Raw genomic sequence first — 70,654 nt, 5'->3', positions numbered from 1 at the left:
AACTCGTTACCTTCCCAGAGCCCTGCCTACAGTGACTAGAGACCCGTCCAAAACACAGGTATTTAGGTCGCTTCAAGGCAGCATGAATGGAGCTTTCAAAATGGGAAAGCAAGGCTTGTGCCATCAGGTCCAAGTTTCCAGCGGACACGCAGCCTACTTCCTTCTGATTTCTACCAAGTAAATATACACTCTAGCTACACACTGGTCCGTTCCCTGAATAAAGTTTTCTTGGTACGGCGTTCTGCGTGTAGCCAAATGCCTCTCCCGAGGAACGCTCTAGGGACGCTATCGGGGCTTAGGCTGTTCTAAAACCCTGCATTGTAAGAGGAAGAACTTTGCTTTGGTTACAGCAGGAACGCAAGCCGCCTTTTTCCTGTAAGTATGGGGTCTTAAGGTATGACTTTGTAGAAGGAATGCCAAGCAGTTTTGGATTCTCAGTGCTGCTCAGCCTAGGCAATGAGGCAGATTTGCATGACATGTAGGACGTGAGAGAACAGATTTCCTAGAGCTGTTGGAGTGCTGAGGAAATGTAGCTCTCCCAAGGAAGAGTGCAGTTTCTTGCCCTACACTCAGCATACATAGAGTGACTGGGAAAGTTTTCCGGGCCTGGATATTGCTTAGTAGCCCAGTGGAGCCTGCCGGTACTCGGTGTTCTTTCAGGGAATAGGGTGTCCACGCGAGGTCCTCGGTGTCTTGAAAGGCTTACTAACCTTAAAAGAAAACAGACCTGAAACTAATGCCTCAAGGAAACTGCTCCAAGCTTAGCTTCGTCAGGGATATTCAAGGCTCTACCTTGAGTAAAGGACTCACGTCAAGTTTCCTTTTAGCTCTAGAGCGTCTCAGGAGGAGCTCCTACCCAGGCTATGAAAGCACTCTGTTGATTTACGGAAAACTCATTACCTTCCCAGGGCCCTGCCTACAGGAACTAGAGACACGTCAAAACACAGGTATTTAGGTCGCTTCAAGGCAGCAGGAATGGAGCTTTAAAAATGGGAAAGCAGGGCTTGTGCCATCACGGCCCCGTTTCAAGCGAACACGCAGCCTACCTCCTGTGATGTCTACCAAGTAAATATACACTCTAGCTACACACTGGTCCCTTCCCTGAATAAAGTTTTCCTGGCACAGCGTTCTGCATTTAGACAAATCCCTCTCCCGAGAAACGCTCTAGGGACGCTATCGGGGCTTAGCCTCTTCTAAAACCCTGCACTGCAAGAGGAAGAACTGTGCTTTGGTTACAGCAGGAACACAAGACGACTTTCTCCTGTAAGTTTGGGCTATTAAAGTATGACTTTGTAGAAGGAATGCGAAGCAGTTTTGGTTTCTCAGTGCTGCTCGTACTGAGGCAATGAGGCAGATTTGCATGACATTTAGGACATGAGAGAACAGATTTCCTAGAGCTGTTGGTGTGCTGAGGAAATCTAGCTCTCCCAAGGAAGAGTGCAGTGTGTTGCCCTACATTCAGCATACACAGAGTGACTGGGAAATGTTTCCGGGCCTGGTCGTTTCTTAGCAGCCCAGTGGAGCCTGCTGGTACTCGGTGTTCTTGCAGGGAATAGGGCACCCACGCGAGGTCCTCAGTTTCTTGAAAGGCGTACTAACGTTAAAAGAAAGCAGACCTGAAACTAATGCTTCAAAGAAACTACTCCAAGCTTCCATTTCGGCAGTGCTATTCAAGGCTTTACCTTGAGGAAAGGACTCACGTCAACCTTCCTTTTAGCCCTAGAGCGTTTCAGGAGGAGCTCCCACCGAGGCTATGAAAGCACCCTGTTGATTTAGAGAAAACTCCTTCCCTTCCCAGGGCCCTGCCTACAACGTCTAGAGAGCCGTCCAAAACACAGGTATTTAGGTAGCTTCAAGGCAGCATCACTGCAGCTTTCAAAATGGGAAAGCAAGGCTTGTGCCATCAGTTCCCCGTTTCCAGCAAACACGCAGCCTACCTCCTTGTGATTTCTACGAAGTAAATATAAACTCTAGCTACACACTGCTCCCTTCCCTGAATGACGTTTTCTTGGCACGGAGTTCTGCAAGTAGCCAACTGCCTCTCCCATGGAAAGCTCTAGGTACGCTTTCGGGCTTAGCCTCTTCTAAATCACTGCAGTGTAAAGGAAAAAGGGAGCTTTGGTTACAGCAGGAACGCAAGACGAATTTCCCCTGTAAGTATGGGGTCTTAAGGTATGACTTTGTAGAAGGAGTGCGAAGCAGTTTTCGTTTCTCAGTGCCGCTCAGCGTAGGCAATGAGGCAAATTTGCATGACATGTAGGACGTGAGAGAACACATTTCCTGGAGCTGTTGGAGTGCTGAGGAAATCTAGCTCTCCCAAGGAACAGTGAAGTGTGTTGCCCTACACTCAAAATACACAGAGTGACTGGGAAAGGTTTCCGGGACTGGGTGTTTCTTAGCAGCCCAGTGGAGCCTGCCAGTACTAGGTGTTATTGCAGGGAATAAGGCGCCCACGCGAGGTCCTCGGTGTCTTGAAAAGCTTACTAACCTTAAAAGAAAACAGACCTGAAACTAATGCCTCAAGGAAACTGCTCCAAGCTTCCATTTCAGCAGGGATATTCAAGGCTCTACCTTGAGTAAAGGACTCACGTCAAGTTTCCTTTTAGCTCTAGAGCATCTCAGGAGGAGCTCCCACCCAGGCTATGAAAGCACCCTGTTGATTTAGAGATAACTCGTTACCTTCCCAGAGCCCTGCCTACAGTGACTAGAGACCCGTCCAAAGCACAGGTATTTAGGTCGCTTCAAGGCAGCATGAATGGAGCTTTCAAAATGGGAAAGCAAGGCTTGTGCCATCAGGTCCAAGTTTCCAGCGGACACGCAGCCTACTTCCTTCTGATTTCTACCAAGTAAATATACACTCTAGCTACACACTGGTCCCTTCCCTGAATAAAGTTTTCTTGGTACGGCATTCTGCGTGTAGCCAAATGCCTCTCCCGAGGAACGCTCTAGGGACGCTATCGGGGCTTAGGCTGTTCTAAAACCCTGCATTGTAAGAGGAAGAACTTTGCTTTGGTTACAGCAGGAACGCAAGCCGCCTTTTTCCTGTAAGTATGGGGTCTTAAGGTATGACTTTGTAGAAGGAATGCCAAGCAGTTTTGGATTCTCAGTGCTGCTCAGCCTAGGCAATGAGGCAGATTTGCATGACATGTAGGACGTGAGAGAACAAATTTCCAGGAGCTGTTGGAGAGCTGAGGAAATCTGGCTCTCCCAAGGAAGAGTGCAGTGTGTTACCCTACATTCAAAATACACAGAGTGACTGGAAAGGATTCCGGGCCTGGATGTTTCTTAGCAGCCCAGTGCAGCCTGCCGGTACTCGGTGTTCTTTCAGGGAATAGGGTGTCCACGCGAGGTCCTCGGTGTCTTGAAAGGCTTACTAACCTTAAAAGAAAACAGACCTGAAACTAATGCCTCAAGGAAACTGCTCCAAGCTTAGCTTCGTCAGGGATATTCAAGGCTCTACCTTGAGTAAAGGACTCACGTCAAGTTTCCTTTTAGCTCTAGAGCGTCTCAGGAGGAGCTCCTACCCAGGCTATGAAAGCACTCTGTTGATTTACGGAAAACTCATTACCTTCCCAGGGCCCTGCCTACAGGAACTAGAGACACGTCAAAACACAGGTATTTAGGTCGCTTCAAGGCAGCAGGAATGGAGCTTTAAAAATGGGAAAGCAGGGCTTGTGCCATCACGGCCCCGTTTCAAGCGAACACGCAGCCTACCTCCTGTGATGTCTACCAAGTAAATATACACTCTAGCTACACACTGGTCCCTTCCCTGAATAAAGTTTTCCTGGCACAGCGTTCTGCATTTAGACAAATCCCTCTCCCGAGAAACGCTCTAGGGACGCTATCGGGGCTTAGCCTCTTCTAAAACCCTGCACTGCAAGAGGAAGAACTGTGCTTTGGTTACAGCAGGAACACAAGACGACTTTCTCCTGTAAGTTTGGGCTATTAAAGTATGACTTTGTAGAAGGAATGCGAAGCAGTTTTGGTTTCTCAGTGCTGCTCGTACTGGGGCAATGAGGCAGATTTGCATGACATTTAGGACATGAGAGAACAGATTTCCTAGAGCTGTTGGTGTGCTGAGGAAATCTAGCTCTCCCAAGGAAGAGTGCAGTGTGTTGCCCTACATTCAGCATACACAGAGTGACTGGGAAATGTTTCCGGGCCTGGTCGTTTCTTAGCAGCCCAGTGGAGCCTGCTGGTACTCGGTGTTCTTGCAGGGAATAGGGCACCCACGCGAGGTCCTCAGTTTCTTGAAAGGCGTACTAACGTTAAAAGAAAGCAGACCTGAAACTAATGCTTCAAAGAAACTACTCCAAGCTTCCATTTCGGCAGTGCTATTCAAGGCTTTACCTTGAGGAAAGGACTCACGTCAACCTTCCTTTTAGCCCTAGAGCGTTTCAGGAGGAGCTCCCACCGAGGCTATGAAAGCACCCTGTTGATTTAGAGAAAACTCCTTCCCTTCCCAGGGCCCTGCCTACAACGTCTAGAGAGCCGTCCAAAACACAGGTATTTAGGTAGCTTCAAGGCAGCATCACTGCAGCTTTCAAAATGGGAAAGCAAGGCTTGTGCCATCAGTTCCCCGTTTCCAGCAAACACGCAGCCTACCTCCTTGTGATTTCTACGAAGTAAATATAAACTCTAGCTACACACTGCTCCCTTCCCTGAATGACGTTTTCTTGGCACGGAGTTCTGCAAGTAGCCAACTGCCTCTCCCATGGAAAGCTCTAGGTACGCTTTCGGGCTTAGCCTCTTCTAAATCACTGCAGTGTAAAGGAAAAAGGGAGCTTTGGTTACAGCAGGAACGCAAGCCGAATTTCCCCTGTAAGTATGGGGTCTTAAGGTATGACTTTGTAGAAGGAGTGCGAAGCAGTTTTCGTTTCTCAGTGCCGCTCAGCGTAGGCAATGAGGCAAATTTGCATGACATGTAGGACGTGAGAGAACACATTTCCTGGAGCTGTTGGAGTGCTGAGGAAATCTAGCTCTCCCAAGGAACAGTGAAGTGTGTTGCCCTACACTCAAAATACACAGAGTGACTGGGAAAGGTTTCCGGGACTGGGTGTTTCTTAGCAGCCCAGTGGAGCCTGCCAGTACTAGGTGTTATTGCAGGGAATAAGGCGCCCACGCGAGGTCCTCGGTGACTTGAAAAGCTTACTAACCTTAAAAGAAAACAGACCTGAAACTAATGCCTCAAGGAAACTGCTCCAAGCTTCCATTTCAGCAGGGATATTCAAGGCTCTACCTTGAGTAAAGGACTCACGTCAAGTTTCCTTTTAGCTCTAGAGCGTCTCAGGAGGAGCTCCCACCCAGGCTATGAAAGCACCCTGTTGATTTAGAGATAACTCGTTACCTTCCCAGAGCCCTGCCTACAGTGACTAGAGACCCGTCCAAAACACAGGTATTTAGGTCGCTTCAAGGCAGCATGAATGGAGCTTTCAAAATGGGAAAGCAAGGCTTGTGCCATCAGGTCCAAGTTTCCAGCGGACACGCAGCCTACTTCCTTCTGATTTCTACCAAGTAAATATACACTCTAGCTACACACTGGTCCCTTCCCTGAATAAAGTTTTCTTGGTACGGCGTTCTGCGTGTAGCCAAATGCCTCTCCCGAGGAACGCTCTAGGGACGCTATCGGGGCTTAGGCTGTTCTAAAACCCTGCATTGTAAGAGAAAGAACTTTGCTTTGGTTACAGCAGGAACGCAAGCCGCCTTTTTCCTGTAAGTATGGGGTCTTAAGGTATGACTTTGTAGAAGGAATGCCAAGCAGTTTTGGATTCTCAGTGCTGCTCAGCCTAGGCAATGAGGCAGATTTGCATGACATGTAGGACGTGAGAGAACAAATTTCCAGGAGCTGTTGGAGAGCTGAGGAAATCTGGCTCTCCCAAGGAAGAGTGCAGTGTGTTACCCTACATTCAAAATACACAGAGTGACTGGAAAGGATTCCGGGCCTGGATGTTTCTTAGCAGCCCAGTGCAGCCTGCCGGTACTCGGTGTTCTTTCAGGGAATAGGGTGTCCACGCGAGGTCCTCGGTGTCTTGAAAGGCTTACTAACCTTAAAAGAAAACAGACCTGAAACTAATGCCTCAAGGAAACTGCTCCAAGCTTAGCTTCGTCAGGGATATTCAAGGCTCTACCTTGAGTAAAGGACTCACGTCAAGTTTCCTTTTAGCTCTAGAGCGTCTCAGGAGGAGCTCCTACCCAGGCTATGAAAGCACTCTGTTGATTTACGGAAAACTCATTACCTTCCCAGGGCCCTGCCTACAGGAACTAGAGACACGTCAAAACACAGGTATTTAGGTCGCTTCAAGGCAGCAGGAATGGAGCTTTAAAAATGGGAAAGCAGGGCTTGTGCCATCACGGCCCCGTTTCAAGCGAACACGCAGCCTACCTCCTGTGATGTCTACCAAGTAAATATACACTCTAGCTACACACTGGTCCCTTCCCTGAATAAAGTTTTCCTGGCACAGCGTTCTGCATTTAGACAAATCCCTCTCCCGAGAAACGCTCTAGGGACGCTATCGGGGCTTAGCCTCTTCTAAAACCCTGCACTGCAAGAGGAAGAACTGTGCTTTGGTTACAGCAGGAACACAAGACGACTTTCTCCTGTAAGTTTGGGCTATTAAAGTATGACTTTGTAGAAGGAATGCGAAGCAGTTTTGGTTTCTCAGTGCTGCTCGTACTGGGGCAATGAGGCAGATTTGCATGACATTTAGGACATGAGAGAACAGATTTCCTAGAGCTGTTGGTGTGCTGAGGAAATCTAGCTCTCCCAAGGAAGAGTGCAGTGTGTTGCCCTACATTCAGCATACACAGAGTGACTGGGAAATGTTTCCGGGCCTGGTCGTTTCTTAGCAGCCCAGTGGAGCCTGCTGGTACTCGGTGTTCTTGCAGGGAATAGGGCACCCACGCGAGGTCCTCAGTTTCTTGAAAGGCGTACTAACGTTAAAAGAAAGCAGACCTGAAACTAATGCTTCAAAGAAACTACTCCAAGCTTCCATTTCGGCAGTGCTATTCAAGGCTTTACCTTGAGGAAAGGACTCACGTCAACCTTCCTTTTAGCCCTAGAGCGTTTCAGGAGGAGCTCCCACCGAGGCTATGAAAGCACCCTGTTGATTTAGAGAAAACTCCTTCCCTTCCCAGGGCCCTGCCTACAACGTCTAGAGAGCCGTCCAAAACACAGGTATTTAGGTAGCTTCAAGGCAGCATCACTGCAGCTTTCAAAATGGGAAAGCAAGGCTTGTGCCATCAGTTCCCCGTTTCCAGCAAACACGCAGCCTACCTCCTTGTGATTTCTACGAAGTAAATATAAACTCTAGCTACACACTGCTCCCTTCCCTGAATGACGTTTTCTTGGCACGGAGTTCTGCAAGTAGCCAACTGCCTCTCCCATGGAAAGCTCTAGGTACGCTTTCGGGCTTAGCCTCTTCTAAATCACTGCAGTGTAAAGGAAAAAGGGAGCTTTGGTTACAGCAGGAACGCAAGCCGAATTTCCCCTGTAAGTATGGGGTCTTAAGGTATGACTTTGTAGAAGGAGTGCGAAGCAGTTTTCGTTTCTCAGTGCCGCTCAGCGTAGGCAATGAGGCAAATTTGCATGACATGTAGGACGTGAGAGAACACATTTCCTGGAGCTGTTGGAGTGCTGAGGAAATCTAGCTCTCCCAAGGAACAGTGAAGTGTGTTGCCCTACACTCAAAATACACAGAGTGACTGGGAAAGGTTTCCGGGACTGGGTGTTTCTTAGCAGCCCAGTGGAGCCTGCCAGTACTAGGTGTTATTGCAGGGAATAAGGCGCCCACGCGAGGTCCTCGGTGTCTTGAAAAGCTTACTAACCTTAAAAGAAAACAGACCTGAAACTAATGCCTCAAGGAAACTGCTCCAAGCTTCCATTTCAGCAGGGATATTCAAGGCTCTACCTTGAGTAAAGGACTCACGTCAAGTTTCCTTTTAGCTCTAGAGCGTCTCAGGAGGAGCTCCCACCCAGGCTATGAAAGCACCCTGTTGATTTAGAGATAACTCGTTACCTTCCCAGAGCCCTGCCTACAGTGACTAGAGACCCGTCCAAAACACAGGTATTTAGGTCGCTTCAAGGCAGCATGAATGGAGCTTTCAAAATGGGAAAGCAAGGCTTGTGCCATCAGGTCCAAGTTTCCAGCGGACACGCAGCCTACTTCCTTCTGATTTCTACCAAGTAAATATACACTCTAGCTACACACTGGTCCGTTCCCTGAATAAAGTTTTCTTGGTACGGCGTTCTGCGTGTAGCCAAATGCCTCTCCCGAGGAACGCTCTAGGGACGCTATCGGGGCTTAGGCTGTTCTAAAACCCTGCATTGTAAGAGGAAGAACTTTGCTTTGGTTACAGCAGGAACGCAAGCCGCCTTTTTCCTGTAAGTATGGGGTCTTAAGGTATGACTTTGTAGAAGGAATGCCAAGCAGTTTTGGATTCTCAGTGCTGCTCAGCCTAGGCAATGAGGCAGATTTGCATGACATGTAGGACGTGAGAGAACAGATTTCCTAGAGCTGTTGGAGTGCTGAGGAAATGTAGCTCTCCCAAGGAAGAGTGCAGTTTCTTGCCCTACACTCAGCATACATAGAGTGACTGGGAAAGTTTTCCGGGCCTGGATATTGCTTAGTAGCCCAGTGGAGCCTGCCGGTACTCGGTGTTCTTTCAGGGAATAGGGTGTCCACGCGAGGTCTTCGGTGTCTTGAAAGGCTTACTAACCTTAAAAGAAAACAGACCTGAAACTAATGCCTCAAGGAAACTGCTCCAAGCTTAGCTTCGTCAGGGATATTCAAGGCTCTACCTTGAGTAAAGGACTCACGTCAAGTTTCCTTTTAGCTCTAGAGCGTCTCAGGAGGAGCTCCTACCCAGGCTATGAAAGCACTCTGTTGATTTACGGAAAACTCATTACCTTCCCAGGGCCCTGCCTACAGGAACTAGAGACACGTCAAAACACAGGTATTTAGGTCGCTTCAAGGCAGCAGGAATGGAGCTTTAAAAATGGGAAAGCAGGGCTTGTGCCATCACGGCCCCGTTTCAAGCGAACACGCAGCCTACCTCCTGTGATGTCTACCAAGTAAATATACACTCTAGCTACACACTGGTCCCTTCCCTGAATAAAGTTTTCCTGGCACAGCGTTCTGCATTTAGACAAATCCCTCTCCCGAGAAACGCTCTAGGGACGCTATCGGGGCTTAGCCTCTTCTAAAACCCTGCACTGCAAGAGGAAGAACTGTGCTTTGGTTACAGCAGGAACACAAGACGACTTTCTCCTGTAAGTTTGGGCTATTAAAGTATGACTTTGTAGAAGGAATGCGAAGCAGTTTTGGTTTCTCAGTGCTGCTCGTACTGGGGCAATGAGGCAGATTTGCATGACATTTAGGACATGAGAGAACAGATTTCCTAGAGCTGTTGGTGTGCTGAGGAAATCTAGCTCTCCCAAGGAAGAGTGCAGTGTGTTGCCCTACATTCAGCATACACAGAGTGACTGGGAAATGTTTCCGGGCCTGGTCGTTTCTTAGCAGCCCAGTGGAGCCTGCTGGTACTCGGTGTTCTTGCAGGGAATAGGGCACCCACGCGAGGTCCTCAGTTTCTTGAAAGGCGTACTAACGTTAAAAGAAAGCAGACCTGAAACTAATGCTTCAAAGAAACTACTCCAAGCTTCCATTTCGGCAGTGCTATTCAAGGCTTTACCTTGAGGAAAGGACTCACGTCAACCTTCCTTTTAGCCCTAGAGCGTTTCAGGAGGAGCTCCCACCGAGGCTATGAAAGCACCCTGTTGATTTAGAGAAAACTCCTTCCCTTCCCAGGGCCCTGCCTACAACGTCTAGAGAGCCGTCCAAAACACAGGTATTTAGGTAGCTTCAAGGCAGCATCACTGCAGCTTTCAAAATGGGAAAGCAAGGCTTGTGCCATCAGTTCCCCGTTTCCAGCAAACACGCAGCCTACCTCCTTGTGATTTCTACGAAGTAAATATAAACTCTAGCTACACACTGCTCCCTTCCCTGAATGACGTTTTCTTGGCACGGAGTTCTGCAAGTAGCCAACTGCCTCTCCCATGGAAAGCTCTAGGTACGCTTTCGGGCTTAGCCTCTTCTAAATCACTGCAGTGTAAAGGAAAAAGGGAGCTTTGGTTACAGCAGGAACGCAAGCCGAATTTCCCCTGTAAGTATGGGGTCTTAAGGTATGACTTTGTAGAAGGAGTGCGAAGCAGTTTTCGTTTCTCAGTGCCGCTCAGCGTAGGCAATGAGGCAAATTTGCATGACATGTAGGACGTGAGAGAACACATTTCCTGGAGCTGTTGGAGTGCTGAGGAAATCTAGCTCTCCCAAGGAACAGTGAAGTGTGTTGCCCTACACTCAAAATACACAGAGTGACTGGGAAAGGTTTCCGGGACTGGGTGTTTCTTAGCAGCCCAGTGGAGCCTGCCAGTACTAGGTGTTATTGCAGGGAATAAGGCGCCCACGCGAGGTCCTCGGTGTCTTGAAAAGCTTACTAACCTTAAAAGAAAACAGACCTGAAACTAATGCCTCAAGGAAACTGCTCCAAGCTTCCATTTCAGCTGGGATATTCAAGGCTCTACCTTGAGTAAAGGACTCACGTCAAGTTTCCTTTTAGCTCTAGAGCATCTCAGGAGGAGCTCCCACCCAGGCTATGAAAGCACCCTGTTGATTTAGAGATAACTCGTTACCTTCCCAGAGCCCTGCCTACAGTGACTAGAGACCCGTCCAAAGCACAGGTATTTAGGTCGCTTCAAGGCAGCATGAATGGAGCTTTCAAAATGGGAAAGCAAGGCTTGTGCCATCAGGTCCAAGTTTCCAGCGGACACGCAGCCTACTTCCTTCTGATTTCTACCAAGTAAATATACACTCTAGCTACACACTGGTCCCTTCCCTGAATAAAGTTTTCTTGGTACGGCGTTCTGCGTGTAGCCAAATGCCTCTCCCGAGGAACGCTCTAGGGACGCTATCGGGGCTTAGGCTGTTCTAAAACCCTGCATTGTAAGAGGAAGAACTTTGCTTTGGTTACAGCAGGAACGCAAGCCGCCTTTTTCCTGTAAGTATGGGGTCTTAAGGTATGACTTTGTAGAAGGAATGCCAAGCAGTTTTGGATTCTCAGTGCTGCTCAGCCTAGGCAATGAGGCAGATTTGCATGACATGTAGGACGTGAGAGAACAAATTTCCAGGAGCTGTTGGAGAGCTGAGGAAATCTGGCTCTCCCAAGGAAGAGTGCAGTGTGTTACCCTACATTCAAAATACACAGAGTGACTGGAAAGGATTCCGGGCCTGGATGTTTCTTAGCAGCCCAGTGCAGCCTGCCGGTACTCGGTGTTCTTTCAGGGAATAGGGTGTCCACGCGAGGTCCTCGGTGTCTTGAAAGGCTTACTAACCTTAAAAGAAAACAGACCTGAAACTAATGCCTCAAGGAAACTGCTCCAAGCTTAGCTTCGTCAGGGATATTCAAGGCTCTACCTTGAGTAAAGGACTCACGTCAAGTTTCCTTTTAGCTCTAGAGCGTCTCAGGAGGAGCTCCTACCCAGGCTATGAAAGCACTCTGTTGATTTACGGAAAACTCATTACCTTCCCAGGGCCCTGCCTACAGGAACTAGAGACACGTCAAAACACAGGTATTTAGGTCGCTTCAAGGCAGCAGGAATGGAGCTTTAAAAATGGGAAAGCAGGGCTTGTGCCATCACGGCCCCGTTTCAAGCGAACACGCAGCCTACCTCCTGTGATGTCTACCAAGTAAATATACACTCTAGCTACACACTGGTCCCTTCCCTGAATAAAGTTTTCCTGGCACAGCGTTCTGCATTTAGACAAATCCCTCTCCCGAGAAACGCTCTAGGGACGCTATCGGGGCTTAGCCTCTTCTAAAACCCTGCACTGCAAGAGGAAGAACTGTGCTTTGGTTACAGCAGGAACACAAGACGACTTTCTCCTGTAAGTTTGGGCTATTAAAGTATGACTTTGTAGAAGGAATGCGAAGCAGTTTTGGTTTCTCAGTGCTGCTCGTACTGGGGCAATGAGGCAGATTTGCATGACATTTAGGACATGAGAGAACAGATTTCCTAGAGCTGTTGGTGTGCTGAGGAAATCTAGCTCTCCCAAGGAAGAGTGCAGTGTGTTGCCCTACATTCAGCATACACAGAGTGACTGGGAAATGTTTCCGGGCCTGGTCGTTTCTTAGCAGCCCAGTGGAGCCTGCTGGTACTCGGTGTTCTTGCAGGGAATAGGGCACCCACGCGAGGTCCTCAGTTTCTTGAAAGGCGTACTAACGTTAAAAGAAAGCAGACCTGAAACTAATGCTTCAAAGAAACTACTCCAAGCTTCCATTTCGGCAGTGCTATTCAAGGCTTTACCTTGAGGAAAGGACTCACGTCAACCTTCCTTTTAGCCCTAGAGCGTTTCAGGAGGAGCTCCCACCGAGGCTATGAAAGCACCCTGTTGATTTAGAGAAAACTCCTTCCCTTCCCAGGGCCCTGCCTACAACGTCTAGAGAGCCGTCCAAAACACAGGTATTTAGGTAGCTTCAAGGCAGCATCACTGCAGCTTTCAAAATGGGAAAGCAAGGCTTGTGCCATCAGTTCCCCGTTTCCAGCAAACACGCAGCCTACCTCCTTGTGATTTCTACGAAGTAAATATAAACTCTAGCTACACACTGCTCCCTTCCCTGAATGACGTTTTCTTGGCACGGAGTTCTGCAAGTAGCCAACTGCCTCTCCCATGGAAAGCTCTAGGTACGCTTTCGGGCTTAGCCTCTTCTAAATCACTGCAGTGTAAAGGAAAAAGGGAGCTTTGGTTACAGCAGGAACGCAAGCCGAATTTCCCCTGTAAGTATGGGGTCTTAAGGTATGACTTTGTAGAAGGAGTGCGAAGCAGTTTTCGTTTCTCAGTGCCGCTCAGCGTAGGCAATGAGGCAAATTTGCATGACATGTAGGACGTGAGAGAACACATTTCCTGGAGCTGTTGGAGTGCTGAGGAAATCTAGCTCTCCCAAGGAACAGTGAAGTGTGTTGCCCTACACTCAAAATACACAGAGTGACTGGGAAAGGTTTCCGGGACTGGGTGTTTCTTAGCAGCCCAGTGGAGCCTGCCAGTACTAGGTGTTATTGCAGGGAATAAGGCGCCCACGCGAGGTCCTCGGTGACTTGAAAAGCTTACTAACCTTAAAAGAAAACAGACCTGAAACTAATGCCTCAAGGAAACTGCTCCAAGCTTCCATTTCAGCAGGGATATTCAAGGCTCTACCTTGAGTAAAGGACTCACGTCAAGTTTCCTTTTAGCTCTAGAGCGTCTCAGGAGGAGCTCCCACCCAGGCTATGAAAGCACCCTGTTGATTTAGAGATAACTCGTTACCTTCCCAGAGCCCTGCCTACAGTGACTAGAGACCCGTCCAAAACACAGGTATTTAGGTCGCTTCAAGGCAGCATGAATGGAGCTTTCAAAATGGGAAAGCAAGGCTTGTGCCATCAGGTCCAAGTTTCCAGCGGACACGCAGCCTACTTCCTTCTGATTTCTACCAAGTAAATATACACTCTAGCTACACACTGGTCCCTTCCCTGAATAAAGTTTTCTTGGTACGGCGTTCTGCGTGTAGCCAAATGCCTCTCCCGAGGAACGCTCTAGGGACGCTATCGGGGCTTAGGCTGTTCTAAAACCCTGCATTGTAAGAGAAAGAACTTTGCTTTGGTTACAGCAGGAACGCAAGCCGCCTTTTTCCTGTAAGTATGGGGTCTTAAGGTATGACTTTGTAGAAGGAATGCCAAGCAGTTTTGGATTCTCAGTGCTGCTCAGCCTAGGCAATGAGGCAGATTTGCATGACATGTAGGACGTGAGAGAACAAATTTCCTGGAGCTGTTGGAGAGCTGAGGAAATCTGGCTCTCCCAAGGAAGAGTGCAGTGTGTTACCCTACATTCAAAATGCACAGAGTGACTGGAAAGGATTCCGGGCCTGGATGTTTCTTAGCAGCCCAGTGCAGCCTGCCGGTACTCGGTGTTCTTTCAGGGAATAGGGTGTCCACGCGAGGTCCTCGGTGTCTTGAAAGGCTTACTAACCTTAAAAGAAAACAGACCTGAAACTAATGCCTCAAGGGAACTGCTCCAAGCTTAGCTTCGTCAGGGATATTCAGGGCTCTACCTTGAGTAAAGGACTCACGTCAAGTTTCCTTTTAGCTCTAGAGCGTCTCAGGAGGAGCTCCTACCCAGGCTATGAAAGCACTCTGTTGATTTACGGAAAACTCATTACCTTCCCAGGGCCCTGCCTACAGGAACTAGAGACACGTCAAAACACAGGTATTTAGGTCGCTTCAAGGCAGCAGGAATGGAGCTTTAAAAATGGGAAAGCAGGGCTTGTGCCATCACGGCCCCGTTTCAAGCGAACACGCAGCCTACCTCCTGTGATGTCTACCAAGTAAATATACACTCTAGCTACACACTGGTCCCTTCCCTGAATAAAGTTTTCCTGGCACAGCGTTCTGCATTTAGACAAATCCCTCTCCCGAGAAATGCTCTAGGGACGCTATCGGGGCTTAGCCTCTTCTAAAACCCTGCACTGCAAGAGGAAGAACTGTGCTTTGGTTACAGCAGGAACACAAGACGACTTTCTCCTGTAAGTTTGGGCTATTAAAGTATGACTTTGTAGAAGGAATGCGAAGCAGTTTTGGTTTCTCAGTGCTGCTCGTACTGGGGCAATGAGGCAGATTTGCATGACATTTAGGACATGAGAGAACAGATTTCCTAGAGCTGTTGGTGTGCTGAGGAAATCTAGCTCTCCCAAGGAAGAGTGCAGTGTGTTGCCCTACATTCAGCATACACAGAGTGACTGGGAAATGTTTCCGGGCCTGGTCGTTTCTTAGCAGCCCAGTGGAGCCTGCTGGTACTCGGTGTTCTTGCAGGGAATAGGGCACCCACGCGAGGTCCTCAGTTTCTTGAAAGGCGTACTAACGTTAAAAGAAAGCAGACCTGAAACTAATGCTTCAAAGAAACTACTCCAAGCTTCCATTTCGGCAGTGCTATTCAAGGCTTTACCTTGAGGAAAGGACTCACGTCAACCTTCCTTTTAGCCCTAGAGCGTTTCAGGAGGAGCTCCCACCGAGGCTATGAAAGCACCCTGTTGATTTAGAGAAAACTCCTTCCCTTCCCAGGGCCCTGCCTACAACGTCTAGAGAGCCGTCCAAAACACAGGTATTTAGGTAGCTTCAAGGCAGCATCACTGCAGCTTTCAAAATGGGAAAGCAAGGCTTGTGCCATCAGTTCCCCGTTTCCAGCAAACACGCAGCCTACCTCCTTGTGATTTCTACGAAGTAAATATAAACTCTAGCTACACACTGCTCCCTTCCCTGAATGACGTTTTCTTGGCACGGAGTTCTGCAAGTAGCCAACTGCCTCTCCCATGGAAAGCTCTAGGTACGCTTTCGGGCTTAGCCTCTTCTAAATCACTGCAGTGTAAAGGAAAAAGGGAGCTTTGGTTACAGCAGGAACGCAAGCCGAATTTCCCCTGTAAGTATGGGGTCTTAAGGTATGACTTTGTAGAAGGAGTGCGAAGCAGTTTTCGTTTCTCAGTGCCGCTCAGCGTAGGCAATGAGGCAAATTTGCATGACATGTAGGACGTGAGAGAACACATTTCCTGGAGCTGTTGGAGTGCTGAGGAAATCTAGCTCTCCCAAGGAACAGTGAAGTGTGTTGCCCTACACTCAAAATACACAGAGTGACTGGGAAAGGTTTCCGGGACTGGGTGTTTCTTAGCAGCCCAGTGGAGCCTGCCAGTACTAGGTGTTATTGCAGGGAATAAGGCGCCCACGCGAGGTCCTCGGTGACTTGAAAAGCTTACTAACCTTAAAAGAAAACAGACCTGAAACTAATGCCTCAAGGAAACTGCTCCAAGCTTCCATTTCAGCAGGGATATTCAAGGCTCTACCTTGAGTAAAGGACTCACGTCAAGTTTCCTTTTAGCTCTAGAGCGTCTCAGGAGGAGCTCCCACCCAGGCTATGAAAGCACCCTGTTGATTTAGAGATAACTCGTTACCTTCCCAGAGCCCTGCCTACAGTGACTAGAGACCCGTCCAAAACACAGGTATTTAGGTCGCTTCAAGGCAGCATGAATGGAGCTTTCAAAATGGGAAAGCAAGGCTTGTGCCATCAGGTCCAAGTTTCCAGCGGACACGCAGCCTACTTCCTTCTGATTTCTACCAAGTAAATATACACTCTAGCTACACACTGGTCCCTTCCCTGAATAAAGTTTTCTTGGTACGGCGTTCTGCGTGTAGCCAAATGCCTCTCCCGAGGAACGCTCTAGGGACGCTATCGGGGCTTAGGCTGTTCTAAAACCCTGCATTGTAAGAGAAAGAACTTTGCTTTGGTTACAGCAGGAACGCAAGCCGCCTTTTTCCTGTAAGTATGGGGTCTTAAGGTATGACTTTGTAGAAGGAATGCCAAGCAGTTTTGGATTCTCAGTGCTGCTCAGCCTAGGCAATGAGGCAGATTTGCATGACATGTAGGACGTGAGAGAACAAATTTCCTGGAGCTGTTGGAGAGCTGAGGAAATCTGGCTCTCCCAAGGAAGAGTGCAGTGTGTTACCCTACATTCAAAATGCACAGAGTGACTGGAAAGGATTCCGGGCCTGGATGTTTCTTAGCAGCCCAGTGCAGCCTGCCGGTACTCGGTGTTCTTTCAGGGAATAGGGTGTCCACGCGAGGTCCTCGGTGTCTTGAAAGGCTTACTAACCTTAAAAGAAAACAGACCTGAAACTAATGCCTCAAGGGAACTGCTCCAAGCTTAGCTTCGTCAGGGATATTCAGGGCTCTACCTTGAGTAAAGGACTCACGTCAAGTTTCCTTTTAGCTCTAGAGCGTCTCAGGAGGAGCTCCTACCCAGGCTATGAAAGCACTCTGTTGATTTACGGAAAACTCATTACCTTCCCAGGGCCCTGCCTACAGGAACTAGAGACACGTCAAAACACAGGTATTTAGGTCGCTTCAAGGCAGCAGGAATGGAGCTTTAAAAATGGGAAAGCAGGGCTTGTGCCATCACGGCCCCGTTTCAAGCGAACACGCAGCCTACCTCCTGTGATGTCTACCAAGTAAATATACACTCTAGCTACACACTGGTCCCTTCCCTGAATAAAGTTTTCCTGGCACAGCGTTCTGCATTTAGACAAATCCCTCTCCCGAGAAACGCTCTAGGGACGCTATCGGGGCTTAGCCTCTTCTAAAACCCTGCACTGCAAGAGGAAGAACTGTGCTTTGGTTACAGCAGGAACACAAGACGACTTTCTCCTGTAAGTTTGGGCTATTAAAGTATGACTTTGTAGAAGGAATGCGAAGCAGTTTTGGTTTCTCAGTGCTGCTCGTACTGGGGCAATGAGGCAGATTTGCATGACATTTAGGACATGAGAGAACAGATTTCCTAGAGCTGTTGGTGTGCTGAGGAAATCTAGCTCTCCCAAGGAAGAGTGCAGTGTGTTGCCCTACATTCAGCATACACAGAGTGACTGGGAAATGTTTCCGGGCCTGGTCGTTTCTTAGCAGCCCAGTGGAGCCTGCTGGTACTCGGTGTTCTTGCAGGGAATAGGGCACCCACGCGAGGTCCTCAGTTTCTTGAAAGGCGTACTAACGTTAAAAGAAAGCAGACCTGAAACTAATGCTTCAAAGAAACTACTCCAAGCTTCCATTTCGGCAGTGCTATTCAAGGCTTTACCTTGAGGAAAGGACTCACGTCAACCTTCCTTTTAGCCCTAGAGCGTTTCAGGAGGAGCTCCCACCGAGGCTATGAAAGCACCCTGTTGATTTAGAGAAAACTCCTTCCCTTCCCAGGGCCCTGCCTACAACGTCTAGAGAGCCGTCCAAAACACAGGTATTTAGGTAGCTTCAAGGCAGCATCACTGCAGCTTTCAAAATGGGAAAGCAAGGCTTGTGCCATCAGTTCCCCGTTTCCAGCAAACACGCAGCCTACCTCCTTGTGATTTCTACGAAGTAAATATAAACTCTAGCTACACACTGCTCCCTTCCCTGAATGACGTTTTCTTGGCACGGAGTTCTGCAAGTAGCCAACTGCCTCTCCCATGGAAAGCTCTAGGTACGCTTTCGGGCTTAGCCTCTTCTAAATCACTGCAGTGTAAAGGAAAAAGGGAGCTTTGGTTACAGCAGGAACGCAAGCCGAATTTCCCCTGTAAGTATGGGGTCTTAAGGTATGACTTTGTAGAAGGAGTGCGAAGCAGTTTTCGTTTCTCAGTGCCGCTCAGCGTAGGCAATGAGGCAAATTTGCATGACATGTAGGACGTGAGAGAACACATTTCCTGGAGCTGTTGGAGTGCTGAGGAAATCTAGCTCTCCCAAGGAACAGTGAAGTGTGTTGCCCTACACTCAAAATACACAGAGTGACTGGGAAAGGTTTCCGGGACTGGGTGTTTCTTAGCAGCCCAGTGGAGCCTGCCAGTACTAGGTGTTATTGCAGGGAATAAGGCGCCCACGCGAGGTCCTCGGTGACTTGAAAAGCTTACTAACCTTAAAAGAAAACAGACCTGAAACTAATGCCTCAAGGAAACTGCTCCAAGCTTCCATTTCAGCAGGGATATTCAAGGCTCTACCTTGAGTAAAGGACTCACGTCAAGTTTCCTTTTAGCTCTAGAGCGTCTCAGGAGGAGCTCCCACCCAGGCTATGAAAGCACCCTGTTGATTTAGAGATAACTCGTTACCTTCCCAGAGCCCTGCCTACAGTGACTAGAGACCCGTCCAAAACACAGGTATTTAGGTCGCTTCAAGGCAGCATGAATGGAGCTTTCAAAATGGGAAAGCAAGGCTTGTGCCATCAGGTCCAAGTTTCCAGCGGACACGCAGCCTACTTCCTTCTGATTTCTACCAAGTAAATATACACTCTAGCTACACACTGGTCCCTTCCCTGAATAAAGTTTTCTTGGTACGGCGTTCTGCGTGTAGCCAAATGCCTCTCCCGAGGAACGCTCTAGGGACGCTATCGGGGCTTAGGCTGTTCTAAAACCCTGCATTGTAAGAGAAAGAACTTTGCTTTGGTTACAGCAGGAACGCAAGCCGCCTTTTTCCTGTAAGTATGGGGTCTTAAGGTATGACTTTGTAGAAGGAATGCCAAGCAGTTTTGGATTCTCAGTGCTGCTCAGCCTAGGCAATGAGGCAGATTTGCATGACATGTAGGACGTGAGAGAACAAATTTCCTGGAGCTGTTGGAGAGCTGAGGAAATCTGGCTCTCCCAAGGAAGAGTGCAGTGTGTTACCCTACATTCAAAATGCACAGAGTGACTGGAAAGGATTCCGGGCCTGGATGTTTCTTAGCAGCCCAGTGCAGCCTGCCGGTACTCGGTGTTCTTTCAGGGAATAGGGTGTCCACGCGAGGTCCTCGGTGTCTTGAAAGGCTTACTAACCTTAAAAGAAAACAGACCTGAAACTAATGCCTCAAGGGAACTGCTCCAAGCTTAGCTTCGTCAGGGATATTCAGGGCTCTACCTTGAGTAAAGGACTCACGTCAAGTTTCCTTTTAGCTCTAGAGCGTCTCAGGAGGAGCTCCTACCCAGGCTATGAAAGCACTCTGTTGATTTACGGAAAACTCATTACCTTCCCAGGGCCCTGCCTACAGGAACTAGAGACACGTCAAAACACAGGTATTTAGGTCGCTTCAAGGCAGCAGGAATGGAGCTTTAAAAATGGGAAAGCAGGGCTTGTGCCATCACGGCCCCGTTTCAAGCGAACACGCAGCCTACCTCCTGTGATGTCTACCAAGTAAATATACACTCTAGCTACACACTGGTCCCTTCCCTGAATAAAGTTTTCCTGGCACAGCGTTCTGCATTTAGACAAATCCCTCTCCCGAGAAACGCTCTAGGGACGCTATCGGGGCTTAGCCTCTTCTAAAACCCTGCACTGCAAGAGGAAGAACTGTGCTTTGGTTACAGCAGGAACACAAGACGACTTTCTCCTGTAAGTTTGGGCTATTAAAGTATGACTTTGTAGAAGGAATGCGAAGCAGTTTTGGTTTCTCAGTGCTGCTCGTACTGGGGCAATGAGGCAGATTTGCATGACATTTAGGACATGAGAGAACAGATTTCCTAGAGCTGTTGGTGTGCTGAGGAAATCTAGCTCTCCCAAGGAAGAGTGCAGTGTGTTGCCCTACATTCAGCATACACAGAGTGACTGGGAAATGTTTCCGGGCCTGGTCGTTTCTTAGCAGCCCAGTGGAGCCTGCTGGTACTCGGTGTTCTTGCAGGGAATAGGGCACCCACGCGAGGTCCTCAGTTTCTTGAAAGGCGTACTAACGTTAAAAGAAAGCAGACCTGAAACTAATGCTTCAAAGAAACTACTCCAAGCTTCCATTTCGGCAGTGCTATTCAAGGCTTTACCTTGAGGAAAGGACTCACGTCAACCTTCCTTTTAGCCCTAGAGCGTTTCAGGAGGAGCTCCCACCGAGGCTATGAAAGCACCCTGTTGATTTAGAGAAAACTCCTTCCCTTCCCAGGGCCCTGCCTACAACGTCTAGAGAGCCGTCCAAAACACAGGTATTTAGGTAGCTTCAAGGCAGCATCACTGCAGCTTTCAAAATGGGAAAGCAAGGCTTGTGCCATCAGTTCCCCGTTTCCAGCAAACACGCAGCCTACCTCCTTGTGATTTCTACGAAGTAAATATAAACTCTAGCTACACACTGCTCCCTTCCCTGAATGACGTTTTCTTGGCACGGAGTTCTGCAAGTAGCCAACTGCCTCTCCCATGGAAAGCTCTAGGTACGCTTTCGGGCTTAGCCTCTTCTAAATCACTGCAGTGTAAAGGAAAAAGGGAGCTTTGGTTACAGCAGGAACGCAAGCCGAATTTCCCCTGTAAGTATGGGGTCTTAAGGTATGACTTTGTAGAAGGAGTGCGAAGCAGTTTTCGTTTCTCAGTGCCGCTCAGCGTAGGCAATGAGGCAAATTTGCATGACATGTAGGACGTGAGAGAACACATTTCCTGGAGCTGTTGGAGTGCTGAGGAAATCTAGCTCTCCCAAGGAACAGTGAAGTGTGTTGCCCTACACTCAAAATACACAGAGTGACTGGGAAAGGTTTCCGGGACTGGGTGTTTCTTAGCAGCCCAGTGGAGCCTGCCAGTACTAGGTGTTATTGCAGGGAATAAGGCGCCCACGCGAGGTCCTCGGTGTCTTGAAAAGCTTACTAACCTTAAAAGAAAACAGACCTGAAACTAATGCCTCAAGGAAACTGCTCCAAGCTTCCATTTCAGCAGGGATATTCAAGGCTCTACCTTGAGTAAAGGACTCACGTCAAGTTTCCTTTTAGCTCTAGAGCGTCTCAGGAGGAGCTCCCACCCAGGCTATGAAAGCACCCTGTTGATTTAGAGATAACTCGTTACCTTCCCAGAGCCCTGCCTACAGTGACTAGAGACCCGTCCAAAGCACAGGTATTTAGGTCGCTTCAAGGCAGCATGAATGGAGCTTTCAAAATGGGAAAGCAAGGCTTGTGCCATCAGGTCCAAGTTTCCAGCGGACACGCAGCCTACTTCCTTCTGATTTCTACCAAGTAAATATACACTCTAGCTACACACTGGTCCCTTCCCTGAATAAAGTTTTCTTGGTACGGCGTTCTGCGTGTAGCCAAATGCCTCTCCCGAGGAACGCTCTAGGGACGCTATCGGGGCTTAGGCTGTTCTAAAACCCTGCATTGTAAGAGAAAGAACTTTGCTTTGGTTACAGCAGGAACGCAAGCCGCCTTTTTCCTGTAAGTATGGGGTCTTAAGGTATGACTTTGTAGAAGGAATGCCAAGCAGTTTTGGATTCTCAGTGCTGCTCAGCCTAGGCAATGAGGCAGATTTGCATGACATGTAGGACGTGAGAGAACAAATTTCCAGGAGCTGTTGGAGAGCTGAGGAAATCTGGCTCTCCCAAGGAAGAGTGCAGTGTGTTACCCTACATTCAAAATACACAGAGTGACTGGAAAGGATTCCGGGCCTGGATGTTTCTTAGCAGCCCAGTGCAGCCTGCCGGTACTCGGTGTTCTTTCAGGGAATAGGGTGTCCACGCGAGGTCCTCGGTGTCTTGAAAGGCTTACTAACCTTAAAAGAAAACAGACCTGAAACTAATGCCTCAAGGAAACTGCTCCAAGCTTAGCTTCGTCAGGGATATTCAAGGCTCTACCTTGAGTAAAGGACTCACGTCAAGTTTCCTTTTAGCTCTAGAGCGTCTCAGGAGGAGCTCCTACCCAGGCTATGAAAGCACTCTGTTGATTTACGGAAAACTCATTACCTTCCCAGGGCCCTGCCTACAGGAACTAGAGACACGTCAAAACACAGGTATTTAGGTCGCTTCAAGGCAGCAGGAATGGAGCTTTAAAAATGGGAAAGCAGGGCTTGTGCCATCACGGCCCCGTTTCAAGCGAACACGCAGCCTACCTCCTGTGATGTCTACCAAGTAAATATACACTCTAGCTACACACTGGTCCCTTCCCTGAATAAAGTTTTCCTGGCACAGCGTTCTGCATTTAGACAAATCCCTCTCCCGAGAAACGCTCTAGGGACGCTATCGGGGCTTAGCCTCTTCTAAAACCCTGCACTGCAAGAGGAAGAACTGTGCTTTGGTTACAGCAGGAACACAAGACGACTTTCTCCTGTAAGTTTGGGCTATTAAAGTATGACTTTGTAGAAGGAATGCGAAGCAGTTTTGGTTTCTCAGTGCTGCTCGTACTGGGGCAATGAGGCAGATTTGCATGACATTTAGGACATGAGAGAACAGATTTCCTAGAGCTGTTGGTGTGCTGAGGAAATCTAGCTCTCCCAAGGAAGAGTGCAGTGTGTTGCCCTACATTCAGCATACACAGAGTGACTGGGAAATGTTTCCGGGCCTGGTCGTTTCTTAGCAGCCCAGTGGAGCCTGCTGGTACTCGGTGTTCTTGCAGGGAATAGGGCACCCACGCGAGGTCCTCAGTTTCTTGAAAGGCGTACTAACGTTAAAAGAAAGCAGACCTGAAACTAATGCTTCAAAGAAACTACTCCAAGCTTCCATTTCGGCAGTGCTATTCAAGGCTTTACCTTGAGGAAAGGACTCACGTCAACCTTCCTTTTAGCCCTAGAGCGTTTCAGGAGGAGCTCCCACCGAGGCTATGAAAGCACCCTGTTGATTTAGAGAAAACTCCTTCCCTTCCCAGGGCCCCGCCTACAACGTCTAGAGAGCCGTCCAAAACACAGGTATTTAGGTAGCTTCAAGGCAGCATCACTGCAGCTTTCAAAATGGGAAAGCAAGGCTTGTGCCATCAGTTCCCCGTTTCCAGCAAACACGCAGCCTACCTCCTTGTGATTTCTACGAAGTAAATATAAACTCTAGCTACACACTGCTCCCTTCCCTGAATGACGTTTTCTTGGCACGGAGTTCTGCAAGTAGCCAACTGCCTCTCCCATGGAAAGCTCTAGGTACGCTTTCGGACTTAGCCTCTTCTAAATCACTGCAGTGTAAAGGAAAAAGGGAGCTTTGGTTACAGCAGGAACGCAAGCCGAATTTCCCCTGTAAGTATGGGGTCTTAAGGTATGACTTTGTAGAAGGAGTGCGAAGCAGTTTTCGTTTCTCAGTGCCGCTCAGCGTAGGCAATGAGGCAAATTTGCATGACATGTAGGACGTGAGAGAACACATTTCCTGGAGCTGTTGGAGTGCTGAGGAAATCTAGCTCTCCCAAGGAACAGTGAAGTGTGTTGCCCTACACTCAAAATACACAGAGTGACTGGGAAAGGTTTCCGGGACTGGGTGTTTCTTAGCAGCCCAGTGGAGCCTGCCAGTACTAGGTGTTATTGCAGGGAATAAGGCGCCCACGCGAGGTCCTCGGTGACTTGAAAAGCTTACTAACCTTAAAAGAAAACAGACCTGAAACTAATGCCTCAAGGAAACTGCTCCAAGCTTCCATTTCAGCAGGGATATTCAAGGCTCTACCTTGAGTAAAGGACTCACGTCAAGTTTCCTTTTAGCTCTAGAGCGTCTCAGGAGGAGCTCCCACCCAGGCTATGAAAGCACCCTGTTGATTTAGAGATAACTCGTTACCTTCCCAGAGCCCTGCCTACAGTGACTAGAGACCCGTCCAAAACACAGGTATTTAGGTCGCTTCAAGGCAGCATGAATGGAGCTTTCAAAATGGGAAAGCAAGGCTTGTGCCATCAGGTCCAAGTTTCCAGCGGACACGCAGCCTACTTCCTTCTGATTTCTACCAAGTAAATATACACTCTAGCTACACACTGGTCCCTTCCCTGAATAAAGTTTTCTTGGTACGGCGTTCTGCGTGTAGCCAAATGCCTCTCCCGAGGAACGCTCTAGGGACGCTATCGGGGCTTAGGCTGTTCTAAAACCCTGCATTGTAAGAGAAAGAACTTTGCTTTGGTTACAGCAGGAACGCAAGCCGCCTTTTTCCTGTAAGTATGGGGTCTTAAGGTATGACTTTGTAGAAGGAATGCCAAGCAGTTTTGGATTCTCAGTGCTGCTCAGCCTAGGCAATGAGGCAGATTTGCATGACATGTAGGACGTGAGAGAACAAATTTCCTGGAGCTGTTGGAGAGCTGAGGAAATCTGGCTCTCCCAAGGAAGAGTGCAGTGTGTTACCCTACATTCAAAATGCACAGAGTGACTGGAAAGGATTCCGGGCCTGGATGTTTCTTAGCAGCCCAGTGCAGCCTGCCGGTACTCGGTGTTCTTTCAGGGAATAGGGTGTCCACGCGAGGTCCTCGGTGTCTTGAAAGGCTTACTAACCTTAAAAGAAAACAGACCTGAAACTAATGCCTCAAGGGAACTGCTCCAAGCTTAGCTTCGTCAGGGATATTCAAGGCTCTACCTTGAGTAAAGGACTCACGTCAAGTTTCCTTTTAGCTCTAGAGCGTCTCAGGAGGAGCTCCTACCCAGGCTATGAAAGCACTCTGTTGATTTACGGAAAACTCATTACCTTCCCAGGGCCCTGCCTACAGGAACTAGAGACACGTCAAAACACAGGTATTTAGGTCGCTTCAAGGCAGCAGGAATGGAGTTTTAAAAATGGGAAAGCAGGGCTTGTGCCATCACGGCCCCGTTTCAAGCGAACACGCAGCCTACCTCCTGTGATGTCTACCAAGTAAATATACACTCTAGCTACACACTGGTCCCTTCCCTGAATAAAGTTTTCCTGGCACAGCGTTCTGCATTTAGACAAATCCCTCTCCCGAGAAACGCTCTAGGGACGCTATCGGGGCTTAGCCTCTTCTAAAACCCTGCACTGCAAGAGGAAGAACTGTGCTTTGGTTACAGCAGGAACACAAGACGACTTTCTCCTGTAAGTTTGGGCTATTAAAGTATGACTTTGTAGAAGGAATGCGAAGCAGTTTTGGTTTCTCAGTGCTGCTCGTACTGGGGCAATGAGGCAGATTTGCATGACATTTAGGACATGAGAGAACAGATTTCCTAGAGCTGTTGGTGTGCTGAGGAAATCTAGCTCTCCCAAGGAAGAGTGCAGTGTGTTGCCCTACATTCAGCATACACAGAGTGACTGGGAAATGTTTCCGGGCCTGGTCGTTTCTTAGCAGCCCAGTGGAGCCTGCTGGTACTCGGTGTTCTTGCAGGGAATAGGGCACCCACGCGAGGTCCTCAGTTTCTTGAAAGGCGTACTAACGTTAAAAGAAAGCAGACCTGAAACTAATGCTTCAAAGAAACTACTCCAAGCTTCCATTTCGGCAGTGCTATTCAAGGCTTTACCTTGAGGAAAGGACTCACGTCAACCTTCCTTTTAGCCCTAGAGCGTTTCAGGAGGAGCTCCCACCGAGGCTATGAAAGCACCCTGTTGATTTAGAGAAAACTCCTTCCCTTCCCAGGGCCCCGCCTACAACGTCTAGAGAGCCGTCCAAAACACAGGTATTTAGGTAGCTTCAAGGCAGCATCACTGCAGCTTTCAAAATGGGAAAGCAAGGCTTGTGCCATCAGTTCCCCGTTTCCAGCAAACACGCAGCCTACCTCCTTGTGATTTCTACGAAGTAAATATAAACTCTAGCTACACACTGCTCCCTTCCCTGAATGACGTTTTCTTGGCACGGAGTTCTGCAAGTAGCCAACTGCCTCTCCCATGGAAAGCTCTAGGTACGCTTTCGGGCTTAGCCTCTTCTAAATCACTGCAGTGTAAAGGAAAAAGGGAGCTTTGGTTACAGCAGGAACGCAAGCCGAATTTCCCCTGTAAGTATGGGGTCTTAAGGTATGACTTTGTAGAAGGAGTGCGAAGCAGTTTTCGTTTCTCAGTGCCGCTCAGCGTAGGCAATGAGGCAAATTTGCATGACATGTAGGACGTGAGAGAACACATTTCCTGGAGCTGTTGGAGTGCTGAGGAAATCTAGCTCTCCCAAGGAACAGTGAAGTGTGTTGCCCTACACTCAAAATACACAGAGTGACTGGGAAAGGTTTCCGGGACTGGGTGTTTCTTAGCAGCCCAGTGGAGCCTGCCAGTACTAGGTGTTATTGCAGGGAATAAGGCGCCCACGCGAGGTCCTCGGTGTCTTGAAAAGCTTACTAACCTTAAAAGAAAACAGACCTGAAACTAATGCCTCAAGGAAACTGCTCCAAGCTTCCATTTCAGCAGGGATATTCAAGGCTCTACCTTGAGTAAAGGACTCACGTCAAGTTTCCTTTTAGCTCTAGAGCGTCTCAGGAGGAGCTCCCACCCAGGCTATGAAAGCACCCTGTTGATTTAGAGATAACTCGTTACCTTCCCAGAGCCCTGCCTACAGTGACTAGAGACCCGTCCAAAACACAGGTATTTAGGTCGCTTCAAGGCAGCATGAATGGAGCTTTCAAAATGGGAAAGCAAGGCTTGTGCCATCAGGTCCAAGTTTCCAGCGGACACGCAGCCTACTTCCTTCTGATTTCTACCAAGTAAATATACACTCTAGCTACACACTGGTCCCTTCCCTGAATAAAGTTTTCTTGGTACGGCGTTCTGCGTGTAGCCAAATGCCTCTCCCGAGGAACGCTCTAGGGACGCTATCGGGGCTTAGGCTGTTCTAAAACCCTGCATTGTAAGAGGAAGAACTTTGCTTTGGTTACAGCAGGAACGCAAGCCGCCTTTTTCCTGTAAGTATGGGGTCTTAAGGTATGACTTTGTAGAAGGAATGCCAAGCAGTTTTGGATTCTCAGTGCTGCTCAGCCTAGGCAATGAGGCAGATTTGCATGACATGTAGGACGTGAGAGAACAAATTTCCTGGAGCTGTTGGAGAGCTGAGGAAATCTGGCTCTCCCAAGGAAGAGTGCAGTGTGTTACCCTACATTCAAAATGCACAGAGTGACTGGAAAGGATTCCGGGCCTGGATGTTTCTTAGCAGCCCAGTGCAGCCTGCCGGTACTCGGTGTTCTTTCAGGGAATAGGGTGTCCACGCGAGGTCCTCGGTGTCTTGAAAGGCTTACTAACCTTAAAAGAAAACAGACCTGAAACTAATGCCTCAAGGGAACTGCTCCAAGCTTAGCTTCGTCAGGGATATTCAAGGCTCTACCTTGAGTAAAGGACTCACGTCAAGTTTCCTTTTAGCTCTAGAGCGTCTCAGGAGGAGCTCCTACCCAGGCTATGAAAGCACTCTGTTGATTTACGGAAAACTCATTACCTTCCCAGGGCCCTGCCTACAGGAACTAGAGACACGTCAAAACACAGGTATTTAGGTCGCTTCAAGGCAGCAGGAATGGAGCTTTAAAAATGGGAAAGCAGGGCTTGTGCCATCACGGCCCCGTTTCAAGCGAACACGCAGCCTACCTCCTGTGATGTCTACCAAGTAAATATACACTCTAGCTACACACTGGTCCCTTCCCTGAATAAAGTTTTCCTGGCACAGCGTTCTGCATTTAGACAAATCCCTCTCCCGAGAAACGCTCTAGGGACGCTATCGGGGCTTAGCCTCTTCTAAAACCCTGCACTGCAAGAGGAAGAACTGTGCTTTGGTTACAGCAGGAACACAAGACGACTTTCTCCTGTAAGTTTGGGCTATTAAAGTATGACTTTGTAGAAGGAATGCGAAGCAGTTTTGGTTTCTCAGTGCTGCTCGTACTGGGGCAATGAGGCAGATTTGCATGACATTTAGGACATGAGAGAACAGATTTCCTAGAGCTGTTGGTGTGCTGAGGAAATCTAGCTCTCCCAAGGAAGAGTGCAGTGTGTTGCCCTACATTCAGCATACACAGAGTGACTGGGAAATGTTTCCGGGCCTGGTCGTTTCTTAGCAGCCCAGTGGAGCCTGCTGGTACTCGGTGTTCTTGCAGGGAATAGGGCACCCACGCGAGGTCCTCAGTTTCTTGAAAGGCGTACTAACGTTAAAAGAAAGCAGACCTGAAACTAATGCTTCAAAGAAACTACTCCAAGCTTCCATTTCGGCAGTGCTATTCAAGGCTTTACCTTGAGGAAAGGACTCACGTCAACCTTCCTTTTAGCCCTAGAGCGTTTCAGGAGGAGCTCCCACCGAGGCTATGAAAGCACCCTGTTGTTTTAGAGAAAACTCCTTCCCTTCCCAGGGCCCTGCCTACAACGTCTAGAGAGCCGTCCAAAACACAGGTATTTAGGTAGCTTCAAGGCAGCATCACTGCAGCTTTCAAAATGGGAAAGCAAGGCTTGTGCCATCAGTTCCCCGTTTCCAGCAAACACGCAGCCTACCTCCTTGTGATTTCTACGAAGTAAATATAAACTCTAGCTACACACTGCTCCCTTCCCTGAATGACGTTTTCTTGGCACGGAGTTCTGCAAGTAGCCAACTGCCTCTCCCATGGAAAGCTCTAGGTACGCTTTCGGGCTTAGCCTCTTCTAAATCACTGCAGTGTAAAGGAAAAAGGGAGCTTTGGTTACAGCAGGAACGCAAGCCGAATTTCCCCTGTAAGTATGGGGTCTTAAGGTATGACTTTGTAGAAGGAGTGCGAAGCAGTTTTCGTTTCTCAGTGCCGCTCAGCGTAGGCAATGAGGCAAATTTGCATGACATGTAGGACGTGAGAGAACACATTTCCTGGAGCTGTTGGAGTGCTGAGGAAATCTAGCTCTCCCAAGGAACAGTGAAGTGTGTTGCCCTACACTCAAAATACACAGAGTGACTGGGAAAGGTTTCCGGGACTGGGTGTTTCTTAGCAGCCCAGTGGAGCCTGCCAGTACTAGGTGTTATTGCAGGGAATAAGGCGCCCACGCGAGGTCCTCGGTGTCTTGAAAAGCTTACTAACCTTAAAAGAAAACAGACCTGAAACTAATGCCTCAAGGAAACTGCTCCAAGCTTCCATTTCAGCAGGGATATTCAAGGCTCTACCTTGAGTAAAGGACTCACGTCAAGTTTCCTTTTAGCTCTAGAGCGTCTCAGGAGGAGCTCCCACCCAGGCTATGAAAGCACCCTGTTGATTTAGAGATAACTCGTTACCTTCCCAGAGCCCTGCCTACAGTGACTAGAGACCCGTCCAAAACACAGGTATTTAGGTCGCTTCAAGGCAGCATGAATGGAGCTTTCAAAATGGGAAAGCAAGGCTTGTGCCATCAGGTCCAAGTTTCCAGCGGACACGCAGCCTACTTCCTTCTGATTTCTACCAAGTAAATATACACTCTAGCTACACACTGGTCCCTTCCCTGAATAAAGTTTTCTTGGTACGGCGTTCTGCGTGTAGCCAAATGCCTCTCCCGAGGAACGCTCTAGGGACGCTATCGGGGCTTAGGCTGTTCTAAAACCCTGCATTGTAAGAGGAAGAACTTTGCTTTGGTTACAGCAGGAACGCAAGCCGCCTTTTTCCTGTAAGTATGGGGTCTTAAGGTATGACTTTGTAGAAGGAATGCCAAGCAGTTTTGGATTCTCAGTGCTGCTCAGCCTAGGCAATGAGGCAGATTTGCATGACATGTAGGACGTGAGAGAACAGATTTCCTAGAGCTGTTGGAGTGCTGAGGAAATGTAGCTCTCCCAAGGAAGAGTGCAGTTTCTTGCCCTACACTCAGCATACATAGAGTGACTGGGAAAGTTTTCCGGGCCTGGATATTGCTTAGTAGCCCAGTGGAGCCTGCCGGTACTCGGTGTTCTTGCAGGGAATAGGGTGCCCACGCGAGGTCCTCAGTGTCTTGAAAAGCGTACTAACGTTAAAAGAAAGCAGACCTGAAACTAATGCCTCAAGGAAACTGCTCCAAGCTTCCGCTTTGGCAGCTCTACTCAAGGCTTGATCTTGAGGAAAGGACTCACGTCAAGTTTCATTTTGCTCGAGAGTGTCTCAGGAAGAGCTCCCACCACGGCAATGAAAGCACTCTGTTAATTTAGAGAAAACTCGTTAGCTTCCCAAATCCCTGACTACAGTCACTAGAGACCCGTCCAAAACACTGTTATTTAGGTAGCTTCAAGGCAGCATGAGAGGAGTTATCAAAATGGGAAAGCAAGGCTTGTGCCATTAGGTCCCCTTTTCCAGCAAACACGCAGCCTACCACCTTGTGATTTCTACCAAGTAAGTATACACTCTAGGTAAACACTTCTCCCTTCCCTGAATAACCTTTTCTTGGCATGGAGTTCTGCGTGTAGCCAACTGCCTCGCCCGAGAAACGCTCTAGGGACACTATCGGGGCTTAGCCTCTTCTAAAACCCTGCAGTGTAAGAGGAAGAACTGTGCTTTGGTTACAGCAGGAAGGCAAGCCGATTTTCTCTTGTAAGTATGGGGTCTTAAGGTATGAATTTGTAGAAGGAACGCGAAGCAGTTTTGGTTTCCAAGTGCCGCTCAGCCTAGGGCAATGAGTCAGATTGGCATGACATGTAGGACGTGAGAGAACAGATTTCCTGGAGCTCTTTTAGTGCTGAGGAAATCTAGCTCTCCCAAGGAAGAGTGCAGTGTGTTACCCTGCACTCAAAATACACAGAGTGACTGGGAAAGGTTTCCAGGCCTGGATGTTTCTTAGCAGCCCAGTGCAGCCTGCCGGTACTCGGTGTTCTTGCAGGGAATAGGGTGTCCACGCGAGGTCCTCGGTGTCTTGAAAAGCTTACTAACCTTAAAAGAAAACAGACCTGAAACTAATGCCTCAAGGAAACTGCTCCAAGCTTAGCTTCGTCAGGGATATTTCAAGGCTTTACCTTGAGTAAAGGACTCACGTCAAGTTTCCTTTTAGCTCTAGAGCGTCTCAGGAGAGGCTCCCACCCAGGCTATGAAAGCACCCTGTTGATGTAGAGAACACTCGTTCCCTTCCCAGAGCCGTGCCTACAGTGACTAGAGACCCGTCCTAAAACTGTTATTTAGGTAGCTTGAAGGCATCATGAATGGAGCATTCCAAATGGGAAAGCAAGTCTTGTGCCATCAGGTCCCCGTTTCCAGCGAACACGCAGCCTACCTCCTTGTGATTTCTACCAAGTAAATGTACCCTCAAGCTACACACTGGTCCCTTCCTTGAATAAAGTTTATTTGGCACAGAGTTCTGCGTGTAGCCAACCGCCTCCCCCAAGGAGCGCTCTAGGTATGCTATCGCGCTGGGCTTCTTCTAAAACGCTGCCGTGTAAGAGGAAGAACTGTGCTTTGGTTATAGAAGGAACGAAAGCCGACTTTCTCCTGTAAGGATGGGGTCTTAAGGTATGACTTTGTGGAAGGAATGCGAAGCAGTTTTGGTTTCTCAGTGCCCTTCAGCCTAGGGCAATGAGGCAGGTTTGCATGACGTGGAGGACATCAGAGAACACATTTCCTGGAGCCATAAGAGTGCTGAGGAAATCTAGCTCTCCCAAGGAAGAGTGCAGTGTGTTGCCCTACACTCAAAATACACAGAGGGAGTGGGAAAGGTTTCTGGGCCTGGATATTTCTTAGCAGCCCAGTGGAGCCTGAAGGTACTCGGTGTTCTTGCAGGGAATAGGGCGCCCACGCGAGGTCCTCGGTGTCTTGAAAAGCTTACTAACCTTAAAAGAAAACAGACCTGAAACTCATGCCTCAAGGAAACTGCTCCAAGCTTAGCTTTGGCAGGGCTATTCAAGGCTTTACCTTGAGGAAAAGACTCTCGTCAAGTTTCCTTTTAGCTCTAGAGCGTTTCAGGAGAAGCTCCCACCCAGGCTATAAAAGCACCCTGTTGATGTAGAGAACACTCGTTCCCTTCCCAGACCCCTGCCTACAGTGACTAAAGACACGTCCTAAAACTGTTATTTAGGTATCTTCAAGGCAGCATGAATGGAGCATTCAAAATGGGAAAGCCAGGTTTGTGCCATCAGGTCACCGTTTCCAGCGAACACGCAGCCTACCTCCTTGTGATTTCTACCAAGTAAATATACACTCTGGCTACAAACTAGTCCCTTCCTTGAATAAAGTGTATTTGGCACGGAGTTCTGCTTGTAGCCAACCGCCTCCCCCAAGGAGCTCTCTAGGTATGCTATCGCGCTTAGCTTCTTCTAAAACCCTGCAGTGTAAGAGGAAGAACTGTGCTTTGGTTACAGCAGGAAGGCAAGCCGACTTTCTCCTGTAAGAATGGGGCCTTAAGCTATGACTTAGTGGAAGGAATGCGAAGCAGTTTTGGTTTCTCAGTGCCCTTCAGCCTAGGGCAATGAGGCAGGTTTGCATGACGTGGAGGACATGAGAGAACACATTTCCTGGAGCCTTAAGAGTGCTGAGGAAATCTAGCTCTCCCAAGGAAGAGAGCAGTGTGTTGCCCTACACTCAAAATACACAGAGTGACTGGGAAAGGTTTCCGGGACTGGATGTTTCTTAGCAACCCAGTGGAGCCTGCCGGTACTCGGTGTTCTTGCAGGGAATAGGGTGCCCACGCGAGGTCCTCGGTGTCTTGAAAAGCTTACTAACCTTAAAAGACAACAGACCTGAAACTAATGCCTCAAGGAAACTGCTCCAAGCTTCCATTTCAGCAGGGATATTCAACGCTCTACCTTGAGGAAAGGACTCACGTCAAGTTTCCTTTTAGCTCTAGAGCGTCTCAGGAGGAGCTCCCACCCAGGCTATGAAAGCACCCTGTTGATTTAGAGATAACTCGTTACCTTCCCAGAGCCCTGCCTACAGTGACTAGAGACCCGTCCAAAACACAGGTATTTAGGTCGCTTCAAGGCAGCATGAATGGAGCTTTCAAAATGGGAAAGCAAGGCTTGTGCCATCAGGTCCAAGTTTCCAGCGGACACGCAGCCTACTTCCTTCTGATTTCTACCAAGTAAATATACACTCTAGCTACACACTGGTCCCTTCCCTGAATAAAGTTTTCTTGGTACGGCGTTCTGCGTGTAGCCAAATGCCTCTCCCGAGGAACGCTCTAGGGACGCTATCAGGGCTTAGGCTGTTCTAAAACCCTGCATTGTAAGAGGAAGAACTTTGCTTTGGTTACAGCAGGAACGCAAGCCGCCTTTTTCCTGTAAGTATGGGGTCTTAAGGTATGACTTTGTAGAAGGAATGCCAAGCAGTTTTGGTTTCTCAGTGCTGCTCAGCCTAGGCAATGAGGCAGATTTGCATGACATGTAGGACGTGAGAGAACAGATTTCCTAGAGCTGTTGGAGTGCTGAGGAAATGTAGCTCTCCCAAGGAAGAGTGCAGTTTCTTGCCCTACACTCAGCATACATAGAGTGACTGGGAAAGTTATCCGGGCCTGGATATTGCTTAGCAGCCCAGTGGAGCCTGCTGGTACTCGGTGTTCTTGCAGGGAATAGGGCACCCACGCGAGGTCCTCGGTTTCTTGAAAGGCGTACTAACGTTAAAAGAAAGCAGACCTATAACTAATGCTTCAAAGAAACTGCTCCAAGCTTAGCTTCGTCAGGGATATTCAAGGCTTTACCTTGAGGAAAGGACTCACGTCAACCTTCCTTTTAGCCCTAGAGCGTTTCAGGAGGAGCTCCCACCGAGGCTATGAAAGCACCCTGTTGATTTAGAGAAAACTCCTTCCCTTCCCAGGGCCCTGCCTACAACGTCTAGAGAGCCGTCCAAAACACAGGTATTTAGGTAGCTTCAAGGCAGCATCACTGCAGCTTTCAAAATGGGAAAGCAAGGCTTGTGCCATCAGTTCCCCGTTTCCAGCAAACACGCAGCCTACCTCCTTGTGATTTCTACGAAGTAAATATAAACTCTAGCTACACACTGCTCCCTTCCCTGAATGACGTTTTCTTGGCACGGAGTTCTGCAAGTAGCCAACTGCCTCTCCCATGGAAAGCTCTAGGTACGCTTTCGGGCTTAGCCTCTTCTAAATCACTGCAGTGTAAAGGAAAAAGGGAGCTTTGGTTACAGCAGGAACGCAAGCCGAATTTCCCCTGTAAGTATGGGGTCTTAAGGTATGACTTTGTAGAAGGAGTGCGAAGCAGTTTTCGTTTCTCAGTGCCGCTCAGCGTAGGCAATGAGGCAAATTTGCATGACATGTAGGACGTGAGAGAACACATTTCCTGGAGCTGTTGGAGTGCTGAGGAAATCTAGCTCTCCCAAGGAACAGTGAAGTGTGTTGCCCTACACTCAAAATACACAGAGTGACTGGGAAAGGTTTCCGGGACTGGGTGTTTCTTAGCAGCCCAGTGGAGCCTGCCAGTACTAGGTGTTATTGCAGGGAATAAGGCGCCCACGCGAGGTCCTCGGTGTCTTGAAAAGCTTACTAACCTTAAAAGAAAACAGACCTGAAACTAATGCCTCAAGGAAACTGCTCCAAGCTTCCATTTCAGCAGGGATATTCAAGGCTCTACCTTGAGTAAAGGACTCACGTCAAGTTTCCTTTTAGCTCTAGAGCGTCTCAGGAGGAGCTCCCACCCAGGCTATGAAAGCACCCTGTTGATTTAGAGATAACTCGTTACCTTCCCAGAGCCCTGCCTACAGTGACTAGAGACCCGTCCAAAACACAGGTATTTAGGTCGCTTCAAGGCAGCATGAATGGAGCTTTCAAAATGGGAAAGCAAGGCTTGTGCCATCAGGTCCAAGTTTCCAGCGGACACGCAGCCTACTTCCTTCTGATTTCTACCAAGTAAATATACACTCTAGCTACACACTGGTCCCTTCCCTGAATAAAGTTTTCTTGGTACGGCGTTCTGCGTGTAGCCAAATGCCTCTCCCGAGGAACGCTCTAGGGACGCTATCGGGGCTTAGGCTGTTCTAAAACCCTGCATTGTAAGAGGAAGAACTTTGCTTTGGTTACAGCAGGAACGCAAGCCGCCTTTTTCCTGTAAGTATGGGGTCTTAAGGTATGACTTTGTAGAAGGAATGCCAAGCAGTTTTGGATTCTCAGTGCTGCTCAGCCTAGGCAATGAGGCAGATTTGCATGACATGTAGGACGTGAGAGAACAAATTTCCTGGAGCTGTTGGAGAGCTGAGGAAATCTGGCTCTCCCAAGGAAGAGTGCAGTGTGTTACCCTACATTCAAAATGCACAGAGTGACTGGAAAGGATTCCGGGCCTGGATGTTTCTTAGCAGCCCAGTGCAGCCTGCCGGTACTCGGTGTTCTTTCAGGGAATAGGGTGTCCACGCGAGGTCCTCGGTGTCTTGAAAGGCTTACTAACCTTAAAAGAAAACAGACCTGAAACTAATGCCTCAAGGGAACTGCTCCAAGCTTAGCTTCGTCAGGGATATTCAAGGCTCTACCTTGAGTAAAGGACTCACGTCAAGTTTCCTTTTAGCTCTAGAGCGTCTCAGGAGGAGCTCCTACCCAGGCTATGAAAGCACTCTGTTGATTTACGGAAAACTCATTACCTTCCCAGGGCCCTGCCTACAGGAACTAGAGACACGTCAAAACACAGGTATTTAGGTCGCTTCAAGGCAGCAGGAATGGAGCTTTAAAAATGGGAAAGCAGGGCTTGTGCCATCACGGCCCCGTTTCAAGCGAACACGCAGCCTACCTCCTGTGATGTCTACCAAGTAAATATACACTCTAGCTACACACTGGTCCCTTCCCTGAATAAAGTTTTCCTGGCACAGCGTTCTGCATTTAGACAAATCCCTCTCCCGAGAAACGCTCTAGGGACGCTATCGGGGCTTAGCCTCTTCTAAAACCCTGCACTGCAAGAGGAAGAACTGTGCTTTGGTTACAGCAGGAACACAAGACGACTTTCTCCTGTAAGTTTGGGCTATTAAAGTATGACTTTGTAGAAGGAATGCGAAGCAGTTTTGGTTTCTCAGTGCTGCTCGTACTGGGGCAATGAGGCAGATTTGCATGACATTTAGGACATGAGAGAACAGATTTCCTAGAGCTGTTGGTGTGCTGAGGAAATCTAGCTCTCCCAAGGAAGAGTGCAGTGTGTTGCCCTACATTCAGCATACACAGAGTGACTGGGAAATGTTTCCGGGCCTGGTCGTTTCTTAGCAGCCCAGTGGAGCCTGCTGGTACTCGGTGTTCTTGCAGGGAATAGGGCACCCACGCGAGGTCCTCAGTTTCTTGAAAGGCGTACTAACGTTAAAAGAAAGCAGACCTGAAACTAATGCTTCAAAGAAACTACTCCAAGCTTCCATTTCGGCAGTGCTATTCAAGGCTTTACCTTGAGGAAAGGACTCACGTCAACCTTCCTTTTAGCCCTAGAGCGTTTCAGGAGGAGCTCCCACCGAGGCTATGAAAGCACCCTGTTGATTTAGAGAAAACTCCTTCCCTTCCCAGGGCCCTGCCTACAACGTCTAGAGAGCCGTCCAAAACACAGGTATTTAGGTAGCTTCAAGGCAGCATCACTGCAGCTTTCAAAATGGGAAAGCAAGGCTTGTGCCATCAGTTCCCCGTTTCCAGCAAACACGCAGCCTACCTCCTTGTGATTTCTACGAAGTAAATATAAACTCTAGCTACACACTGCTCCCTTCCCTGAATGACGTTTTCTTGGCACGGAGTTCTGCAAGTAGCCAACTGCCTCTCCCATGGAAAGCTCTAGGTACGCTTTCGGGCTTAGCCTCTTCTAAATCACTGCAGTGTAAAGGAAAAAGGGAGCTTTGGTTACAGCAGGAACGCAAGCCGAATTTCCCCTGTAAGTATGGGGTCTTAAGGTATGACTTTGTAGAAGGAGTGCGAAGCAGTTTTCGTTTCTCAGTGCCGCTCAGCGTAGGCAATGAGGCAAATTTGCATGACATGTAGGACGTGAGAGAACACATTTCCTGGAGCTGTTGGAGTGCTGAGGAAATCTAGCTCTCCCAAGGAACAGTGAAGTGTGTTTCCCTACACTCAAAATACACAGAGTGACTGGGAAAGGTTTCCGGGACTGGGTGTTTCTTAGCAGCCCAGTGGAGCCTGCCAGTACTAGGTGTTATTGCAGGGAATAAGGCGCCCACGCGAGGTCCTCGGTGTCTTGAAAAGCTTACTAACCTTAAAAGAAAACAGACCTGAAACTAATGCCTCAAGGAAACTGCTCCAAGCTTCCATTTCAGCAGGGATATTCAAGGCTCTACCTTGAGTAAAGGACTCACGTCAAGTTTCCTTTTAGCTCTAGAGCGTCTCAGGAGGAGCTCCCACCCAGGCTATGAAAGCACCCTGTTGATTTAGAGATAACTCGTTACCTTCCCAGAGCCCTGCCTACAGTGACTAGAGACCCGTCCAAAACACAGGTATTTAGGTCGCTTCAAGGCAGCATGAATGGAGCTTTCAAAATGGGAAAGCAAGGCTTGTGCCATCAGGTCCAAGTTTCCAGCGGACACGCAGCCTACTTCCTTCTGATTTCTACCAAGTAAATATACACTCTAGCTACACACTGGTCCCTTCCCTGAATAAAGTTTTCTTGGTACGGCGTTCTGCGTGTAGCCAAATGCCTCTCCCGAGGAACGCTCTAGGGACGCTATCGGGGCTTAGGCTGTTCTAAAACCCTGCATTGTAAGAGGAAGAACTTTGCTTTGGTTACAGCAGGAACGCAAGCCGCCTTTTTCCTGTAAGTATGGGGTCTTAAGGTATGACTTTGTAGAAGGAATGCCAAGCAGTTTTGGATTCTCAGTGCTGCTCAGCCTAGGCAATGAGGCAGATTTGCATGACATGTAGGACGTGAGAGAACAGATTTCCTAGAGCTGTTGGAGTGCTGAGGAAATGTAGCTCTCCCAAGGAAGAGTGCAGTTTCTTGCCCTACACTCAGCATACATAGAGTGACTGGGAAAGTTTTCCGGGCCTGGATATTGCTTAGTAGCCCAGTGGAGCCTGCCGGTACTCGGTGTTCTTGCAGGGAATAGGGTGCCCACGCGAGGTCCTCAGTGTCTTGAAAAGCGTACTAACGTTAAAAGAAAGCAGACCTGAAACTAATGCCTCAAGGAAACTGCTCCAAGCTTCCGCTTTGGCAGCTCTACTCAAGGCTTGATCTTGAGGAAAGGACTCACGTCAAGTTTCATTTTGCTCGAGAGTGTCTCAGGAAGAGCTCCCACCACGGCAATGAAAGCACTCTGTTAATTTAGAGAAAACTCGTTAGCTTCCCAAATCCCTGACTACAGTCACTAGAGACCCGTCCAAAACACTGTTATTTAGGTAGCTTCAAGGCAGCATGAGAGGAGTTATCAAAATGGGAAAGCAAGGCTTGTGCCATTAGGTCCCCTTTTCCAGCAAACACGCAGCCTACCACCTTGTGATTTCTACCAAGTAAGTATACACTCTAGGTAAACACTTCTCCCTTCCCTGAATAACCTTTTCTTGGCATGGAGTTCTGCGTGTAGCCAACTGCCTCGCCCGAGAAACGCTCTAGGGACACTATCGGGGCTTAGCCTCTTCTAAAACCCTGCAGTGTAAGAGGAAGAACTGTGCTTTGGTTACAGCAGGAAGGCAAGCCGATTTTCTCTTGTAAGTATGGGGTCTTAAGGTATGAATTTGTAGAAGGAACGCGAAGCAGTTTTGGTTTCCAAGTGCCGCTCAGCCTAGGGCAATGAGTCAGATTGGCATGACATGTAGGACGTGAGAGAACAGATTTCCTGGAGCTCTTTTAGTGCTGAGGAAATCTAGCTCTCCCAAGGAAGAGTGCAGTGTGTTACCCTGCACTCAAAATACACAGAGTGACTGGGAAAGGTTTCCAGGCCTGGATGTTTCTTAGCAGCCCAGTGCAGCCTGCCGGTACTCGGTGTTCTTGCAGGGAATAGGGTGTCCACGCGAGGTCCTCGGTGTCTTGAAAAGCTTACTAACCTTAAAAGAAAACAGACCTGAAACTAATGCCTCAAGGAAACTGCTCCAAGCTTAGCTTCGTCAGGGATATTTCAAGGCTTTACCTTGAGTAAAGGACTCACGTCAAGTTTCCTTTTAGCTCTAGAGCGTCTCAGGAGAGGCTCCCACCCAGGCTATGAAAGCACCCTGTTGATGTAGAGAACACTCGTTCCCTTCCCAGAGCCGTGCCTACAGTGACTAGAGACCCGTCCTAAAACTGTTATTTAGGTAGCTTGAAGGCATCATGAATGGAGCATTCCAAATGGGAAAGCAAGTCTTGTGCCATCAGGTCCCCGTTTCCAGCGAACACGCAGCCTACCTCCTTGTGATTTCTACCAAGTAAATGTACCCTCAAGCTACACACTGGTCCCTTCCTTGAATAAAGTTTATTTGGCACAGAGTTCTGCGTGTAGCCAACCGCCTCCCCCAAGGAGCGCTCTAGGTATGCTATCGCGCTGGGCTTCTTCTAAAACGCTGCCGTGTAAGAGGAAGAACTGTGCTTTGGTTATAGAAGGAACGAAAGCCGACTTTCTCCTGTAAGGATGGGGTCTTAAGGTATGACTTTGTGGAAGGAATGCGAAGCAGTTTTGGTTTCTCAGTGCCCTTCAGCCTAGGGCAATGAGGCAGGTTTGCATGACGTGGAGGACATCAGAGAACACATTTCCTGGAGCCATAAGAGTGCTGAGGAAATCTAGCTCTCCCAAGGAAGAGTGCAGTGTGTTGCCCTACACTCAAAATACACAGAGGGAGTGGGAAAGGTTTCTGGGCCTGGATATTTCTTAGCAGCCCAGTGGAGCCTGAAGGTACTCGGTGTTCTTGCAGGGAATAGGGCGCCCACGCGAGGTCCTCGGTGTCTTGAAAAGCTTACTAACCTTAAAAGAAAACAGACCTGAAACTCATGCCTCAAGGAAACTGCTCCAAGCTTAGCTTTGGCAGGGCTATTCAAGGCTTTACCTTGAGGAAAAGACTCTCGTCAAGTTTCCTTTTAGCTCTAGAGCGTTTCAGGAGAAGCTCCCACCCAGGCTATAAAAGCACCCTGTTGATGTAGAGAACACTCGTTCCCTTCCCAGACCCCTGCCTACAGTGACTAAAGACACGTCCTAAAACTGTTATTTAGGTATCTTCAAGGCAGCATGAATGGAGCATTCAAAATGGGAAAGCCAGGTTTGTGCCATCAGGTCACCGTTTCCAGCGAACACGCAGCCTACCTCCTTGTGATTTCTACCAAGTAAATATACACTCTGGCTACAAACTAGTCCCTTCCTTGAATAAAGTGTATTTGGCACGGAGTTCTGCTTGTAGCCAACCGCCTCCCCCAAGGAGCTCTCTAGGTATGCTATCGCGCTTAGCTTCTTCTAAAACCCTGCAGTGTAAGAGGAAGAACTGTGCTTTGGTTACAGCAGGAAGGCAAGCCGACTTTCTCCTGTAAGAATGGGGCCTTAAGCTATGACTTAGTGGAAGGAATGCGAAGCAGTTTTGGTTTCTCAGTGCCCTTCAGCCTAGGGCAATGAGGCAGGTTTGCATGACGTGGAGGACATGAGAGAACACATTTCCTGGAGCCTTAAGAGTGCTGAGGAAATCTAGCTCTCCCAAGGAAGAGAGCAGTGTGTTGCCCTACACTCAAAATACACAGAGTGACTGGGAAAGGTTTCCGGGACTGGATGTTTCTTAGCAACCCAGTGGAGCCTGCCGGTACTCGGTGTTCTTGCAGGGAATAGGGTGCCCACGCGAGGTCCTCGGTGTCTTGAAAAGCTTACTAACCTTAAAAGACAACAGACCTGAAACTAATGCCTCAAGAAAAGTGCTCCAAGCTTAGCTTCGGCAGGGCTATTCAAGGCTTTACCTTGAGGAAAGGAGTCACGTCAAGTTTCCTTTTAGCTCTAGAGCGTCTCAGGAGAAGCTCCCACCCAGGCTATGAAAGCACCCTGTTGATGTAGAGAACAGTCGTTCCCTTCACAGAGCCCTGCCTACAGTGACTAAAGACCGGTCCTAAAACTGTTTTTTAGGTAGCTTCAAGGCAGCATGAATGGAGGTTTCAAAATGGGAAAGCAAGTGTTGTGCCATCAGGGCCCCGTTTCCAGCGAACACGCAGCGTACCTCCTTGTGATTTCTACCAAGTAAATATACACTCTAGCTACACACTGGTCCCTTCCCTGAATAAAGTTTATTTGGCACGGAGTTCTGCGTGTAGCCAGCCGCCTCCCCCAAGGAGCGCTCTCGGTATTCTATCGGGCTTAGCTTCTTCTAAAACCCTGCAGTGTAAGAGGAAGAACTGTGCATTGGTTACAGCAGGAAGGCAAGCCGACTTTCTCCTGTAACTATGGGGTCTTAAGTTTTGACTTTGTAGCAGGAATGCGAAGCAGTTTGGGTTTCTCTGTGCCACTCAGCCTAGGGCAATGAGGAAGATTTGCATGACATGAAGGACTTGAGACAACACACTTCCTGGAGCTGTTGGAGTGCTGAGGAAATCTAGCTATCCCAAGGAAGAGTGCAGTGTGTTGCCCTACATTCAGCATACACAGCGTGACTGGGAAAGATTTCCGGGCCTGGATGTTTCTTAGCAGCCTAGTGAAGCATGCCGGTATTCGGTGTTCTTGCAGGGAATAGGGTGCCCACACGAGGTCCTCGGTGTCTTGAAAAGCTTACTAACCTTAAAAGAAAACAGACCTGAAACTAATGCCACAAGGAAAATGCTCCAAGCTTCCACTTCAGCAGGGCTATTCAAGGCTTTACCTTGAGGAAAGGACTCACGTCAAGTTTCCTTTTAGGTCTAGAGCGTCTCAGGCGAAGCTCCTACCCAGACTATGAAAGCACCCTGTTGATGTAGAGAACAGTCGTTCGCTTCACAGAGCCCTGCCTACAGTGAATAAAGACCGGTCCTAAAACTGTTTTTTAGGTAGCTTCAAGGCAGCATGAATGGAGGTTTCAAAATGGGAAAGCAGGGCTTGTGCCATCAGGGCCCCGTTTCAAGCGAACAGGCAGCCTACCTCCTTGTGATTTCTACCAAGTAAATATACACTCTAGCTACACACTGGTCCCTTCCTTGAATAAAGCTTATTTGGCACGGAGTTCTGCGTGTAGCCAACCGCCTCTCCCAAGGAGCGCTCTAGGTATGCTATCGGGGCTTTGCCTCTTCTAAACCCTTCAGTGTAAGAGGAAGAACTGTGCTTTGGTTACAGCAGGAACGCAAGTCGACTTTCTCCTGTAAGGATGGGGTCTTAAGGTATGACTTTGTAGAACGAATGCCAAGCAGTTTGGGTTTCTCAGTGCCGCTCAGCCTAGGGCAATGATGCAGATTTGCATGCCATGTAGGACGTGAGAGAACAAATTTCCTGGAGCTGTTGGAGAGCTGAGGAAATCTGGCTCTCCCAAGGAAGAGTGCAGTGTGTTACCCTACATTCAAAATACACAGAGTGACTGGAAAGGATTCCGGGCCTGGATGTTTCTTAGCAGCCCAGTGCAGCCTGCCGGTACTCGGTGTTCTTTCAGGGAATAGGGTGTCCACGCGAGGTCCTCGGTGTCTTGAAAGGCTTACTAACCTTAAAAGAAAACAGACCTGAAACTAATGCCTCAAGGAAACTGCTCCAAGCTTAGCTTCGTCAGGGATATTCAAGGCTCTACCTTGAGTAAAGGACTCACGTCAAGTTTCCTTTTAGCTCTAGAGCGTCTCAGGAGGAGCTCCTACCCAGGCTATGAAAGCACTCTGTTGATTTACGGAAAACTCATTACCTTCCCAGGGCCCTGCCTACAGGAACTAGAGACACGTCAAAACACAGGTATTTAGGTCGCTTCAAGGCAGCAGGAATGGAGTTTTAAAAATGGGAAAGCAGGGCTTGTGCCATCACGGCCCCGTTTCAAGCGAACACGCAGCCTACCTCCTGTGATGTCTACCAAGTAAATATACACTCTAGCTACACACTGGTCCCTTCCCTGAATAAAGTTTTCCTGGCACAGCGTTCTGCATTTAGACAAATCCCTCTCCCGAGAAACGCTCTAGGGACGCTATCGGGGCTTAGCCTCTTCTAAAACCCTGCACTGCAAGAGGAAGAACTGTGCTTTGGTTACAGCAGGAACACAAGACGACTTTCTCCTGTAAGTTTGGGCTATTAAAGTATGACTTTGTAGAAGGAATGCGAAGCAGTTTTGGTTTCTCAGTGCTGCTCGTACTGGGGCAATGAGGCAGATTTGCATGACATTTAGGACATGAGAGAACAGATTTCCTAGAGCTGTTGGTGTGCTGAGGAAATCTAGCTCTCCCAAGGAAGAGTGCAGTGTGTTGCCCTACACTCAGCATACACAGAGTGACTGGGAAAGGTTTCCGGGCCTGGTCGTTTCTTAGCAGCCCAGTGGAGCCTGCTGGTACTCGGTGTTCTTGCAGGGAATAGGGCACCCACGCGAGGTCCTCAGTTTCTTGAAAGGCGTACTAACGTTAAAAGAAAGCAGACCTGAAACTAATGCTTCAAAGAAACTACTCCAAGCTTCCATTTCGGCAGTGCTATTCAAGGCTTTACCTTGAGGAAAGGACTCATGTCAACCTTCCTTTTAGCCCTAGAGCGTTTCAGGAGGAGCTCCCACCGAGGCTATGAAAGCACCCTGTTGATTTAGAGAAAACTCCTTCCCTTCCCAGGGCCCTGCCTACAACGTCTAGAGAGCCGTCCAAAACACAGGTATTTAGGTAGCTTCAAGGCAGCATCACTGCAGCTTTCAAAATGGGAAAGCAAGGCTTGTGCCATCAGTTCCCCGTTTCCAGCAAACACGCAGCCTACCTCCTTGTGATTTCTACGAAGTAAATATAAACTCTAGCTACACACTGCTCCCTTCCCTGAATGACGTTTTCTTGGCACGGAGTTCTGCAAGTAGCCAACTGCCTCTCCCATGGAAAGCTCTAGGTACGCTTTCGGGCTTAGCCTCTTCTAAATCACTGCAGTGTAAAGGAAAAAGGGAGCTTTGGTTACAGCAGGAACGCAAGCCGAATTTCCCCTGTAAGTATGGGGTCTTAAGGTATGACTTTGTAGAAGGAGTGCGAAGCAGTTTTCGTTTCTCAGTGCCGCTCAGCGTAGGCAATGAGGCAAATTTGCATGACATGTAGGACGTGAGAGAACACATTTCCTGGAGCTGTTGGAGTGCTGAGGAAATCTAGCTCTCCCAAGGAACAGTGAAGTGTGTTTCCCTACACTCAAAATACACAGAGTGACTGGGAAAGGTTTCCGGGACTGGGTGTTTCTTAGCAGCCCAGTGGAGCCTGCCAGTACTAGGTGTTATTGCAGGGAATAAGGCGCCCACGCGAGGTCCTCGGTGTCTTGAAAAGCTTACTAACCTTAAAAGAAAACAGACCTGAAACTAATGCCTCAAGGAAACTGCTCCAAGCTTCCATTTCAGCAGGGATATTCAAGGCTCTACCTTGAGTAAAGGACTCACGTCAAGTTTCCTTTTAGCTCTAGAGCGTCTCAGGAGGAGCTCCCACCCAGGCTATGAAAGCACCCTGTTGATTTAGAGATAACTCGTTACCTTCCCAGAGCCCTGCCTACAGTGACTAGAGACCCGTCCAAAACACAGGTATTTAGGTCGCTTCAAGGCAGCATGAATGGAGCTTTCAAAATGGGAAAGCAAGGCTTGTGCCATCAGGTCCAAGTTTCCAGCGGACACGCAGCCTACTTCCTTCTGATTTCTACCAAGTAAATATACACTCTAGCTACACACTGGTCCCTTCCCTGAATAAAGTTTTCTTGGTACGGCGTTCTGCGTGTAGCCAAATGCCTCTCCCGAGGAACGCTCTAGGGACGCTATCGGGGCTTAGGCTGTTCTAAAACCCTGCATTGTAAGAGGAAGAACTTTGCTTTGGTTACAGCAGGAACGCAAGCCGCCTTTTTCCTGTAAGTATGGGGTCTTAAGGTATGACTTTGTAGAAGGAATGCCAAGCAGTTTTGGATTCTCAGTGCTGCTCAGCCTAGGCAATGAGGCAGATTTGCATGACATGTAGGACGTGAGAGAACAGATTTCCTAGAGCTGTTGGAGTGCTGAGGAAATGTAGCTCTCCCAAGGAAGAGTGCAGTTTCTTGCCCTACACTCAGCATACATAGAGTGACTGGGAAAGTTTTCCGGGCCTGGATATTGCTTAGTAGCCCAGTGGAGCCTGCCGGTACTCGGTGTTCTTGCAGGGAATAGGGTGCCCACGCGAGGTCCTCAGTGTCTTGAAAAGCGTACTAACGTTAAAAGAAAGCAGACCTGAAACTAATGCCTCAAGGAAACTGCTCCAAGCTTCCGCTTTGGCAGCTCTACTCAAGGCTTGATCTTGAGGAAAGGACTCACGTCAAGTTTCATTTTGCTCGAGAGTGTCTCAGGAAGAGCTCCCACCACGGCAATGAAAGCACTCTGTTAATTTAGAGAAAACTCGTTAGCTTCCCAAATCCCTGACTACAGTCACTAGAGACCCGTCCAAAACACTGTTATTTAGGTAGCTTCAAGGCAGCATGAGAGGAGTTATCAAAATGGGAAAGCAAGGCTTGTGCCATTAGGTCCCCTTTTCCAGCAAACACGCAGCCTACCACCTTGTGATTTCTACCAAGTAAGTATACACTCTAGGTACACACTTCTCCCTTCCCTGAATAACCTTTTCTTGGCATGGAGTTCTGCGTGTAGCCAACTGCCTCGCCCGAGAAACGCTCTAGGGACACTATCGGGGCTTAGCCTCTTCTAAAACCCTGCAGTGTAAGAGGAAGAACTGTGCTTTGGTTACAGCAGGAAGGCAAGCCGATTTTCTCTTGTAAGTATGGGGTCTTAAGGTATGAATTTGTAGAAGGAATGCGAAGCAGTTTTGGTTTCCAAGTGCCGCTCAGCCTAGGGCAATGAGTCAGATTGGCATGACATGTAGGACGTGAGAGAACAGATTTCCTGGAGCTCTTTTAGTGCTGAGGAAATCTAGCTCTCCCAAGGAAGAGTGCAGTGTGTTACCCTGCACTCAAAATACACAGAGTGACTGGGAAAGGTTTCCAGGCCTGGATGTTTCTTAGCAGCCCAGTGCAGCCTGCCGGTACTCGGTGTTCTTGCAGGGAATAGGGTGTCCACGCGAGGTCCTCGGTGTCTTGAAAAGCTTACTAACCTTAAAAGAAAACAGACCTGAAACTAATGCCTCAAGGAAACTGCTCCAAGCTTAGCTTCGTCAGGGATATTTCAAGGCTTTACCTTGAGTAAAGGACTCACGTCAAGTTTCCTTTTAGCTCTAGAGCGTCTCAGGAGAGGCTCCCACCCAGGCTATGAAAGCACCCTGTTGATGTAGAGAACACTCGTTCCCTTCCCAGAGCCGTGCCTACAGTGACTAGAGACCCGTCCAAAACTGTTATTTAGGTAGCTTGAAGGCATCATGAATGGAGCATTCCAAATGGGAAAGCAAGTCTTGTGCCATCAGGTCCCCGTTTCCAGCGAACACGCAGCCTACCTCCTTGTGATTTCTACCAAGTAAATGTACCCTCAAGCTACACACTGGTCCCTTCCTTGAATAAAGTTTATTTGGCACAGAGTTCTGCGTGTAGCCAACCGCCTCCCCCAAGGAGCGCTCTAGGTATGCTATCGCGCTGGGCTTCTTCTAAAACGCTGCCGTGTAAGAGGAAGAACTGTGCTTTGGTTATAGAAGGAACGCAAGCCGACTTTCTCCTGTAAGGATGGGGTCTTAAGGTATGACTTTGTGGAAGGAATGCGAAGCAGTTTTGGTTTCTCAGTGCCCTTCAGCCTAGGGCAATGAGGCAGGTTTGCATGACGTGGAGGACATCAGAGAACACATTTCCTGGAGCCATAAGAGTGCTGAGGAAATCTAGCTCTCCCAAGGAAGAGTGCAGTGTGTTTCCCTACAGTCAAAATACACAGAGTGACTGGGAAAGGTTTCTGGGCCTGGATAGTTCTTAGCAGCCCAGTGGAGCCTGAAGGTACTCGGTGTTCTTGCAGGGAATAGGGCGCCCACGCGAGGTCCTCGGTGTCTTGAAAAGCTTACTAACCTTAAAAGAAAACAGACCTGAAACTCATGCCTCAAGGAAACTGCTCCAAGCTTAGCTTTGGCAGGGCTATTCAAGGCTTTACCTTGAGGAAAAGAGTCTCGTCAAGTTTCCTTTTAGCTCTAGAGCGTTTCAGGAGAAGCTCCCACCCAGGCTATAAAAGCACCCTGTTGATGTAGAGAACACTCGTTCCCTTCCCAGAGCCCTGCCTACAGTGACTAAAGACACGTCCTAAAACTGTTATTTAGGTATCTTCAAGGCAGCATGAATGGAGCATTCAAAATGGGAAAGCCAGGTTTGTGCCATCCGGTCACCGTTTCCAGCGAACACGCAGCCTACCTCCTTGTGATTTCTACCAAGTAAATATACACTCTGGCTACAAACTAGTCCCTTCCTTGAATAAAGTGTATTTGGCACGGAGTTCTGCTTGTAGCCAACCGCCTCCCCCAAGGAGCTCTCTAGGTATGCTATAGCGCTTAGCTTCTTCTAAAACCCTGCAGTGTAAGAGGAAGAACTGTGCTTTGGTTACAGCAGGAAGGCAAGCCGACTTTCTCCTGTAAGAATGGGGCCTTAAGCTATGACTTAGTGGAAGGAATGCGAAGCAGTTTTGGTTTCTCAGTGCCCTTCAGCCTAGGGCAATGAGGCAGGTTTGCATGACGTGGAGGACATGAGAGAACACATTTCCTGGAGCCTTAAGAGTGCTGAGGAAATCTAACTCTCCCAAGGAAGAGAGCAGTGTGTTGCCCTACACTCAAAATACACAGAGTGACTGGGAAAGGTTTCCGGGACTGGATGTTTCTTAGCAACCCAGTGGAGCCTGCCGGTACTCGGTGTTCTTGCAGGGAATAGGGTGCCCACGCGAGGTCCTCGGTGTCTTGAAAAGCTTACTAACCTTAAAAGACAACAGACCTGAAACTAATGCCTCAAGAAAAGTGCTCCAAGCTTAGCTTCGGCAGGGCTATTCAAGGCTTTACCTTGAGGAAAGGAGTCACGTCAAGTTTCCTTTTAGCTCTAGAGCGTCTCAGGAGAAGCTCCCACCCAGGCTATGAAAGCACCCTGTTGATGTAGAGAACAGTCGTTCGCTTCACAGAGCCCTGCCTACAGTGACTAAAGACCGGTCCTAAAACTGTTTTTTAGGTAGCTTCAAGGCAGCATGAATGGAGGTTTCAAAATGGGAAAGCAAGTGTTGTGCCATCAGGGCCCCCTTTCCAGCGAACACGCAGCATACCTCCTTGTGATTTCTACCAAGTAAATATACACTCTAGCTACACACTGGTCCCTTCCCTGAAGAAAGTTTATTTGGCACGGAGTTCTGCGTGTAGCCAGCCGCCTCCCCCAAGGAGCGCTCTCGGTATTCTATCGGGCTTAGCTTCTTCTAAAACCCTGCAGTGTAAGAGGAAGAACTGTGCTTTGGTTACAGCAGGAAGGCAAGCCGACTTTCTCCTGTAACTATGGGGTCTTAAGTTTTGACTTTGTAGCAGGAATGCGAAGCAGTTTGGGTTTCTCTGTGCCACTCAGCCTAGGGCAATGAGGAAGATTTGCATGACATGAAGGACTTGAGACAACACACTTCCTGGAGCTGTTGGAGTGCTGAGGAAATCTAGCTATCCCAAGGAAGAGTGCAGTATGTTGCCCTACATTCAGCATACACAGCGTGACTGGGAAAGATTTCCGGGCCTGGATGTTTCTTAGCAGCCTAGTGAAGCATGCCGGTATTCGGTGTTCTTGCAGGGAATAGGGTGCCCACACGAGGTCCTCGGTGTCTTGAAAAGCTTACTAACCTTAAAAGAAAACAGACCTGAAACTAATGCCACAAGGAAAATGCTCCAAGCTTCCACTTCAGCAGGGCTATTCAAGGCTTTACCTTGAGGAAAGGACTCACGTCAAGTTTCCTTTTAGGTCTAGAGCGTCTCAGGCGAAGCTCCTACCCAGGCTATGAAAGCACCCTGTTGATGTAGAGAACAGTCGTTCGCTTCACAGAGCCCTGCCTACAGTGAATAAAGACCGGTCCTAAAACTGTTTTTTAGGTAGCTTCAAGGCAGCATGAATGGAGGTTTCAAAATGGGAAAGCAGGGCTTGTGCCATCAGGGCCCCGTTTCAAGCGAACACGCAGCCTACCTCCTTGTGATTTCTACCAAGTAAATATACACTCTAGCTACACACTGGTCCATTCCTTGAATAAAGCTTATTTGGCACGGAGTTCTGCGTGTAGCCAACCGCCTCTCCCAAGGAGCGCTCTAGGTATGCTATCGGGGCTTTGCCTCTTCTAAACCCTTCAGTGTAAGAGGAAGAACTGTGCTTTGGTTACAGCAGGAACGCAAGTCGACTTTCTCCTGTAAGGATGGGGTCTTAAGGTATGACTTTGTAGAACGAATGCCAAGCAGTTTGGGTTTCTCAGTGCCGCTCAGCCTAGGGCAATGATGCAGATTTGCATGCCATGTAGGACGTGAGAGAACAAATTTCCTGGAGCTGTTGGAGAGCTGAGGAAATCTGGCTCTCCCAAGGAAGAGTGCAGTGTGTTACCCTACATTCAAAATACACAGAGTGACTGGAAAGGATTCCGGGCCTGGATGTTTCTTAGCAGCCCAGTGCAGCCTGCCGGTACTCGGTGTTCTTTCAGGGAATAGGGTGTCCACGCGAGGTCCTCGGTGTCTTGAAAGGCTTACTAACCTTAAAAGAAAACAGACCTGAAACTAATGCCTCAAGGAAACTGCTCCAAGCTTAGCTTCGTCAGGGATATTCAAGGCTCTACCTTGAGTAAAGGACTCACGTCAAGTTTCCTTTTAGCTCTAGAGCGTCTCAGGAGGAGCTCCCACCCAGGCTATGAAAGCACCCTGTTGATTTAGAGATAACTCGTTACCTTCCCAGAGCCCTGCCTACAGTGACTAGAGACCCGTCCAAAACACAGGTATTTAGGTCGCTTCAAGGCAGCATGAATGGAGCTTTCAAAATGGGAAAGCAAGGCTTGTGCCATCAGGTCCAAGTTTCCAGCGGACACGCAGCCTACTTCCTTCTGATTTCTACCAAGTAAATATACACTCTAGCTACACACTGGTCCCTTCCCTGAATAAAGTTTTCTTGGTACGGCGTTCTGCGTGTAGCCAAATGCCTCTCCCGAGGAACGCTCTAGGGACGCTATCGGGGCTTAGGCTGTTCTAAAACCCTGCATTGTAAGAGGAAGAACTTTGCTTTGGTTACAGCAGGAACGCAAGCCGCCTTTTTCCTGTAAGTATGGGGTCTTAAGGTATGACTTTGTAGAAGGAATGCCAAGCAGTTTTGGATTCTCAGTGCTGCTCAGCCTAGGCAATGAGGCAGATTTGCATGACATGTAGGACGTGAGAGAACAGATTTCCTAGAGCTGTTGGAGTGCTGAGGAAATGTAGCTCTCCCAAGGAAGAGTGCAGTTTCTTGCCCTACACTCAGCATACATAGAGTGACTGGGAAAGTTTTCCGGGCCTGGATATTGCTTAGTAGCCCAGTGGAGCCTGCCGGTACTCGGTGTTCTTGCAGGGAATAGGGTGCCCACGCGAGGTCCTCAGTGTCTTGAAAAGCGTACTAACGTTAAAAGAAAGCAGACCTGAAACTAATGCCTCAAGGAAACTGCTCCAAGCTTCCGCTTTGGCAGCTCTACTCAAGGCTTGATCTTGAGGAAAGGACTCACGTCAAGTTTCATTTTGCTCGAGAGTGTCTCAGGAAGAGCTCCCACCACGGCAATGAAAGCACTCTGTTAATTTAGAGAAAACTCGTTAGCTTCCCAAATCCCTGACTACAGTCACTAGAGACCCGTCCAAAACACTGTTATTTAGGTAGCTTCAAGGCAGCATGAGAGGAGTTATCAAAATGGGAAAGCAAGGCTTGTGCCATTAGGTCCCCTTTTCCAGCAAACACGCAGCCTACCACCTTGTGATTTCTACCAAGTAAGTATACACTCTAGGTACACACTTCTCCCTTCCCTGAATAACCTTTTCTTGGCATGGAGTTCTGCGTGTAGCCAACTGCCTCGCCCGAGAAACGCTCTAGGGACACTATCGGGGCTTAGCCTCTTCTAAAACCCTGCAGTGTAAGAGGAAGAACTGTGCTTTGGTTACAGCAGGAAGGCAAGCCGATTTTCTCTTGTAAGTATGGGGTCTTAAGGTATGAATTTGTAGAAGGAATGCGAAGCAGTTTTGGTTTCCAAGTGCCGCTCAGCCTAGGGCAATGAGTCAGATTGGCATGACATGTAGGACGTGAGAGAACAGATTTCCTGGAGCTCTTTTAGTGCTGAGGAAATCTAGCTCTCCCAAGGAAGAGTGCAGTGTGTTACCCTGCACTCAAAATACACAGAGTGACTGGGAAAGGTTTCCAGGCCTGGATGTTTCTTAGCAGCCCAGTGCAGCCTGCCGGTACTCGGTGTTCTTGCAGGGAATAGGGTGTCCACGCGAGGTCCTCGGTGTCTTGAAAAGCTTACTAACCTTAAAAGAAAACAGACCTGAAACTAATGCCTCAAGGAAACTGCTCCAAGCTTAGCTTCGTCAGGGATATTTCAAGGCTTTACCTTGAGTAAAGGACTCACGTCAAGTTTCCTTTTAGCTCTAGAGCGTCTCAGGAGAGGCTCCCACCCAGGCTATGAAAGCACCCTGTTGATGTAGAAAACACTCGTTCCCTTCCCAGAGCCGTGCCTACAGTGACTAGAGACCCGTCCTAAAACTGTTATTTAGGTAGCTTGAAGGCATCATGAATGGAGCATTCCAAATGGGAAAGCAAGTCTTGTGCCATCAGGTCCCCGTTTCCAGCGAACACGCAGCCTACCTCCTTGTGATTTCTACCAAGTAAATGTACCCTCAAGCTACACACTGGTCCCTTCCTTGAATAAAGTTTATTTGGCACAGAGTTCTGCGTGTAGCCAACCGCCTCCCCCAAGGAGCGCTCTAGGTATGCTATCGCGCTGGGCTTCTTCTAAAACGCTGCCGTGTAAGAGGAAGAACTGTGCTTTGGTTATAGAAGGAACGCAAGCCGACTTTCTCCTGTAAGGATGGGGTCTTAAGGTATGAATTTGTGGAAGGAATGCGAAGCAGTTTTGGTTTCTCAGTGCCCTTCAGCCTAGGGCAATGAGGCAGGTTTGCATGACGTGGAGGACATCAGAGAACACATTTCCTGGAGCCATAAGAGTGCTGAGGAAATCTAGCTCTCCCAAGGAAGAGTGCAGTGTGTTGCCCTACACTCAAAATACACAGAGTGAGTGGGAAAGGTTTCTGGGCCTGGATATTTCTTAGCAGCCCAGTGGAGCCTGAAGGTACTCGGTGTTCTTGCAGGGAATAGGGCGCCCACGCGAGGTCCTCGGTGTCTTGAAAAGCTTACTAACCTTAAAAGAAAACAGACCTGAAACTCATGCCTCAAGGAAACTGCTCCAAGCTTAGCTTTGGCAGGGCTATTCAAGGCTTTACCTTGAGGAAAAGACTCTCGTCAAGTTTCCTTTTAGCTCTAGAGCGTTTCAGGAGAAGCTCCCACCCAGGCTATAAAAGCACCCTGTTGATGTAGAGAACACTCGTTCCCTTCCCAGAGCCCTGCCTACAGTGACTAAAGACACGTCCTAAAACTGTTATTTAGGTATCTTCAAGGCAGCATGAATGGAGCATTCAAAATGGGAAAGCCAGGTTTGTGCCATCAGGTCACCGTTTCCAGCGAACACGCAGCCTACCTCCTTGTGATTTCTACCAAGTAAATATACACTCTGGCTACAAACTAGTCCCTTCCTTGAATAAAGTGTATTTGGCACGGAGTTCTGCTTGTAGCCAACCGCCTCCCCCAAGGAGCTCTCTAGGTATGCTATCGCGCTTAGCTTCTTCTAAAACCCTGCAGTGTAAGAGGAAGAACTGTGCTTTGGTTACAGCAGGAAGGCAAGCCGACTTTCTCCTGTAAGAATGGGGCCTTAAGCTATGACTTAGTGGAAGGAATGCGAAGCAGTTTTGGTTTCTCAGTGCCCTTCAGCCTAGGGCAATGAGGCAGGTTTGCATGACGTGGAGGACATGAGAGAACACATTTCCTGGAGCCTTAAGAGTGCTGAGGAAATCTAGCTCTCCCAAGGAAGAGAGCAGTGTGTTGCCCTACACTCAAAATACACAGAGTGACTGGGAAAGGTTTCCGGGACTGGATGTTTCTTAGCAACCCTGTGGAGCCTGCCGGTACTCGGTGTTCTTGCAGGGAATAGGGTGCCCACGCGAGGTCCTCGGTGTCTTGAAAAGCTTACTAACCTTAAAAGACAACAGACCTGAAACTAATGCCTCAAGAAAAGTGCTCCAAGCTTAGCTTCGGCAGGGCTATTCAAGGCTTTACCTTGAGGAAAGGAGTCACGTCAAGTTTCCTTTTAGCTCTAGAGCGTCTCAGGAGAAGCTCCCACCCAGGCTATGAAAGCACCCTGTTGATGTAGAGAACAGTCGTTCCCTTCACAGAGCCCTGCCTACAGTGACTAAAGACCCGTCCTATAACTGTTTTTTAGGTAGCTTCAAGGCAGCATGAATGGAGGTTTCAAAATGGGAAAGCAAGTGTTGTGCCATCAGGGCCCCGTTTCCAGCGAACACGCAGCGTACCTCCTTGTGATTTCTACCAAGTAAATATACACTCTAGCTACACACTGGTCCCTTCCCTGAATAAAGTTTATTTGGCACGGAGTTCTGCGTGTAGCCAGCCGCCTCCCCCAAGGAGCGCTCTCGGTATTCTATCGGGCTTAGCTTCTTCTAAAACCCTGCAGTGTAAGAGGAAGAACTGTGCTTTGGTTATAGCAGGAAGGCAAGCCGACTTTCTCCTGTAACTATGGGGTCTTAAGTTTTGACTTTGTAGCAGGAATGCGAAGCAGTTTGGGTTTCTCTGTGCCACTCAGCCTAGGGCAATGAGGAAGATTTGCATGACATGAAGGACTTGAGACAACACACTTCCTGGAGCTGTTGGAGTGCTGAGGAAATCTAGCTATCCCAAGGAAGAGTGCAGTGTGTTGCCCTACATTCAGCATACACAGCGTGACTGGGAAAGAATTCCGGGCCTGGATGTTTCTTAGCAGCCTAGTGAAGCATGCCGGTATTCGGTGTTCTTGCAGGGAATAGGGTGCCCACACGAGGTCCTCGGTGTCTTGAAAAGCTTACTAACCTTAAAAGAAAACAGACCTGAAACTAATGCCACAAGGAAAATGCTCCAAGCTTCCACTTCAGCAGGGCTATTCAAGGCTTTACCTTGAGGAAAGGACTCACGTCAAGTTTCCTTTTAGGTCTAGAGCGTCTCAGGAGAAGCTCCTACCCAGGCTATGAAAGCACCCTGTTGATGTAGAGAACAGTCGTTCGCTTCACAGAGCCCTGCCTACAGTGAATAAAGACCGGTCCTAAAACTGTTTTTTAGGTAGCTTCAAGGCAGCATGAATGGAGGTTTCAAAATGGGAAAGCAGGGCTTGTGCCATCAGGGCCCCGTTTCAAGCGAACACGCAGCCTACCTCCTTGTGATTTCTACCAAGTAAATATACACTCTAGCTACACACTGGTCCCTTCCTTGAATAAAGTTTATTTGGCACGGAGTTCTGCGTGTAGCCAACCGCCTCTCCCAAGGAGCGCTCTAGGTATGCTATCGGGGCTTTGCCTCTTCTAAACCCTTCAGTGTAAGAGGAAGAACTGTGCTTTGGTTACAGCAGGAACGCAAGTCGACTTTCTCCTGTAAGGATGGGGTCTTAAGGTATGACTTTGTAGAACGAATGCCAAGCAGTTTGGGTTTCTCAGTGCCGCTCAGCCTAGGGCAATGATGCAGATTTGCATGCCATGTAGGACGTGAGAGAACAAATTTCCTGGAGCTGTTGGAGAGCTGAGGAAATCTGGCTCTCCCAAGGAAGAGTGCAGTGTGTTACCCTACATTCAAAATACACAGAGTGACTGGAAAGGATTCCGGGCCTGGATGTTTCTTAGCAGCCCAGTGCAGCCTGCCGGTACTCGGTGTTCTTTCAGGGAATAGGGTGTCCACGCGAGGTCCTCGGTGTCTTGAAAGGCTTACTAACCTTAAAAGAAAACAGACCTGAAACAAATGCCTCAAGGAAACTGCTCCAAGCTTAGCTTCGTCAGGGATATTCAAGGCTCTACCTTGAGTAAAGGACTCACGTCAAGTTTCCTTTTAGCTCTAGAGCGTCTCAGGAGGAGCTCCTACCCAGGCTATGAAAGCACTCTGTTGATTTACGGAAAACTCATTACCTTCCCAGGGCCCTGCCTACAGGAACTAGAGACACGTCAAAACACAGGTATTTAGGTCGCTTCAAGGCAGCAGGAATGGAGCTTTAAAAATGGGAAAGCAGGGCTTGTGCCATCACGGCCCCGTTTCAAGCGAACACGCAGCCTACCTCCTGTGATGTCTACCAAGTAAATATACACTCTAGCTACACACTGGTCCCTTCCCTGAATAAAGTTTTCCTGGCACAGCGTTCTGCATTTAGACAAATCCCTCTCCCGAGAAACGCTCTAGGGACGCTATCGGGGCTTAGCCTCTTCTAAAACCCTGCACTGCAAGAGGAAGAACTGTGCTTTGGTTACAGCAGGAACACAAGACGACTTTCTCCTGTAAGTTTGGGCTATTAAAGTATGACTTTGTAGAAGGAATGCGAAGCAGTTTTGGTTTCTCAGTGCTGCTCGTACTGGGGCAATGAGGCAGATTTGCATGACATTTAGGACATGAGAGAACAGATTTCCTAGAGCTGTTGGTGTGCTGAGGAAATCTAGCTCTCCCAAGGAAGAGTGCAGTGTGTTGCCCTACACTCAGCATACACAGAGTGACTGGGAAAGGTTTCCGGGCCTGGTCGTTTCTTAGCAGCCCAGTGGAGCCTGCTGGTACTCGGTGTTCTTGCAGGGAATAGGGCACCCACGCGAGGTCCTCAGTTTCTTGAAAGGCGTACTAACGTTAAAAGAAAGCAGACCTGAAACTAATGCTTCAAAGAAACTACTCCAAGCTTCCATTTCGGCAGTGCTATTCAAGGCTTTACCTTGAGGAAAGGACTCACGTCAACCTTCCTTTTAGCCCTAGAGCGTTTCAGGAGGAGCTCCCACCGAGGCTATGAAAGCACCCTGTTGATTTAGAGAAAACTCCTTCCCTTCCCAGGGCCCTGCCTACAACGTCTAGAGAGCCGTCCAAAACACAGGTATTTAGGTAGCTTCAAGGCAGCATCACTGCAGCTTTCAAAATGGGAAAGCAAGGCTTGTGCCATCAGTTCCCCGTTTCCAGCAAACACGCAGCCTACCTCCTTGTGATTTCTACGAAGTAAATATAAACTCTAGCTACACACTGCTCCCTTCCCTGAATGACGTTTTCTTGGCACGGAGTTCTGCAAGTAGCCAACTGCCTCTCCCATGGAAAGCTCTAGGTACGCTTTCGGGCTTAGCCTCTTCTAAATCACTGCAGTGTAAAGGAAAAAGGGAGCTTTGGTTACAGCAGGAACGCAAGCCGAATTTCCCCTGTAAGTATGGGGTCTTAAGGTATGACTTTGTAGAAGGAGTGCGAAGCAGTTTTCGTTTCTCAGTGCCGCTCAGCGTAGGCAATGAGGCAAATTTGCATGACATGTAGGACGTGAGAGAACACATTTCCTGGAGCTGTTGGAGTGCTGAGGAAATCTAGCTCTCCCAAGGAACAGTGAAGTGTGTTGCCCTACACTCAAAATACACAGAGTGACTGGGAAAGGTTTCCGGGACTGGGTGTTTCTTAGCAGCCCAGTGGAGCCTGCCAGTACTAGGTGTTATTGCAGGGAATAAGGCGCCCACGCGAGGTCCTCGGTGTCTTGAAAAGCTTACTAACCTTAAAAGAAAACAGACCTGAAACTAATGCCTCAAGGAAACTGCTCCAAGCTTCCATTTCAGCAGGGATATTCAAGGCTCTACCTTGAGTAAAGGACTCACGTCAAGTTTCCTTTTAGCTCTAGAGCGTCTCAGGAGGAGCTCCCACCCAGGCTATGAAAGCACCCTGTTGATTTAGAGATAACTCGTTACCTTCCCAGAGCCCTGCCTACAGTGACTAGAGACCCGTCCAAAACACAGGTATTTAGGTCGCTTCAAGGCAGCATGAATGGAGCTTTCAAAATGGGAAAACAAGGCTTGTGCCATCAGGTCCAAGTTTCCAGCGGACACGCAGCCTACTTCCTTCTGATTTCTACCAAGTAAATATACACTCTAGCTACACACTGGTCCCTTCCCTGAATAAAGTTTTCTTGGTACGGCGTTCTGCGTGTAGCCAAATGCCTCTCCCGAGGAACGCTCTAGGGACGCTATCGGGGCTTAGGCTGTTCTAAAACCCTGCATTGTAAGAGGAAGAACTTTGCTTTGGTTACAGCAGGAACGCAAGCCGCCTTTTTCCTGTAAGTATGGGGTCTTAAGGTATGACTTTGTAGAAGGAATGCCAAGCAGTTTTGGATTCTCAGTGCTGCTCAGCCTAGGCAATGAGGCAGATTTGCATGACATGTAGGACGTGAGAGAACAGATTTCCTAGAGCTGTTGGAGTGCTGAGGAAATGTAGCTCTCCCAAGGAAGAGTGCAGTTTCTTGCCCTACACTCAGCATACATAGAGTGACTGGGAAAGTTTTCCGGGCCTGGATATTGCTTAGTAGCCCAGTGGAGCCTGCCGGTACTCGGTGTTCTTGCAGGGAATAGGGTGCCCACGCGAGGTCCTCAGTGTCTTGAAAAGCGTACTAACGTTAAAAGAAAGCAGACCTGAAACTAATGCCTCAAGGAAACTGCTCCAAGCTTCCGCTTTGGCAGCTCTACTCAAGGCTTGATCTTGAGGAAAGGACTCACGTCAAGTTTCATTTTGCTCGAGAGTGTCTCAGGAAGAGCTCCCACCACGGCAATGAAAGCACTCTGTTAATTTAGAGAAAACTCGTTAGCTTCCCAAATCCCTGACTACAGTCACTAGAGACCCGTCCAAAACACTGTTATTTAGGTAGCTTCAAGGCAGCATGAGAGGAGTTATCAAAATGGGAAAGCAAGGCTTGTGCCATTAGGTCCCCTTTTCCAGCAAACACGCAGCCTACCACCTTGTGATTTCTACCAAGTAAGTATACACTCTAGGTACACACTTCTCCCTTCCCTGAATAACCTTTTCTTGGCATGGAGTTCTGCGTGTAGCCAACTGCCTCGCCCGAGAAACGCTCTAGGGACACTATCGGGGCTTAGCCTCTTCTAAAACCCTGCAGTGTAAGAGGAAGAACTGTGCTTTGGTTACAGCAGGAAGGCAAGCCGATTTTCTCTTGTAAGTATGGGGTCTTAAGGTATGAATTTGTAGAAGGAATGCGAAGCAGTTTTGGTTTCCAAGTGCCGCTCAGCCTAGGGCAATGAGTCAGATTGGCATGACATGTAGGACGTGAGAGAACAGATTTCCTGGAGCTCTTTTAGTGCTGAGGAAATCTAGCTCTCCCAAGGAAGAGTGCAGTGTGTTACCCTGCACTCAAAATACACAGAGTGACTGGGAAAGGTTTCCAGGCCTGGATGTTTCTTAGCAGCCCAGTGCAGCCTGCCGGTACTCGGTGTTCTTGCAGGGAATAGGGTGTCCACGCGAGGTCCTCGGTGTCTTGAAAAGCTTACTAACCTTAAAAGAAAACAGACCTGAAACTAATGCCTCAAGGAAACTGCTCCAAGCTTAGCTTCGTCAGGGATATTTCAAGGCTTTACCTTGAGTAAAGGACTCACGTCAAGTTTCCTTTTAGCTCTAGAGCGTCTCAGGAGAGGCTCCCACCCAGGCTATGAAAGCACCCTGTTGATGTAGAGAACACTCGTTCCCTTCCCAGAGCCGTGCCTACAGTGACTAGAGACCCGTCCTAAAACTGTTATTTAGGTAGCTTGAAGGCATCATGAATGGAGCATTCCAAATGGGAAAGCAAGTCTTGTGCCATCAGGTCCCCGTTTCCAGCGAACACGCAGCCTACCTCCTTGTGATTTCTACCAAGTAAATGTACCCTCAAGCTACACACTGGTCCCTTCCTTGAATAAAGTTTATTTGGCACAGAGTTCTGCGTGTAGCCAACCGCCTCCCCCAAGGAGCGCTCTAGGTATGCTATCGCGCTGGGCTTCTTCTAAAACGCTGCCGTGTAAGAGGAAGAACTGTGCTTTGGTTATAGAAGGAACGCAAGCCAACTTTCTCCTGTAAGGATGGGGTCTTAAGGTATGACTTTGTGGAAGGAATGCGAAGCAGTTTTGGTTTCTCAGTGCCCTTCAGCCTAGGGCAATGAGGCAGGTTTGCATGACGTGGAGGACATCAGAGAACACATTTCCTGGAGCCATAAGAGTGCTGAGGAAATCTAGCTCTCCCAAGGAAGAGTGCAGTGTGTTTCCCTACACTCAAAATACACAGAGTGACTGGGAAAGGTTTCTGGGCCTGGATAGTTCTTAGCAGCCCAGTGGAGCCTGAAGGTACTCGGTGTTCTTGCAGGGAATAGGGCGCCCACGCGAGGTCCTCGGTGTCTTGAAAAGCTTACTAACCTTAAAAGAAAACAGACCTGAAACTCATGCCTCAAGGAAACTGCTCCAAGCTTAGCTTTGGCAGGGCTATTCAAGGCTTTACCTTGAGGAAAAGACTCTCGTCAAGTTTCCTTTTAGCTCTAGAGCGTTTCAGGAGAAGCTCCCACCCAGGCTATAAAAGCACCCTGTTGATGTAGAGAACACTCGTTCCCTTCCCAGAGCCCTGCCTACAGTGACTAAAGACACGTCCTAAAACTGTTATTTAGGTATCTTCAAGGCAGCATGAATGGAGCATTCAAAATGGGAAAGCCAGGTTTGTGCCATCAGGTCACCGTTTCCAGCGAACACGCAGCCTACCTCCTTGTGATTTCTACCAAGTAAATATACACTCTGGCTACAAACTAGTCCCTTCCTTGAATAAAGTGTATTTGGCACGGAGTTCTGCTTGTAGCCAACCGCCTCCCCCAAGGAGCTCTCTAGGTATGCTATCGCGCTTAGCTTCTTCTAAAACCCTGCAGTGTAAGAGGAAGAACTGTGCTTTGGTTACAGCAGGAAGGCAAGCCGACTTTCTCCTGTAAGAATGGGGCCTTAAGCTATGACTTAGTGGAAGGAATGCGAAGCAGTTTTGGTTTCTCAGTGCCCTTCAGCCTAGGGCAATGAGGCAGGTTTGCATGACGTGGAGGACATGAGAGAACACATTTCCTGGAGCCTTAAGAGTGCTGAGGAAATCTAGCTCTCCCAAGGAAGAGAGCAGTGTGTTGCCCTACACTCAAAATACACAGAGTGACTGGGAAAGGTTTCCGGGACTGGATGTTTCTTAGCAACCCAGTGGAGCCTGCCGGTACTCGGTGTTCTTGCAGGGAATAGGGTGCCCACGCGAGGTCCTCGGTGTCTTGAAAAGCTTACTAACCTTAAAAGACAACAGACCTGAAACTAATGCCTCAAGAAAAGTGCTCCAAGCTTAGCTTCGGCAGGGCTATTCAAGGCTTTACCTTGAGGAAAGGAGTCACGTCAAGTTTCCTTTTAGCTCTAGAGCGTCTCAGGAGAAGCTCCCACCCAGGCTATGAAAGCACCCTGTTGATGTAGAGAACAGTCGTTCCCTTCACAGAGCCCTGCCTACAGTGACTAAAGACCCGTCCTATAACTGTTTTTTAGGTAGCTTCAAGGCAGCATGAATGGAGGTTTCAAAATGGGAAAGCAAGTGTTGTGCCATCAGGGCCCCGTTTCCAGCGAACACGCAGCGTACCTCCTTGTGATTTCTACCAAGTAAATATACACTCTAGCTACACACTGGTCCCTTCCCTGAATAAAGTTTATTTGGCACGGAGTTCTGCGTGTAGCCAGCCGCCTCCCCCAAGGAGCGCTCTCGGTATTCTATCGGGCTTAGCTTCTTCTAAAACCCTGCAGTGTAAGAGGAAGAACTGTGCTTTGGTTATAGCAGGAAGGCAAGCCGACTTTCTCCTGTAACTATGGGGTCTTAAGTTTTGACTTTGTAGCAGGAATGCGAAGCAGTTTGGGTTTCTCTGTGCCACTCAGCCTAGGGCAATGAGGAAGATTTGCATGACATGAAGGACTTGAGACAACACACTTCCTGGAGCTGTTGGAGTGCTGAGGAAATCTAGCTATCCCAAGGAAGAGTGCAGTGTGTTGCCCTACATTCAGCATACACAGCGTGACTGGGAAAGATTTCCGGGCCTGGATGTTTCTTAGCAGCCTAGTGAAGCATGCCGGTATTCGGTGTTCTTGCAGGGAATAGGGTGCCCACACGAGGTCCTCGGTGTCTTGAAAAGCTTACTAACCTTAAAAGAAAACAGACCTGAAACTAATGCCACAAGGAAAATGCTCCAAGCTTCCACTTCAGCAGGGCTATTCAAGGCTTTACCTTGAGGAAAGGACTCACGTCAAGTTTCCTTTTAGGTCTAGAGCGTCTCAGGAGAAGCTCCTACCCAGGCTATGAAAGCACCCTGTTGATGTAGAGAACAGTCGTTCGCTTCACAGAGCCCTGCCTACAGTGAATAAAGACCGGTCCTAAAACTGTTTTTTAGGTAGCTTCAAGGCAGCATGAATGGAGGTTTCAAAATGGGAAAGCAGGGCTTGTGCCATCAGGGCCCCGTTTCAAGCGAACACGCAGCCTACCTCCTTGTGATTTCTACCAAGTAAATATACACTCTAGCTACACACTGGTCCCTTCCTTGAATAAAGTTTATTTGGCACGGAGTTCTGCGTGTAGCCAACCGCCTCTCCCAAGGAGCGCTCTAGGTATGCTATCGGGGCTTTGCCTCTTCTAAACCCTTCAGTGTAAGAGGAAGAACTGTGCTTTGGTTACAGCAGGAACGCAAGTCGACTTTCTCCTGTAAGGATGGGGTCTTAAGGTATGACTTTGTAGAACGAATGCCAAGCAGTTTGGGTTTCTCAGTGCCGCTCAGCCTAGGGCAATGATGCAGATTTGCATGCCATGTAGGACGTGAGAGAACAAATTTCCTGGAGCTGTTGGAGAGCTGAGGAAATCTGGCTCTCCCAAGGAAGAGTGCAGTGTGTTACCCTACATTCAAAATACACAGAGTGACTGGAAAGGATTCCGGGCCTGGATGTTTCTTAGCAGCCCAGTGCAGCCTGCCGGTACTCGGTGTTCTTTCAGGGAATAGGGTGTCCACGCGAGGTCCTCGGTGTCTTGAAAGGCTTACTAACCTTAAAAGAAAACAGACCTGAAACTAATGCCTCAAGGAAACTGCTCCAAGCTTAGCTTCGTCAGGGATATTCAAGGCTCTACCTTGAGTAAAGGACTCACGTCAAGTTTCCTTTTAGCTCTAGAGCGTCTCAGGAGGAGCTCCTACCCAGGCTATGAAAGCACTCTGTTGATTTACGGAAAACTCATTACCTTCCCAGGGCCCTGCCTACAGGAACTAGAGACACGTCAAAACACAGGTATTTAGGTCGCTTCAAGGCAGCAGGAATGGAGCTTTAAAAATGGGAAAGCAGGGCTTGTGCCATCACGGCCCCGTTTCAAGCGAACACGCAGCCTACCTCCTGTGATGTCTACCAAGTAAATATACACTCTAGCTACACACTGGTCCCTTCCCTGAATAAAGTTTTCCTGGCACAGCGTTCTGCATTTAGACAAATCCCTCTCCCGAGAAACGCTCTAGGGACGCTATCGGGGCTTAGCCTCTTCTAAAACCCTGCACTGCAAGAGGAAGAACTGTGCTGTGGTTACAGCAGGAACACAAGACGACTTTCTCCTGTAAGTTTGGGCTATTAAAGTATGACTTTGTAGAAGGAATGCGAAGCAGTTTTGGTTTCTCAGTGCTGCTCGTACTGGGGCAATGAGGCAGATTTGCATGACATTTAGGACATGAGAGAACAGATTTCCTAGAGCTGTTGATGTGCTGAGGAAATCTAGCTCTCCCAAGGAAGAGTGCAGTGTGTTGCCCTACACTCAGCATACACAGAGTGACTGGGAAAGGTTTCCGGGCCTGGTCGTTTCTTAGCAGCCCAGTGGAGCCTGCTGGTACTCGGTGTTCTTGCAGGGAATAGGGCACCCACGCGAGGTCCTCAGTTTCTTGAAAGGCGTACTAACGTTAAAAGAAAGCAGACCTGAAACTAATGCTTCAAAGAAACTACTCCAAGCTTCCATTTCGGCAGTGCTATTCAAGGCTTTACCTTGAGGAAAGGACTCACGTCAACCTTCCTTTTAGCCCTAGAGCGTTTCAGGAGGAGCTCCCACCGAGGCTATGAAAGCACCCTGTTGATTTAGAGAAAACTCCTTCCCTTCCCAGGGCCCTGCCTACAACGTCTAGAGAGCCGTCCAAAACACAGGTATTTAGGTAGCTTCAAGGCAGCATCACTGCAGCTTTCAAAATGGGAAAGCAAGGCTTGTGCCATCAGTTCCCCGTTTCCAGCAAACACGCAGCCTACCTCCTTGTGATTTCTACGAAGTAAATATAAACTCTAGCTACACACTGCTCCCTTCCCTGAATGACGTTTTCTTGGCACGGAGTTCTGCAAGTAGCCAACTGCCTCTCCCATGGAAAGCTCTAGGTACGCTTTCGGGCTTAGCCTCTTCTAAATCACTGCAGTGTAAAGGAAAAAGGGAGCTTTGGTTACAGCAGGAACGCAAGCCGAATTTCCCCTGTAAGTATGGGGTCTTAAGGTATGACTTTGTAGAAGGAGTGCGAAGCAGTTTTCGTTTCTCAGTGCCGCTCAGCGTAGGCAATGAGGCAAATTTGCATGACATGTAGGACGTGAGAGAACACATTTCCTGGAGCTGTTGGAGTGCTGAGGAAATCTAGCTCTCCCAAGGAACAGTGAAGTGTGTTGCGCTACACTCAAAATACACAGAGTGACTGGGAAAGGTTTCCGGGACTGGGTGTTTCTTAGCAGCCCAGTGGAGCCTGCCAGTACTAGGTGTTATTGCAGGGAATAAGGCGCCCACGCGAGGTCCTCGGTGTCTTGAAAAGCTTACTAACCTTAAAAGAAAACAGACCTGAAACTAATGCCTCAAGGAAACTGCTCCAAGCTTCCATTTCAGCAGGGATATTCAAGGCTCTACCTTGAGTAAAGGACTCACGTCAAGTTTCCTTTTAGCTCTAGAGCGTCTCAGGAGGAGCTCCCACCCAGGCTATGAAAGCACCCTGTTGATTTAGAGATAACTCGTTACCTTCCCAGAGCCCTGCCTACAGTGACTAGAGACCCGTCCAAAACACAGGTATTTAGGTCGCTTCAAGGCAGCATGAATGGAGCTTTCAAAATGGGAAAGCAAGGCTTGTGCCATCAGGTCCAAGTTTCCAGCGGACACGCAGCCTACTTCCTTCTGATTTCTACCAAGTAAATATACACTCTAGCTACACACTGGTCCCTTCCCTGAATAAAGTTTTCTTGGTACGGCGTTCTGCGTGTAGCCAAATGCCTCTCCCGAGGAACGCTCTAGGGACGCTATCGGGGCTTAGGCTGTTCTAAAACCCTGCATTGTAAGAGGAAGAACTTTGCTTTGGTTACAGCAGGAACGCAAGCCGCCTTTTTCCTGTAAGTATGGGGTCTTAAGGTATGACTTTGTAGAAGGAATGCCAAGCAGTTTTGGATTCTCAGTGCTGCTCAGCCTAGGCAATGAGGCAGATTTGCATGACATGTAGGACGTGAGAGAACAGATTTCCTAGAGCTGTTGGAGTGCTGAGGAAATGTAGCTCTCCCAAGGAAGAGTGCAGTTTCTTGCCCTACACTCAGCATACATAGAGTGACTGGGAAAGTTTTCCGGGCCTGGATATTGCTTAGTAGCCCAGTGGAGCCTGCCGGTACTCGGTGTTCTTGCAGGGAATAGGGTGCCCACGCGAGGTCCTCAGTGTCTTGAAAAGCGTACTAACGTTAAAAGAAAGCAGACCTGAAACTAATGCCTCAAGGAAACTGCTCCAAGCTTCCGCTTTGGCAGCTCTACTCAAGGCTTGATCTTGAGGAAAGGACTCACGTCAAGTTTCATTTTGCTCGAGAGTGTCTCAGGAAGAGCTCCCACCACGGCAATGAAAGCACTCTGTTAATTTAGAGAAAACTCGTTAGCTTCCCAAATCCCTGACTACAGTCACTAGAGACCCGTCCAAAACACTGTTATTTAGGTAGCTTCAAGGCAGCATGAGAGGAGTTATCAAAATGGGAAAGCAAGGCTTGTGCCATTAGGTCCCCTTTTCCAGCAAACACGCAGCCTACCACCTTGTGATTTCTACCAAGTAAGTATACACTCTAGGTACACACTTCTCCCTTCCCTGAATAACCTTTTCTTGGCATGGAGTTCTGCGTGTAGCCAACTGCCTCGCCCGAGAAACGCTCTAGGGACACTATCGGGGCTTAGCCTCTTCTAAAACCCTGCAGTGTAAGAGGAAGAACTGTGCTTTGGTTACAGCAGGAAGGCAAGCCGATTTTCTCTTGTAAGTATGGGGTCTTAAGGTATGAATTTGTAGAAGGAATGCGAAGCAGTTTTGGTTTCCAAGTGCCGCTCAGCCTAGGGCAATGAGTCAGATTGGCATGACATGTAGGACGTGAGAGAACAGATTTCCTGGAGCTCTTTTAGTGCTGAGGAAATCTAGCTCTCCCAAGGAAGAGTGCAGTGTGTTACCCTGCACTCAAAATACACAGAGTGACTGGGAAAGGTTTCCAGGCCTGGATGTTTCTTAGCAGCCCAGTGCAGCCTGCCGGTACTCGGTGTTCTTGCAGGGAATAGGGTGTCCACGCGAGGTCCTCGGTGTCTTGAAAAGCTTACTAACCTTAAAAGAAAACAGACCTGAAACTAATGCCTCAAGGAAACTGCTCCAAGCTTAGCTTCGTCAGGGATATTTCAAGGCTTTACCTTGAGTAAAGGACTCACGTCAAGTTTCCTTTTAGCTCTAGAGCGTCTCAGGAGAGGCTCCCACCCAGGCTATGAAAGCACCCTGTTGATGTAGAGAACACTCGTTCCCTTCCCAGAGCCGTGCCTACAGTGACTAGAGACCCGTCCTAAAACTGTTATTTAGGTAGCTTGAAGGCATCATGAATGGAGCATTCCAAATGGGAAAGCAAGTCTTGTGCCATCAGGTCCCCGTTTCCAGCGAACACGCAGCCTACCTCCTTGTGATTTCTACCAAGTAAATGTACCCTCAAGCTACACACTGGTCCCTTCCTTGAATAAAGTTTATTTGGCACAGAGTTCTGCGTGTAGCCAACCGCCTCCCCCAAGGAGCGCTCTAGGTATGCTATCGCGCTGGGCTTCTTCTAAAACGCTGCCGTGTAAGAGGAAGAACTGTGCTTTGGTTATAGAAGGAACGCAAGCCAACTTTCTCCTGTAAGGATGGGGTCTTAAGGTATGACTTTGTGGAAGGAATGCGAAGCAGTTTTGGTTTCTCAGTGCCCTTCAGCCTAGGGCAATGAGGCAGGTTTGCATGACGTGGAGGACATCAGAGAACACATTTCCTGGAGCCATAAGAGTGCTGAGGAAATCTAGCTCTCCCAAGGAAGAGTGCAGTGTGTTTCCCTACACTCAAAATACACAGAGTGACTGGGAAAGGTTTCTGGGCCTGGATAGTTCTTAGCAGCCCAGTGGAGCCTGAAGGTACTCGGTGTTCTTGCAGGGAATAGGGCGCCCACGCGAGGTCCTCGGTGTCTTGAAAAGCTTACTAACCTTAAAAGAAAACAGACCTGAAACTCATGCCTCAAGGAAACTGCTCCAAGCTTAGCTTTGGCAGGGCTATTCAAGGCTTTACCTTGAGGAAAAGACTCTCGTCAAGTTTCCTTTTAGCTCTAGAGCGTTTCAGGAGAAGCTCCCACCCAGGCTATAAAAGCACCCTGTTGATGTAGAGAACACTCATTCCCTTCCCAGAGCCCTGCCTACAGTGACTAAAGACACGTCCTAAAACTGTTATTTAGGTATCTTCAAGGCAGCATGAATGGAGCATTCAAAATGGGAAAGCCAGGTTTGTGCCATCAGGTCACCGTTTCCAGCGAACACGCAGCCTACCTCCTTGTGATTTCTACCAAGTAAATATACACTCTGGCTACAAACTAGTCCCTTCCTTGAATAAAGTGTATTTGGCACGGAGTTCTGCTTGTAGCCAACCGCCTCCCCCAAGGAGCTCTCTAGGTATGCTATCGCGCTTAGCTTCTTCTAAAACCCTGCAGTGTAAGAGGAAGAACTGTGCTTTGGTTACAGCAGGAAGGCAAGCCGACTTTCTCCTGTAAGAATGGGGCCTTAAGCTATGACTTAGTGGAAGGAATGCGAAGCAGTTTTGGTTTCTCAGTGCTCTTCAGCCTAGGGCAATGAGGCAGGTTTGCATGACGTGGAGGACATGAGAGAACACATTTCCTGGAGCCTTAAGAGTGCTGAGGAAATCTAGCTCTCCCAAGGAAGAGAGCAGTGTGTTGCCCTACACTCAAAATACACAGAGTGACTGGGAAAGGTTTCCGGGACTGGATGTTTCTTAGCAACCCTGTGGAGCCTGCCGGTACTCGGTGTTCTTGCAGGGAATAGGGTGCCCACGCGAGGTCCTCGGTGTCTTGAAAAGCTTACTAACCTTAAAAGACAACAGACCTGAAACTAATGCCTCAAGAAAAGTGCTCCAAGCTTAGCTTCGGCAGGGCTATTCAAGGCTTTACCTTGAGGAAAGGAGTCACGTCAAGTTTCCTTTTAGCTCTAGAGCGTCTCAGGAGAAGCTCCCACCCAGGCTATGAAAGCACCCTGTTGATGTAGAGAACAGTCGTTCCCTTCACAGAGCCCTGCCTACAGTGACTAAAGACCCGTCCTATAACTGTTTTTTAGGTAGCTTCAAGGCAGCATGAATGGAGGTTTCAAAATGGGAAAGCAAGTGTTGTGCCATCAGGGCCCCGTTTCCAGCGAACACGCAGCGTACCTCCTTGTGATTTCTACCAAGTAAATATACACTCTAGCTACACACTGGTCCCTTCCCTGAATAAAGTTTATTTGGCACGGAGTTCTGCGTGTAGCCAGCCGCCTCCCCCAAGGAGCGCTCTCGGTATTCTATCGGGCTTAGCTTCTTCTAAAACCCTGCAGTGTAAGAGGAAGAACTGTGCTTTGGTTATAGCAGGAAGGCAAGCCGACTTTCTCCTGTAACTATGGGGTCTTAAGTTTTGACTTTGTAGCAGGAATGCGAAGCAGTTTGGGTTTCTCTGTGCCACTCAGCCTAGGGCAATGAGGAAGATTTGCATGACATGAAGGACTTGAGACAACACACTTCCTGGAGCTGTTGGAGTGCTGAGGAAATCTAGCTATCCCAAGGAAGAGTGCAGTGTGTTGCCCTACATTCAGCATACACAGCGTGACTGGGAAAGATTTCCGGGCCTGGATGTTTCTTAGCAGCCTAGTGAAGCATGCCGGTATTCGGTGTTCTTGCAGGGAATAGGGTGCCCACACGAGGTCCTCGGTGTCTTGAAAAGCTTACTAACCTTAAAAGAAAACAGACCTGAAACTAATGCCACAAGGAAAATGCTCCAAGCTTCCACTTCAGCAGGGCTATTCAAGGCTTTACCTTGAGGAAAGGACTCACGTCAAGTTTCCTTTTAGGTCTAGAGCGTCTCAGGAGAAGCTCCTACCCAGGCTATGAAAGCACCCTGTTGATGTAGAGAACAGTCGTTCGCTTCACAGAGCCCTGCCTACAGTGAATAAAGACCGGTCCTAAAACTGTTTTTTAGGTAGCTTCAAGGCAGCATGAATGGAGGTTTCAAAATGGGAAAGCAGGGCTTGTGCCATCAGGGCCCCGTTTCAAGCGAACACGCAGCCTACCTCCTTGTGATTTCTACCAAGTAAATATACACTCTAGCTACACACTGGTCCCTTCCTTGAATAAAGTTTATTTGGCACGGAGTTCTGCGTGTAGCCAACCGCCTCTCCCAAGGAGCGCTCTAGGTATGCTATCGGGGCTTTGCCTCTTCTAAACCCTTCAGTGTAAGAGGAAGAACTGTGCTTTGGTTACAGCAGGAACGCAAGTCGACTTTCTCCTGTAAGGATGGGGTCTTAAGGTATGACTTTGTAGAACGAATGCCAAGCAGTTTGGGTTTCTCAGTGCCGCTCAGCCTAGGGCAATGATGCAGATTTGCATGCCATGTAGGACGTGAGAGAACAAATTTCCTGGAGCTGTTGGAGAGCTGAGGAAATCTGGCTCTCCCAAGGAAGAGTGCAGTGTGTTACCCTACATTCAAAATACACAGAGTGACTGGAAAGGATTCCGGGCCTGGATGTTTCTTAGCAGCCCAGTGCAGCCTGCCGGTACTCGGTGTTCTTTCAGGGAATAGGGTGTCCACGCGAGGTCCTCGGTGTCTTGAAAGGCTTACTAACCTTAAAAGAAAACAGACCTGAAACTAATGCCTCAAGGAAACTGCTCCAAGCTTAGCTTCGTCAGGGATATTCAAGGCTCTACCTTGAGTAAAGGACTCACGTCAAGTTTCCTTTTAGCTCTAGAGCGTCTCAGGAGGAGCTCCTACCCAGGCTATGAAAGCACTCTGTTGATTTACGGAAAACTCATTACCTTCCAGGGCCCTGCCTACAGGAACTAGAGACACGTCAAAACACAGGTATTTAGGTCGCTTCAAGGCAGCAGGAATGGAGCTTTAAAAATGGGAAAGCAGGGCTTGTGCCATCACGGCCCCGTTTCAAGCGAACACGCAGCCTACCTCCTGTGATGTCTACCAAGTAAATATACACTCTAGCTACACACTGGTCCCTTCCCTGAATAAAGTTTTCCTGGCACAGCGTTCTGCATTTAGACAAATCCCTCTCCCGAGAAACGCTCTAGGGACGCTATCGGGGCTTAGCCTCTTCTAAAACCCTGCACTGCAAGAGGAAGAACTGTGCTGTGGTTACAGCAGGAACACAAGACGACTTTCTCCTGTAAGTTTGGGCTATTAAAGTATGACTTTGTAGAAGGAATGCGAAGCAGTTTTGGTTTCTCAGTGCTGCTCGTACTGGGGCAATGAGGCAGATTTGCATGACATTTAGGACATGAGAGAACAGATTTCCTAGAGCTGTTGATGTGCTGAGGAAATCTAGCTCTCCCAAGGAAGAGTGCAGTGTGTTGCCCTACACTCAGCATACACAGAGTGACTGGGAAAGGTTTCCGGGCCTGGTCGTTTCTTAGCAGCCCAGTGGAGCCTGCTGGTACTCGGTGTTCTTGCAGGGAATAGGGCACCCACGCGAGGTCCTCAGTTTCTTGAAAGGCGTACTAACGTTAAAAGAAAGCAGACCTGAAACTAATGCTTCAAAGAAACTACTCCAAGCTTCCATTTCGGCAGTGCTATTCAAGGCTTTACCTTGAGGAAAGGACTCACGTCAACCTTCCTTTTAGCCCTAGAGCGTTTCAGGAGGAGCTCCCACCGAGGCTATGAAAGCACCCTGTTGATTTAGAGAAAACTCCTTCCCTTCCCAGGGCCCTGCCTACAAACGTCTAGAGAGCCGTCCAAAACACAGGTATTTAGGTAGCTTCAAGGCAGCATCACTGCAGCTTTCAAAATGGGAAAGCAAGGCTTGTGCCATCAGTTCCCCGTTTCCAGCAAACACGCAGCCTACCTCCTTGTGATTTCTACGAAGTAAATATAAACTCTAGCTACACACTGCTCCCTTCCCTGAATGACGTTTTCTTGGCACGGAGTTCTGCAAGTAGCCAACTGCCTCTCCCATGGAAAGCTCTAGGTACGCTTTCGGGCTTAGCCTCTTCTAAATCACTGCAGTGTAAAGGAAAAAGGGAGCTTTGGTTACAGCAGGAACGCAAGCCGAATTTCCCCTGTAAGTA

Source organism: Eschrichtius robustus, chromosome 17, assembly GCF_028021215.1.
Source record: "Eschrichtius robustus isolate mEscRob2 chromosome 17, mEscRob2.pri, whole genome shotgun sequence".
NCBI lineage: Eukaryota > Metazoa > Chordata > Mammalia > Artiodactyla > Eschrichtiidae > Eschrichtius > Eschrichtius robustus.
The sequence above is the reverse complement of the archived record's forward strand: the minus strand, read 5'-3'. Positions refer to the sequence as shown.